The sequence below is a fragment of the Pristis pectinata genome, chromosome 20 (genome assembly GCF_009764475.1).
Source record: "Pristis pectinata isolate sPriPec2 chromosome 20, sPriPec2.1.pri, whole genome shotgun sequence".
Lineage (NCBI taxonomy): Eukaryota > Metazoa > Chordata > Chondrichthyes > Rhinopristiformes > Pristidae > Pristis > Pristis pectinata.
The window spans coordinates 1,724,188-1,785,135 of NC_067424.1; the positions used below are offsets into that span (position 1 = coordinate 1,724,188).

The window sequence follows — 60,948 nt, forward strand, 5'->3', positions numbered from 1 at the left end:
TAAACTAAATTTGCAGGGGGAGGGGAACCAGAATGGTAGAGCAGATAGTGATGTGGAGGAGGAAAAAGGTCATGTGAGGACTGCAAGTATAAACAGAAATCAAAGGTTTGTACGTGATAGAAATGTTCTCAGGTGCATCTATTTCAATGCAAGGAGTATTGTAGGTAAGGCAGATGAGTTTAGGGCGTGGATTGACACGTGGGATTATGACATTGTTGCTATTAGTGAGACCTGGTTGCAGGAGGGGCAGGACTGGCAGCTTAATGTCCCGGGGTTCCGTTGTTTCAGACGTGATAGAGGGGGAGGGATGAAAGGGGGAGGAGTGGCATTACTAGTCGGGGAAAGTATCACAGCTGTGCGGAGACAGGACAGCCCGGAGGGCTCGTCTACAGAGGCCATAAGGGTGGAGCTGAGGAACAGGAAAGGTGTGGCCACACTAATAGGGTTGTATTATAGACCGCCCAATAGTCAGAGAGAATTGGAGGAACAAATCTGTAGTGAGATAGCAGACCGATGTAAGAAACAGAAAGTTGTGATAGTAAGGGATTTTAACTTTCCACATATTGAATGGGACTCCCACACTGTGAAAGGGCTGGATGGCTTGGAATTCGTCAAATGTGTTCAGGAAAGTTTTCTAAATCAATATATAGAGGTACCAACGAGAGAGAATGCAATACTTGATCTCCTATTAGGGAATCAGACAGGTCAGGTGACAGAAGTATGCGTAGGTGTGCATTTTGGGTCCAGTGACCATAATGTCATTAGTTTCAAGTTAATTATGGATAAGGACGGGTCTGGTCCTCGAGTTGAGGTTCTAAATTGGAGAAAGGCCAATTTTGTGGAAATGAGAAAGGATCTAGGAAGAGTGGATTGGGATGAGTTGTTTTCTGGCAAGGATGTGCTCAGTAAGTGGAAGGCATTCAAAGGCGAAATTTTGAGAGTACAGAGTTTGCATGTTCCTGCCAGGATTAAAGGCAAAGTTAAAAAGCATAGGGAACCTTGGTTTTCAAGGGATATTGGCAATCTGCTTAAGAAAAAGAAAGAGGTGTATAGCAGGTATAGGCAACTAGGAACAAATGAGGTACTTGAAGAGTATAGAAAAAGTAAGAAAATACTAAAAAAGGAAATCAGGAAGGCAAAAAGAAGACATGAGGTTGCTTTGGCAGATAATGTGAAGGTAAATCCGAAGGGTTTCTACAAGTATATGAAGAATAAAAGGATAGTAAGGGACAAAATTGGTCCCCTAGAAGATCAGAGTGGTCGTTTATGTGTGGAGCCTCAGGAGATGGGGGAGATCTTAAACAATTTTTTTGCATCAGTATTTACGCAGGAAAGAGGCATAGTGGATATGGAAGGAAGGGAAACAAGCAATAGAGTCATGGAACATATAGAGATTAAAGAGGAGGAGGTGCTTGCTGCCTTACAGCAAATAAAGGTAGATAAATCCCCTGGGCCAGATAAGATATTTCCTCGGACATTGAGGGAGACTAGTGTAGAAATTGCAGGGGCCCTGGAAGATATATTTAAAATGTCCTTAGCCACGGGTGTGGTGCCGGAGGACTGGAGGGTAGCTCGTGTTGTTCTGTTGTTTGAAAAAGGATCTAAAAGTAAGCCAGGTAATTACAGGCCGGTGAGCCTGACATCAGTAGTGGGTAAATTATTGGAAGATGTTCTGAGAGATCAGATATACAAGTATTTGGACAACCAAGGGCTGATTAAGAATAATCAGCATGGCTTTGTGTGTGGTAGATCGTGTTTAACGAATCTTGTAGATTTTTTCGAGGAGATTACCAAGAAAGTAGATAAAGGAAAGGCTGTGGATGTTGTCTACATGGACTTTAGTAAGGCCTTTGACAAGGTCCCACATGGGAGGTTAGTTCAGAAGGTTCAGACACTAGGTATCCATGGAGAGGTTGTAAACTGGATTCAAAATTGACTGTGTGGGAGAAGACAGAGAGTGGTAGTGGACGATTGTTTCTCAGACTGGAGGCCGTGACTGGTGGTGTGGCCTAGTGGCCAGGGATCTGTGCTGGGGCCATTGTGTTTGTTGTCTATATCAATGATCTAGATGATAATGTAGTAAATTGGATCAGCAAGTTTGCTGATGACACTAAGATTGGAGGCGTTGTGGACAGCGAGGAAGGCTTTCAAAGCTTGCAGAGGGATCTGAAACAAATGGAAGAACGGGCCAGAAAATGGCAGATGGAATTTAATGCAGACAAGTGTGAGGTGTTGCATTTTGGAAGGACAAATCAAGGTAGGACATACACAGTAAATGGTCGGGCATTGAGGAGTGCGGAGGAACAAAGGGATCTGGGAATTCAGATACATAATTCCCTGAAAGTAGCGTCGCATGTAGACAGGGTTGTAAAAAAGGCTTTTGGCATCCTGGCATTCATAAATCAAAGTACTGGGTACAGGAGTTGGGAATGTTATGGTGAGGTTGTATAAGACATTGGTGAGGCCAAATTTGGAGTACTGTGTGCAGTTTTGGTCACCTAACTATAGGAAGGATATCAGTAAGATTGAAAGAGTGCAGAGCAGATTTACTAGAATGTTGCCGGGTCTTCAGGAGTTGAGTTACAGGGAAAGATTGAACAGGTTAGGACTTTATTCTTTGGAGCGCAGAAGAATGAGGGGAGATTTGATAGGGGTTTACAAAATTATGAGGGATATAGACAGAGTTAGTGCAAATATGCTCTTTCCACCTAGATTAGGAGAGATAAGTACGAGAGGACATGGCTTTAGGGTGAAAGGAGAAAAGTTTAGAGGGAACATTAGGGGGAACTTCTTCATTCAAAGAGTGGTGGGAGTATTGGAACGGGCTGCCATCTGATGTAGTAAATGCAGGCTCACTCTTGAGTTTTAAGAATAAATTGGATAGATACGTGGACGGGAGAGGTCTGGAGGGTTATGGACTGGGTGCTGGTAAATGGGACTAGCAGAATAATGTTTCGGCAGAGACTAGAAGGGCCAAATAGCCTGTTTTTCTGTGCTGTAGTGTTCTATGGTTCTATGGCTGAGTAGTGATTAAGGAAGGAATTCTACGATTTTGAGAAAAGAAGAAACATACACATAAAAACCATGTTGTCCACTAAAAGTCACTTGCAATGGTTTCTCATGCAGTGAATCATTACCTCTGGCATCTCCCACAGTTGCATCATTCGTCCTCTCTCAGCAACATAAGCAATATCACCTGTCATTTCAAAGAGAGAGACCTTGACATTTGTGAGGATGGTGTATGACAGGCTGATACGCTGGGGCATGTCGATGTGAGGAAAGAGGATGTGCTGGAACTATTGAAAAGCATCAGGATAGGTAAGTCACTGGGGCCAGACGGGATATATCCAAGGTTATTATAGGAAGCGAGGGAAGAGATTGCTGCACCTTTGGCAATGATCTTTGCGTCCTCACTGGCCACAGGAGTAGTGCCAGATGATTGAAGGGTGGCAAATGTTGTTCCTTTGTTTAAGAAAGGGAGTAGGGATAACCCTGGGAATTACAGACCAGTGATCAGTGGTGGGCAAATTACTGGAGAAGATTCTTAGAGACAGGATTTATGGGCATTTGGAGAAGCATAGGCTGGTTAGGGACAGTCAGCATAGCTTTGTGAGGGGCAGGTCGTGCCTCACGAGCCTGATTGAATTCTTTGAGGATGTGACAAAGTACATTGATGAAGATAGAGCAGTGGATGTGGTGTACATGGATTTTAGTAAGGCGTTTGATAAGGTTCCTCATGGGAGACTTATTCAGAAAGTCAGGCAGCATGTGTTCCAGGAAACGGCTGTGTGGATTCAGAATTGGCTCACTCATAGAAGACAGAGGGTAGTGGTAGATGGAGTGTATTCTGCCTGGAGGTCGGTGACCAGTGGTGTTCCGCAGGGATCTGTTCTTGGACCCCTGCTCTTTGTGATTTTTATAAATGACTTGGATGAGGATGTGGAAGGGTTGGTTAATAAGTTTGCTGATGATACAAAGGTTGATGGTGTTCTGGATAGTGTAGAGGGTTGCTGTAGACTACAACAGGATATTGATAGAATGCAGAGCTGGGCTGAGAAGTGACAGATGGAGTTTAACCTGGATAAGTGTGAAGTGATACACTTCGGGAGATCGAATCTGAAGGCAAAATACAAGGTTAATGGCAGGACTCTTAGTAGTGTGGAGGAACAGAGGGTTCTTGGGGTCCACGTCCATAGATCCCTCAAGGTTGCTGCGCTGGTCGATAGCGTTGTTACGAAGGCGTATGGTGTGTTGGCCTTCATTAGTCGGGGTATTGAGTTCAAGAGCCGCAAGGTGATGTTGCAGCCCTACAGAACTCTGGTCAGACCACACTTGGAGTATTGTGTTCAGTTCTGGTCGCCTCATTATAGGAAGGATGTGGAAGCTTTAGAGAGGGTGCAGAGGAGACTTGCCAGGATGTTGCCTGCATTGGAGAGCATGTCTTATGAGGATAGGTTGAGTGAGCTAGGGCTTTTCTCTTTGGAGAGGAGGATGAGAGGTGACGATAGAGGTGTGTAAGATGATAAGAGGCATAGATCGAGTGGACAGTCAGAGACTTTTTCCCAGAGCAACAATGGTTGACATGAGGGGACATAATTTTAAGGTGATTGGAGGAAGATATAAGGGGGATGTCAAGGGTAAGTTCTTTACACAGAGAGTGATGGGTGTGTGGGAACGCACTGCCAGCAAAGATTGTGGGGACAGATACATTAGGGACATTTAAGAGACTCTTAAATAGACATATGAATGACAGAGAAATGGAGGGCTATGTGGGAGGGAAGGGTTAGATAGATCTTAGAGCAGGATAAAATGTCGGCACAACATTGTGGGCCGAATGGCCTGTACTGTGCTATAATGTTCTATGTTCTTAAACCACATCATCATCTCTCTTGACTCCATTATCTCTAAGTTCTGATTGCTTGTCCAATATCTACTACCAGATGAGCAGAGCTTTCCACCAACTAAACATCTGGAAGACCATAGCTAGTGTCTTTTGTTCCTGTTTCAAATTCTGTCCCATAGTTACCAACACCATCCATCTCGCTTTGATCTATATGAAACTGAACAAGACTGTTCACAACACTGAGATAAAGTTTCGATGACATCTCTGCATCATCACGAATATTGTTCATTTGGACTCCACAATTCCGTCCTTGCCTCATTTCATCTGCTGCTGAAACTTTCAGCTATGCTATTCTAATCTTCTCAATTCTGATACCTTCTTGTACAGCTTCTCTCATTCTACACTTCATGCCCTTTCAAACAAAACTCTGCTCCCCATGTTCTGAACTGGACCGTTCCTTTCACCTAACACCACTGTGTTTGCTGGCCTACAATGAATCCCTGCTAACAACATAATTTTAAAATTCACACTGTTATTTTCCAATGGCAGCCTTATCCCTAACCAACTGAATAGTCTTCTCTAAGTCCATATCACTGATGTTTTTGTGTTCCATCAGTGCCCTGAATTTAATCACTCCACTATTTCTGGCTATCACCATACCAGTTCCAGGCTCTGGGATACCTTTTCCCAGCCTCTGTCCTTCAAGGTGCTTCTAACAACCTACCTTATTTTTAACCAAACTTTTAGTCATTTGCCCTAGTTTTACGTAAATAGGTGTCAAATTTTATTTGATTCCTGAAAAATGTCTTACAATACATTGCTTCATTAAAGGTACTGTCTGAATACCATCCGTTTTTGTCTCTACACTTTAGGAAGGATATGAATGCCATAGAGAGACTGCAGAACAGATTTAATAGAATGGTTCCAGGATAGAGAGATTTCAGCTTCAAAATTACACTGGAGAAATTGGGATTGTTCTCTTTGTCGCAAAAAAGGAAGATTTGATAGAGGAGTACAAGATCATGATTAGTTTAGTTAGGGTAAATTGAGAAAAGCTCTTTCCCACTATCAAATGGGTTGAGGATCAGGGATACAGATTGTAAGTGATGGGCAAAAGATACAGGAATGATATATGAGGAAAATAAAGCACTGATTATGATCTGGAATTCACTGCCCTGTGTGAGTGGTGGGAACACATGGATTAGGACTTAAGAGAAAGGAAATAGATAGGCACTTGAGCAAAATAATTTGCAGGGCTACAGACAAAGAGTTGGGAACCAGATTGAATAGAGCACTGACATGTACTCAATATCCCCCAACTGTGCCGTATGATGTGCGATACCACTGACAATCCAGTAGCATACAACTAAAGTACAATCTTTGCATCAGCCAAGTCAATCATTTGGCACAAAATATTCAGCCCTCTAATTAAAAGGGAACGAGAACTTACTTTCACAGGTTGGGACCTGGCCATCCCAACCATCAGCTATGCACAACCGGTATGGCCTACCAACTATCCTATACCTATATAAAGAAAATAATCTGGTTTAAAAATAAAATAATCTCAGAAAAGAATCTGGTTAAATTTAGTCAGCACCTGTAATAACTGTAGCTGACTTTGTACAATTTCTATACTGACTTGTAGATTTAAGATTTGGTTTAATTTCATGCTTAAAAATGTTGGCTTCTCTTTAACTAATGAAAGGGTTAACATTTGTTCATTCCCAGGATTCTTTAAGGTTTTTGCCCCAGCTTCCAGCTTCTGCAGTACCTTGTGTCTCCACTCTTTTGTGATTTGACTGGTCACTATTTAGTTGATCATGTGATTTAGGTGTTTGATAACATGATGCAGAACGCACTAAATATATCTCCCTGACTTGTTTCCATGATTGCATTAAGAAACAGTTAAACAATGAACAATGCCTAGATCATGTGCTCAAGTCCCATAGCTACAGGATAAACATATGAGCAAGAGATAGACTGAACATTTTCATGCTAAGGCATTTTACAACTTCAATAAAATGCAGAAAGAGAAAAATCTGGTGATTAACCAACAACAATTTTTAAATGCGGCAAGACAAAATTTACAATTAATAAAATATTAGGTCTTTGGCTCTAATATATGGGTACAGAGAGTTCAAAAACAAGGGGCTTGTATTAAATCATGCTATGATTTCTTAGGCTGGTGCTTCAGGGCATGAAAATGTTGTTTGTGCATCTTAACAATTAACATTTAAAGGAATTAATCCCCCAAATCATTATTTTAACCATTGATACAATAATTACTCACCCTTCATCGCAATAAAATGTAACCTTATTTCCAAAAGTAACACCATCGGTCTTATAATAGCCATTTAAAAGGTCCCCAGGATTACCACAGCTCTTTGCTGGATAGAGAGCAAAAAAATAGGTAATGGTAAAGGTGATAAATAATACCCAGATCATCAACCGTCTTATTCTATTTAATTTGGCAAATGTTTTGAAAATTATGGTGGGTCTCTGCTGCACCCTCTTCAGGGCCTCCGTTTCTTCCTGTGGTGTGCTGTGGTGACTAGAGCTGCACACAGTGCTCTTAATGTGGTCTGAACAAACCTTTACATGCTGTAGCATGACTGCTCAACTTTTGTACTCAATGCTTCAATCGATAAGGGCAGGCGTGCTATGCACCTTCTTTACCACCCTGTCCACTTGTGTTGACACTTTTGGGGAGCTATGGACTTGCATCCCAAGATCCCTCTGCACATCAGTGCTCCTAAGGATTCTGCCATTTACTGCATACTTACCTCCCAAATTGATCTATATCCTGCTGTATCCTTTGACAACCTTCCCCACTGTTCACCAATTTTCGTGTCATCTGCAAACTTACTAAAAAAAAGGCATAATGTCAGCTGTATACGCAGCTGGGATCGATCAAGTTCCTTGAGGAGTGCAAGGGATGTAGGAGTACAATGAAGAAAGAAATTAGGAAAGCTAAAAAGGAACAATTCATCCAAATCATTTATATATATTACAAACAACAATCAAAGAGGAGACAGGGCTTAAGTTCAGTGCACCAAAGGGATTCACTTCAATGCGGAGTCTCTGACCATCAGAGGAAGCGAGGGTTCAAAAGGCAGTCTAATATCTAAATGGAGACAGTTTGCAAGTGAATAGAATACAGAGGAATCAAGGCATTCTTACGCATGAAACACTAAAAAAAGGTAGCATGAAGGTGTAGTTAGAAGGGCAAAAGGCACTTTGGCATATATTATGAGGAGGTGGAGTTTAGGAACAGGGAAGGATTGTCACAACTATACTGGGCATTAGTGAGGCCACACTGTGTACAGTTTTGGTCTCCTTATGAATGAACATACTAACATCGAAAGAAAACAAATAAAATTGCAGATGTTAGAATCTGAACCAAAAACAGAAATGCTGGAAGAACTCAGCCAGTCAAGCAGCAAAGAGAAAACGGTTACCAATTTGGGTCAATGACCCTTCCTTAGAACTGGGGACAGGAGGGAAGTGTAAGACGTGACTATATGGAGAGAGGGCGATAAGGAACTTGAGTACAGACTGTCAGTGAGGCATTTTATAGAAACAGGGTGAGAAAGGGACATTAGCGTGATAATGAGAAACAATGAGAGCAGTTTACCTGACGTTGGAAAATTCAGTGTTCCTTCCAGAAAAGTGCCCAGATGGAAGATGAGATATTGTTCTTCTAGTTTACACTGGGCCTCACTATAGCAGTGGATGAGGCCACAAAGCCAGGTGAGAATGGGTGTAGGATTGAGAATTAAAGTGGCAGGCGACGGGAAGTTCAGGATCGCCCCTGCAGACTGAAAGCATTCACTCAATCTGCATTTGGCTTCTCCTGTGTAGAGGAGACCACATTATGAACACTGGATTGAGCAAAAGTGGAATAAGTGCAAGTGAATTGTTTCTTCACCTGGAATGAATGTTTGGGCTCCTGCATAGTGAGAAGGGAAGAGGTGTTAGGACAAATATTGCATCTCCTCCTGATGAATGAGAAGTTGCCACGGAACGGGAGTAGTGAATGTCAGAGTGAAGAGCAAGGCTGGCAGGGTTAGGGAACCCTGCTGACACGGGATATTGAGGCACTGGTGAGGAAAAAGATACCCCTGGGATATCAGCAACTGGGATCAAGCAAATCCCTTGAAAAGTACAAAGCATGCAGTTCATTTAAAGAAGGAAATTACCAAGGCAAAGAGGGGATATGAGCTATCCCTGGCAGATAAGATAAAGGAGAATCCTAAAAGATTCTATAAGTATCTTAAGAGCACGGGAGATGGGTGAAGTCTTAAATTAATACTTCCTGTCTGTATTTACTGTGGAATGTTAGCTAGTATATACTGTGACATGGAAGCTAGTGAATTCAGTGATATCCTGAAGCATACTGACATTACTAAAGAGGAGACGTTGGCAGTCTTGAAGCTATTAAATGTGGATAAATCCCTGGGGCCTGACCAGGTGTATTCTAGGACACTGTGGGAAGCAAAGCAGGAGATTGCTAGGCAGAGATTTTTGTACCTTCATTAACCACGGGTGAGGTAATGGAAGACTGGAGGATGGCTATTGTTGTGCATTCATTTAAGAAGGGCTGGAAGAGCAAGCCAGAAAACTACAGATCAGTGAGCCTTATACCTGTGGTGGAAAAGTTACTGGAAGGGATTCTGAGGGACGGGATTTATTTGCATTTGGGAAGGCAAGGACTGACTAGGGATAGTCAGCGTGGCTTTGCATGTGGGAAATAGTGTCTCACAAATTTGATTGAGCTTTTTGAGCAGGTGACCAAGTGCATTGACTGGGGCAGGGCAGAGGATGTTGTCTACTTGAATTTTAGCAAGGCCTTTGACAAGGTCCCACATGGTAGTCTAGTCCAGAACATTAGAATAGATAGGATCCAGGGTGAGATAGCAAATTAGATACAAAATTGACTTGGTGATAGGAGGCAGAGGGTGGTAGTGAAGGGTTATTTTGCAGACTGGAGACCTGTGACCAGTGGTGTGCCGCAGGGATCGGTGCTGGGTCCTTTATTATTTGTCATGTATATAATGATTTGCAAAAGAATGTAGGTGGCATGGTTAGTAATTTTGCAGATGACACCAAAATTGGTGGTGTGGTGGACAGTGAAGTAGGTTGTCTATGGTCACAACAGGATCTAGGTCAACTGGAAAGAGGGTAAGGAAATGGATGATGGCATTTAACTCTAACAAGTGTGAAGCGATGCTTTTTGGGAAGTTAAACCAGGCCAGGACATACAAAGTGAATTTAGGGCCATGGGGAGTGTTACTGAACAGCAAGACCTTGGGGTACAAGTACATAGTTCCCTGAAAATGGCAGCACAGGTAGACAGAATGGTGAAGAAGGCATATGGTATGCTTGCCTTCATTGGCTAAGGCATTGAGTATAGGAGTCAGGACGTCATGTTACAGTTGTACAAATGGTTGGTAAGGCTGCAATTGGAGTATTGTGTGCAGTTCTGGTCGCCACCCTATAAGAACAATGTGATCAATTGGTATTGGTATTGGTTTATTATTAGACAGGGTAGAATTTTTAAAGTGAATCCAGGAGAGTTTTCTGTGCCAGTACATAGAGAGTCCTACTAGGTAGTGGCAGTGCCAGACTTAACCCTAGAGAATGAAGCCAGGCAAGTGGATGGAGTGTCAGTGGGTGAGCACTTTATCATTGGGTGAGTGATCATAACTCACTAAGATTCAAAGTAGTTCGAGTCATAGAGTTATACAACACAGAAACAGGCCCTTCGGCCCAACTGGTCCATGCCGACCTAGATGACCCATCCAAGCTGGTCCCATTTGCCCGCATTTGGCTCATAATCTTTCAGTCCATGTACCTGTCCAACCGTCTTTTAAATGTTGTTATTATACCTGCCTCAGCCACTTCTTCTGGCAGCTTATTCCACATGGATACCACCCTTTGTGTAAAAATGTTGCCCCTCATGTTCCTCTTAAACCTTTCCCCTCTCATCTTAAGCCTATGCCCTCTGGTTCTTGATACCCCAAATCTGGGAAAAAGACGAGTGCATTCACCAACTCAGTCCCTCAAGTCCTGGCAGCATCCTTGTAAATCTTTTCTGCACTCTTTCCAGTTTAATAACATCTTTCCTATAGCAGGGCGACCAAAACTGAACACAATATTCCGAGTTCGGCCTCACCAGCATCCTGTACAATCACACCATGACCTCCCAACTTTTATACTCAATGCCCTGACTTATGGTCAGTGTGCCAAAAGCTTTCTTCATCACCCTGTCTACCTGTGACTCTACTTTCAGTGAACCATGTACTTGTATTCCAAGGTCCCTCTGTTCTACAACACTTTCCAGGGCCCTGCCATTCACTGTGAAAGTCCAACCTGGATTTGAGTTTCCAAAATGCAATACCTCACATTTATCCAAATTAAATTCCATTTGCCATTCCTTGGCCCACTTATTCAGCTGATCAAGATCCCCTTGTAAATTTTGATAACCTTTGTCCACTATATCTGCAAACTTATTAACCATGCCTTGTACATTCTTTTGCAAATCGTTGCATAGATGACAAACAACAATGGGCCCAGCACCGACCCCTGAGGCACACCACTAGTCACAGGCCTCCAGACTGAGAAACAACCTTCTACTCCAACCTTCTTCTACATGGTGTCATGACAACAATCTTTCCCCCTGTGTCAGCAAAATGAAAGAGCTGGTTATTGACTTCAGGAAGGGGGTGGTGCACATGCACCTGTCTACATCAACAGTGCTGGGGTCGAGAGGGTTGAGAGTTTCAAGTTCCTAGGAGTCAACATCACCAGTAGCCTGTCCTGTCCAATCATGTAGACACTACGGCCAAGAAAGCTCACCAGCACATCTACTTCCTCAGGACGCTAAAGAAATTTGGCATGTCCTCTTTGACACTTTTACCGATGCGCTACAGAAAGCATCCTATCCAGATGCATCACAGCTTGGTACGGCAACTGCTCTGCCCGTGACCTCAAGAAACTGCAGAGAGTTGTGGACACAGCTCAGCACATCACGGATACCAGCCTCCCCTCCATGGACTCTGTCTATACTTCTCGCTGCCTCTGTAAAGCAGCCAACATAATCAAAGACCCCACCCACCCCGGACATTATCTCTTCTCCCCTCTCCCATCAGGCAGAAGATACAAAAACTAAGACTATTGAATGGTTCCCTAGTAGGATAAGATGACCTCAAAATCTACCTCGTTGTGACCTTGCACCTTACTGTCTGCCTGAACTGCACTTTCTCTGAAGCTGTGACACTTTACTCTGTATTCTCTATTGTTTTACCTTGTACTACCTCAATGCACTGTGTAATGAATTGATCTGTATGAACAGTATGCAAGACAGGTTTTTCACTGTACCTCGGTACAAGTGACAATAATAAACCAATTCCAACACCATCACCCTCTGCATTCTAGCATCAAGCCAATTGTGTATCCAGTATAGCCAGCTATATCCCTTTCTAGTTAAAGAAAGTTATATAGAATAATCCATTCATAGGTGCGGTTCAAAATCCTTGATTGACTACGGACTCTCTGGCAGGAACTAGGATGGTCATACAAATGGAATCTGTTGAAACACATGCATTGTAAACGATTGACTAACACAAGCTACAACTCTTACATTTGATTTAATATTCACAATATTCTTAACTGGAATATCAGTCAAATCCTAAATTAAATATAAACCTTACAAGTGGTCCCCATTCCTGATTATATTCCATTGATCATGCTGGAAATGCTCTGTAAACTGAGCAAGAAAACAATAGTGGCTCAGCTCTGATGAAAATTGCTGCTGAATAATTTTCAAAATGGTATGCAAGAGCAAACACATAGTGACTACTAAACATTGACCCAAACAACCAGATTGTAGCTAAGTTACATAGCTTGGGACAGAATAGAAGATAATAAGATTAGTCTGAGAACTTACGTACACAAGTTGCCCGCAGAGGTGACCAAGTTGAATCAGCCCTGCAGAGAACAGATCTTGAACTTCCTTGCTCGAACTGGTAACCTGGATAACATAAATAACTAACTCTTGTACTCGGAAGAAATACGGTCTCAGAAATGTATTCATCCGTTAGCAAACCATTTTCCAAAGTTGGAGGGGGTCCACAGTTACCTTTTAGAAAAAAAAACATAGCTTAAGTATGCAATTACCGTCTCCCTTCAAGCTTCATTTAGAGATTAATAGCTACATGCCCACATACCTCTCTTAATCTGCAAAGGTTTACATTTTTGTTTACACTATTTATTCAATAGCATTTATATTTTTTATATCACATGATATTATAGGATCCTTTGTCTTAATTCATTTGATTTAAAATTAAATTGTATGATTAGGAAACAGTGAGAGGTGACTACTGACAAGCAATATTAGTTGGCAATATAATGTCAAAGAACATTCATTTGTCCATTACTATAAGTTTATGTCTAATAAGACAGCACAATTGGAGACATTATATTAAAAGGATGTTCTAACTTCTGGTGATAATATTGCATAAACGAATGTTACCTCCAGGTAAATATGTCAGCTCTAAACTCTGTGCAATAGTTTTTTCTGCCTAATTATATACAATCATTGACTTCAAATGAACAGTATAGCCATGGTGTGATGATGGTACAGAAAATAATCATTTGGGGTGGTGGATGAAGTTCCAATCAAGCAAATTGTTTTGTTCTAGATGGTGAAATAAAAACGAAATGCTGGAAAAACTTAGCATGTCAGGCAGCATCCATTTCAGATTGATGAGCTCTTGTCAGTAACTTATCAGTTCCTGATTTAAGATGCAAGATATTGGCATTTTGTTCATTGGAAATATAATTTGTGGCCCTTATCAATCCTTGAGACATAATGGCAGTCTGGTCTTTGATCTAATCAGAATCTCAATCATTCACCAGCTTACAAGTTTTAATTAAGACAATACAAATTTGTATTTGTATTTTGAAAATACAAATTACAGAAGAGCAATGCAACTAGAGTTGCTGGGTTGATTTTCCTGAACTCTGTAATTCTTGGAGATTACTGGCAGTGTGATTTTTCTTTCCACAAAAGCAATATTTTTTGGAGATCTTAAAAAGTAGCCCCACACTATCTAATTTCCAGGCATGTGCAAACTGACATGTGATAGCTTAAGAATTTAAATTCTGTAAATTTAGAAAAAAGCTGGGAGAAAATTAATGAGGACAGAGCAGTAAAGGTGGTTTGCACTGTCTTTAGTAAGACTTTTGACAAGGTTCTACATAGTATGCTGTTGCAGAAGGTTAAGGCACAAGAGATATGAGACATGTTGGCAAACTGGATCCAAAATCGGGTGATAGGAGGCAGATAGTGGTAGTGAATGGGTGTTTTCTGATTGAAAGTAGTATAACAAGGGATCGGTGTTGGGACTTTGTGGTTTGCCCTAAATATAAACAACTTGGACGACAATGTGGGGGGTATGATTAGTAAGTTTGCAGGCAACACAAAAATTGGTGGAGTTGTAGTTAGTTAAAAAAAAGTAGCCTAAGGACACAGCAGAACATAGATCAGCTGGAAAGTTGGGTGGAGCAGTGGCAAATGGAACTTAATCCAGACAAGTGGGAGGTAATGAACTTTAGGAGGTCAAATCCTGTTAGGACATGTATATGGTAAATGGCAGGGACCTTCGGAATGTTGATGTACAGAGACACACTGGGCTGCAAGTCCATAGCTCTCTGGAAGTGGCGACGTAGGTGGATAGGGTAACTTCAAAGGCATTTGGTATGCATGCCTTCATAGGCTGAGGTATTGAGTACAAGAGTTGGGATGTCATGTTGCAGCTGTGCAAAACATTGGTTAGACCGCACTTAAGAGTATTGTGTATAGCCCTAGTCACCACAGGAAGGACATAGAAGCAACAGAGAGAGTGCAGAAGAGATTCACCGGAATACTGCCTGGAATGGAGGGCTGTAGTTGCAAGGAGAGATTGGATAGGATGGAACATAGGAGACTGAAGGGTGACCTTATAATTGTCTATAAAATTGTGAGGCGGTAGACAGGCAGAATCTTTTTCTCAGGGCAGGCGAGTCCTGAACTAGAAGGCATAGGTTTAATGTAGGGAAGAAATGTAAAGGAGATAAGTTTTTCATATGGAGGATAGTGAATATCTGCAATGAGCTGCCAGAGGAGACACAAAGAGGCAGATACAATTATAACATTTGAAAGTTATTTGGACAGGTACATGGATAGGAAAGGCATAGAAGGATACAAGCCTAATGTAGGCAAATGGAATTAATGTAGACAGGCATCACCATCAGCTTGAGGTGGACTGAAGGGGCCAACTTCTATATTGTACAACTCTATGAATCTATGATGATAAATCTGTCAGATTGTAATATAAGTAATTCACCAATGTCCTGATGATTTGCTGTGTGCTACATTATCATGCATTAGGACTGAGATTTGATCAGCAGTTCATTCATGTCCAACACTTCTCAAGGCAAATGGGGAAGGACATTGGAACCTAATGAAAATGTTGCAACATACCAAATTTTGATGGACTTTGACAGGGTATATGCAAGAATAAGGTTTTCCCTAGTTGGGGCATCTAGAACCAAGGATCAGAATCTCAAAATAAGGGGTCAGTCATTCTTCATTCAGAGGGTAGTGATCCTCTGAAATTCTGTACAAAGAGAAAAACAGTTAACAGTACAAGTTTATTACTGTACAAGTTTATCAGTACTGACCAGTTCTGGTCCAGACTGGGATTTTTTTTTTAATTTCTAAAATGGACTTTATTCATAGTAAAAGATATAGACAAAGGAAGAAACAGTCTCAAACAAAACTTTTACATTCATGGCTGTTACATTCAGAGGTGCAAACTTTCAGAGAGGAAAAAACACAAACATAGCACCATTGCCAATCACGTGGCTCCATGAGGTGATAACCCTTTCACTGTTCGAGGGGCTTCTCCACCCAACTCTATCCCTCCATGCATGGTAGCAGAAGGAGCCTATACTGTGGTCCTTTCTCACATAGCCTTAGCATTGGCTGCACCGAGCTTCAGTGTATCCCAGCATGTAACGCTTTACAGCGCCAGTGACCCGGGTTCAATTCCAGCCACTGTCTGTAAGGAGTTTGTACATTCTCCCTGTGTCTGCGTGGGTTTCCTCCAGGTGTTCCGGTTTCCTCCCACATTCCAAAGACGTACGGGTTAGGAAGTTGTGGGCATGCTATGTTGACGCCGGAAGCGTGGCGACACTTGCGGGCTGCCCCCAGAACACTCTGCGTAGAGACACATTTCACTGTGTGTTTCGATGTACATGTGACTAATAAAGAGATCTATCTATCATCTACTTCGGCAGCCTGGACTATGCCAGTCTGCAGCATTTTTATCTATTTTTTCAATAGGGTTTTAATTATAAGAGTTAGTTTTTAATAGGGTTGTGATTATTAGGGTTAGATTTTTATAAGGTTCTTTTTTAAGTGTTTTATAAGTTTTAGTCACGAAGAGTGGGGGCTGGACCGCACAGGCGCGGCATGAGCAGTTTAAAAAGCAAACCGCCATATCCAGCGGGCAGCATCGGAGCGGGCAGCAGTGTGAGAGGGAGCAGAGTGGTCGGGCTTTGGCTTAAGGGGCTTCGGCGTAAAGGGGCAAGGCAGGTGAGTAGCTGGTAGGTAGGTAAAGGTAAAGTTTACCTGTTGTCTGTGATAAATATTTAAGTAGGAAAAACTAGGGGAAAAAAGGGAATTAGTTCAGATGGAGGACATGGTGATATGCTGCAGCTGCTTGATGTGGGAACTCATGGACCTTACTGCGGTCCACGATGGCCACATCTACAGTAAGTGCTTGAGGCTGGAGGAACTTCGGCTCAAAATCGATGAGCTGGAGTTACAGCTTCAAACACTGCGCAACATCAGGGAGGGGGAGAGTTTTGTAGATACTGTACATCAGGAGACAGTCACCCCCCTTAGAGCAGGTAATTCTGGAGTCCAGGAAGTAGCTGGAATGGTAACTGTCAGAGGAGGGAAAAGGAGAAAGAAAACAAACAGGCAGACAGAGCAGAGGACCCCAGAGGCTGTTCCCCTCAGTAACAGGTTTTCCACTTTGGAGGCTGTTGAGGGAGATGACCTGCCGGGGCCTAGCAGCAGTAGCCAGGTCTGTGGCACTGGGACCGGTCCTGCTGCTCAGAAGGGAAGGGAGGAGAGGAGGAAGGCAGTAGTGATAGGGGACTTGATAGTCAGGGAAACAGATAGGAGGTTCTGCGGCAGTGAGCATGAATCCCGGATGGTTTGTTGCCTCCCAGGTGCCAGGGTCCGGGATGTCACTGATCGGGTCCACAGGATTCTAGAGCGGGAGGGAGAACAGCCAGAAGTCATGGTTCATGTTGGTACCAATGACATAGGTGGGAAAAGGGATGAGGTCCTGAAAAGTGAGTTTAGCGAGCTAGGCAGAAGGCTGAAGGACAGGACCTCAAGGGTAGCGATCTCGGGATTGCTGCCAGTGCCACATGATAGTGAAGGTAGGAATAGGAGGAGATGGCAGATAAATGGCTGAGAAGTTGGTGCAAGAGGGAGGGTTTTAGATTTTTGGATCATTGGGATCTCTTCTGGGGAAGGTGGGACCTGTACAGAAAGGATGGGTTACACTCGAACCTGAGGGGGGCCAATATCCTTGCGGCCAGGTTTGCTAGGGTGGTTCAGGAGGGTTTAAACTAGATTGCAAGGGGGAAGGGAACCGGAGTAGGTCAGAGGAAGAAGGGGATGGGGAAAAGTCAGATCTGACAGGTAGAGAGGCTTTGAGGAAGGAGAAGCATAGTACAGGCTACAAAAGTAGTAAGGTGGATGGGCTAAAGTGCATTTATTTGAATGCGAGAAGCATCAGGAATAAGGGAGATGAACGAGAGCTTGGATAAGTACATGGGACTATAATATTGTGGCTATTACAGGGACATGGCTGACATCGGGGCAGGAATGGATATTGAATATTCCTTGCTTTCAGTGTTTTAAAAGGGATAGGGAGAGGGGGAGAAGAGGAGGAGGGGTGGCGATACTGGTCAGGGACACTGTTACAGCTGCAGAAAGGGTGGATAATGTAGAAGGATCCTCTCTAGAGTCAATATGGGTGGAAGTTAGGAATAAGAAAGGGGCAGTTACCCTCCTGGGAGTATTCTATAGGCCCCCTGGTAGCAGTAGGGATACTGAGGCGCAGATTGGGAGGCAGTTTTTGGAGAGATGCGAAAATAACAGGGTTATTATAATGGGAGACTTCAACTGTCCAAATATTGATTGGCACCTACTTAGTGCCAAAGGTTTAGAGAAGGCGCAGTTTGTTAAGTGTATCCAGGACGGATTCCTGATGCAGTATGTTGACAGGCTGACTAGAGGGAATGCCATATTAGATCTAGTTTTAGGTAATGAACCGGGACAGGTGACAGATCTACCAGTGGGTGAGCATTTGGGGGACAGTGACCATTGCTCCATAACCTTCAGAATTGTCATGGACAGGGATAGGAGCAAAGAGGAGGGGAAGATATTTAATTGGGGAAAGGCGAATTATGAGGCTATAAGGCAAGAACTTGGGAGTGTAAATTAAGGTGACATTTTTGAAGGGAAATGTACTATGGAGATGTGGTCGATGTTCAGGGATCTTTTGCAGGATGTTAGGGATAAATTTGTCCCGGTGAGGCAGAGAAGGAATGGTAGGGTGAAGGAACCGTGGGTGACGAGAGAGGTGGAATGACTAGTTAGGAAGAAGAGGGCAGCATACATAAGGTGTAAGCAGCAAGGATCAGACAGGGCTCGTGAGGAATATTGAGTAGCAAGGAAGGAGCTTAAGAAAGGGCTGAGGAGAACGAGAAGGGGACATGAAAAGGCTTTGGCGAGTAGGGTTAAGGAGAATCCCAAGGCTTTTTTCTCATACGTAAAGAGCAAAAGGATGGCCAGGGTAAAGGTAGGTCTGATTAAAGACAAAGGTGGGAGGATGTGCCTGGAAGCTGTGGAAGTGGGTGAGGTTCTCAATGAATACTTCTCTTCAGTATTCACCAAGGAGAGGGGTCTTGACGATGTTGAGAACAGTGTAGGTGAGGGTAATGTTCTAGAGTATGTAGATATTAAGAGAGAGGATGTGTTGGAGTTGTTAGAAAATATTAGGACAGATAAGTCCCCGGGGCCTGACAGAATATTCCCCAAGCTGCTTCGTGAGGTGAGGGAGGAGACTGCTGAACCGTTGGTTAGGATCTTTGAGTCCTCGTTGTCAACGGGGATGGTACCGGAGGATTGGAGGGTGGCGAATGTTGTCCCCTTATTCAAAAAAGGTAGTAGGGATAGTCCAGGGAATTACAGACCGGTGAGCCTTACGTCCGTGGTGGGTAAGCTGTTGGAAAGGATTCTAAGAGATAGGATCTTGGCTTTGTGAAGGGAAGATCTTGCCTCACAAGCCTGATAGGGTTCTTTGAGGAGGTGACCAGGAAGATTGATGAAGGTAGTGCAGTGGATGTGGTCTACATGGATTTTAGTAAGGCCTTTGACAAGGTTCCGCATGGTCAGCTTCTTCAGAAGGTCAGAAGCCAAGGGATCCGGGGAAGCTTGGCTGTGTGGATTCAAAATTGGCTTGCCTGTAGAAAGCAGAGGGTTGTGGTGGAGAGAGTGCATTCGGATTGGAGGGCTGTGACTAGTGGTGTCCCACAGGGATCGGTTCTGGGACCTCTACTTTTTGTGATATTTATTAATGACTTAGATGAGGGGGTGGAAGGGTGGGTTAGCAAGTTTGCAGATGACACTAAGATCGGCGGTGCTGTGGATAGTGTGGAGGGATATTGATAGGATGCAGGGCTGGGCTGACAGGTGGCAGATGGAGTTCAATCCAGAGAAGTGTGAGGTGGTACACTTTGGAAAGACAAACTCCAAGGCGGAGTACAAGGTAAATGGCAGGATTCTGGGTAGAGGAGCAGAGGGATCTGGGGGTTCATATCCACAGATCACTGAAAGTTGCCTTGCAGGTGGATAGGGTAGTTAATAAAGCTTATGGGATGTTAGCTTTCATAAATCAGGGGATTGAGTTTAAGAGCCGCGAAGTGATGATGCAGCTTTACAAAACTCTGGTTAGGTCACACTTAGAGTACTGTGTCCAGTTCTGGTCACCTCATTATAGGAAGGATGTGGAGGCGTTGGAAAGGGTGCAGAGGAGATTTACCAGGATGCTGCCTGGATTAGAGAGTATGGATTATGAGGAGAGACTAAAGGAGCTGGGCCTGTTCTCACTGGAGAGGAGGAGGATGAGGGGAGACATGATAGAGGTATACAAGATATTGAGAGGAATAGATAGAGTGGACAGCCAGCGCCTCTTTCCCAGGGCACCAATACTCAAAACAAGAGGACATGGCTTTAAGGTATTGGGTGGGAAGTTCAAGGGTGATGTCAGAGGGAGGTTTTTCACCCAGAGAGTGGTTGGTGCATGGAATGTGCTGCCTGGGGTGGTGGTGGAGGCTGATATATTGGACAAGTTCAAGGGATTGTTAGATAAGCATATGGAGGAATTTATGTTAGAGGGATATGTGGGAGGAAGGGGTTAGATAGTCTTAGGTGTAGTTTGAAGGGCGGCACAACATGGTGGGCCGAAGGGCCTGTATTGTGCCGTATTGTTCTATATTCCCTTCCAGACATCTCGTTGTGCTGGGAGACCAACAAGTTTCAGGCAGACCAAAGGGCATCCTTCACCGAGTTGATAACCTTCCAGCAGAACTTGATGTCTGTCTCGCTGTGTGTTCCAGAGAACAGACTATAGATCAGAGAGTCCTCTATCACGCAGCTGCTGGGGATGAACTGGGACATGGACCCTTGCATCCATCTCCACACCCTCTTAGCAAATCTACAGTCTACAAAGAGATAGATGACCATTTCTTCCCCACTGCAGCCGTCCCGAGGGCAGCGTACATTAGGGGTGATATGTCATCTGTAGAGGAAAGCTCTGGCTGGGAGGTCATCTCCAAACCTGACCAACAAGCACCAAGACCTCTCACTGCCAGCCAAATGAGGTCTTGGTGCTTGTTGGTCTGATCTGGAGATGAGGCATTCTGTAGGTGGTTTGGACCATTTGCTCAGGGAATAAACCCACAAAATCCAGTGTCCCTGTCCTACATCGTCTGGAGTTCAGCACTGAGTCGCACGGGCTGTGATGTACCTAGTTGGAAGATAAAATGCTATTCCTCAAACCCATGGTGACCTTTCTTGGTAAAGTATAAGATGTCAAAGACTGAAGGCCATAGTAGAAGTGGGATAGAGAATTAAAGTGGCAGGCTACTGGAGGCGCAGGTTCATCCTTGTGGACAAAACAATAGCATTATGCAAATTGGTCACTGAATCTACATTTGGCTTCTCCACATCTCGAACATAAGAATTTAACAAACAGTAGCAGTAGTTGGCCACTCAACCTCTCAAAATGATTGTGCCTGATCTGCTCCAGGCCTCATCTCCTCTGGCACCCTCAATGACCTTATGGAGGTTTATAAAATCATGAGGGGCATAGGTACGATGGATGATCACAGACTTTTTCTCAGGGTAGGGGTATCTAAAACTAGAGGGGACAGGGTTAAGGTGAGGGGGGAGAGATTTAAGAGGCAAGCTTTCCAAGGAGCAGGGTGGAAAAGTACCCGCCTCTTGGAAAAGAGGGGGGTACTTAGAACACATTAGAATACATGGATAGGAAAGGTTCAGAGGGATGTGGGTCAAACACAGGCAAATGGGACTAGCTTGGAACAACCTGCACCAACATGGACGAGTTGGGCTGAAGGGCCTGTTTCTGTGCTGCAGGTGCACGTGGAGAAAAGTGGGGCAGCTGTTACCGAAGCCTACGCCTGGTGGGGCTGGGGGTGGACCTGGTGGGGGCAGGGGGTCTGATGGGGCAGAGGGGGGGACTGGTGGAGGCAGGGGGGCTAATGGGGCAGAGGGGGGGCCTGGTGGGGGCAGGGGGACTGGTGGGGCAGAGGGGGGGATTGATGGGGGCGGATGGGGGCTGATGGGGCAGGGGGGACTGGTGGGGGCAGAGGGGGGACTGGTGGGGGCAGGGGGGCTGATGGGGCAGAGGGGGAGACGTGGGGACGGAATGGGGGCTGATGGGGGGGCTGATGGGGCAGAGGGGGGACTGGTGGGGGCAGGGGGGCTAATGGGGCAGAGGGGGGGCCTGGTGGGGGCAGGGGGACTGGTGGGGCAGAGGGGGGGATTGATGGGGGCGGATGGGGGCTGATGGGGCAGGGGGGGACTGGTGGGGGCAGAGGGGGGACTGGTGGGGGCAGGGGGGCTGATGGGGCAGAGGGGGAGACGTGGGGACGGAATGGGGGCTGATGGGGGGGCTGATGGGGCAGAGGGGGGACTGGTGGGGGCAGGGGCGCTGATGGGGCAGAAGGGGAGACGTGGGGGCAGAGGGAGGACGTGGGGGCAGGGAGGGTGGACGGGTGGGGGCAGAGGGGGAGGGGGGGTGGAGGGGTGGGGGCTGGGGGAGGGTCACCCTCAGGGGCCTGGCAGGAGGTGGTCACCCCGGGATCACCCGGACGGGGAGGCTCCCCCCCCCGGGGGGCAGTGACCCCGTTGCCCGCCGGGGAGGCGGGTGTCGGACCGGCCGTGAGTTCCCGGGCCGACGGAGAGGCGACCCGGGCCGACGGAGAGGCGACCCGGGCCGACGGAGAGGCGACCCGGGCCTCGCCCCACCCCGCCCGGGCTTACCCGCCACCCGGGCCGCCGCCAGCAGGAGGGCGAGGAGCAGCCCGCCCGCCATCGCCCGTCCGCCTCCAGCCCGGCCGGTCGGCCGCCGGTCCGCGCCCATTTCCCGCCAAAACATGCGTGCGCACTCCCGCGGCGGAGCCGGCGGCAATTGGGTGCGCGCTCCCGCGGCGGAGCCGGCGGCAATTGGGTGCGCGCTCCCGCGGCGGAGCCGGTGGCAATTGGGTGCGCGCTCCCGCGGCGGAGCCGGCGGCAATTGGGTGCGCGCTCCCGCGGCGGAGCCGGCACCGGCGGGAAGCCGCTGTGGTGATCTCAAGGCGCGCACCCACCTACCGCGGGACGCGCCCTGTCACGGGTGCGCGCCCTCCCTGCCGCGGGACGCGCCCTGTCACGGGTGCGCGCCCTCCCTGCCGCGGGACGCGCCCTGTCACGGGTGCGCGCCCACCCGCCGCGGGACGCGCCCTGTGTTATACAGCACGGAAACAGGCCCTTCGGCCCAACTGGTCCGTGCCGCCCAAGATGCCCCATCCAAACACTTACCAGCGTTTGGCCCATAACCTTCCAAACCTTTCCTATCCATGTACCTGTCCAAATGTCTTTTAAGGGTTATTGTACCTGCCTTAACCACTTTCTCTGTCAGCCTTTATACAAAAATGTTGCCCCTCAGGTTCCTATTAATCTTTCCCCTCACACCTTAAACCTGTGCCCTCTAGTTCTTGATTCCCCAACCCTGGGAAAAAGACTGAGCGCATTCACCCCCATCTACGCCCCTCATAATTTTATACACCTCTATAAGGTCACCCCTCAGAGCTTCAAGGAATAGTCCCAGCCTGTCCAGCCTCTCCCTATAACTCAGTGCCTCAAGTCCTGGCAACATCCTTGTAAATCTTTTCTGCACTCTTTCCAGTCTAATAGTATCTTTCCTATAGCAGGGCAACCAAAACTGAACACAAATTGAACACAATATTCCAGGTGCGGCTTCACTAGCATCCTGTACAATTGCACCACGACCTCCCAACTTTTATATTCAGTGCCCTGACTTATGAAGACCAGTGTGCCAAAAGCCTTCTTTACCATCTGTGACTCCAATTCCAGTGAACCATGTACTTGTACTACAAGGTCCCTGTGTTCTACAACACTTCCCAGGACCCTGTGAAAGTCCTACCTGGATTTGACTTTCCAAAATGCAACACCTTGTACTTATCTGAATTAAACTCCATTTGCCATTCCTCAGCTGATCAAGATCTCCCTCTAATTTTTGATAACCTTCATTGTCCACTATACCACTTACTTTAGTGTCATCTGCAAACTTACTAACCATACCTTGTACATTCTTACCAAATCATTGCTATAGGTGACAAACAACAATGGGCCCAGCACTGACCCTTGAGGCACACCACTAATCAAATGCCTCTAGTCCAAGAAACAACCTTCCACCGTCACCCTCTGCTTTCTACCATCAAGCCAATTGTGTATCCAATTAGCCAGCTCTCGCTGGATTCCATGCGATCTAACCTTCCAGAGCAGCCTACCATGTGGAACCTTATCAAAGCCCTTACTGAAGTCCATATAATCCAAATCTACCACCCTGCCCTCATCAACCCTCTTGGTCACATCAAAAAACTCAGTCAAGTTTGTAAGACATGATCTCCCAAGCACAAAGCCATGCTGACTACCCCTGATCTACCCCTGTCTTTCCAGATGTATGTACATCTTATCCTCAGAACCCTCTCCAGTAACTTACCTACCACAGGTGTTCCCATGTTTTTCTTTGCCGCCCTTCTTAAATAAAGGCACAACATTTGCTACCCTCCAGTCTACCGGCACCTCACCTTTGGCGAATATGATGTAAATATCTCAGTCAGGGCTCCTGCAATTTCTTCTCTAGCCTCCCACTGTGGTCTTGGACATACAGTACCTGGTCAGGCCCTGGAAATTTGTCCACCTTCATATCTTTTAAGACATCCAGCACCTCCTCTCCAGTAATGTGGACTATCCCCAAAACCTCCCCATTTATTTTTTCTAGTTCCAAACTTTTCACGTCTTTATCCACAGTAAAAATAGAGAGGAAATATTCATTAAGGACCTTGCCCATCTCCTACGGCAACACACAAAGGTATCCTCTTTGGTCTTTGAGGGACAGTATTCTCTCTCTAGTTACACTTTTCTCCTTAATATATTTATAACATCTCAGGATTTTCCTTAATCTTCTCTGCCAAAGCTGTCTCATGTCCCCTTTTTTGCCCTTCTTGAGTACACTTCTGCATCCCTTATATTCCAGGGATTGATTTGATCCCAGTGCCTGTACCTGACCCATGCCGCCTCCTTTTTTCTGGCCAGGACCTCAATATCCCTTGTCATCCAGGGTTCCCTACTCCTACCAGCCTTTCCCTTCACTCTAGCAGGACCATGCAGATCTTGAGCTCTCACTATCTCATCTTTAAAAGCATCCCGCTTGTCTATGGTCCCTTTGCCTGCAACTAACCTCCAATCACCCTTTACAAGCTCCTGTCTCATACTGTCAAAGTTCACCTTGCCCCAGTTTAGAACTTGAACCTGTGAACCAGTTCTGTCCCTTTCCATAACTAGTTTAAAACAAGTAGAACTATGATCACGGGTGTGAAAGTGCTCCCCCACTGTCACCTCAGTCACTTGCCCTGCCCTATTACCTAAGAGCAGTTTGAGCTTTGCCCTCTCCCTGGCAGGGGCCTCGATATATTGCTTAAAGAAACTTCCCTGAATGCACTTAATAAATTCAACTCCGTCTAAACCCTTAACAGTACGACAGTCCCAGTCTATGTTAGGAAAGTTAAAATCCCCGACTATGACAACCTTATTATTCCTATAACTCTCCATAATCTCCCTGCATATTTGTTTTAATTCCCATTGACAATTTGGGTAATCCCCTTCTTATTTCTCACCTCAACCCAGAAAGCCTCACTGGATTATAGTATGCGTACGTTATGAGCAGAGCTAAACTGCTGTGATCTCAGTGTCTTCGGTAGCTTACCGCGGAACCCCACCCTGGTGATCTCAGTGCACACTTCCTTACCACGGAACCCCACCGTGCCATTAAAGACTTTTCATACTCTGATGAGGGTCGCGTCACAGGCACTCTCTTACTGAGGAACCCAGTCATGCGATCTCAGGTGCTTTCTTGGCTATCAATTAATGGGTTACATGGTCGAAGGTGGCCATTGGGCCTGACTATTCTGTCCCAGCTCCTTGTAAGAACAGTGTAGCGCTCCCACTCCTCAGCTCTCTCTCCACAGCCCTATGAATCATTTCCCTTCAAATACTCCTCTGGTTCATTTTTTAGCATTACTTCTGAATCTGTGTTCACCATTACCAATGGTGATATTTTCCAGAACCTCGCCATTTCTCTTCATTGTTAGCGTTGGATCACATGCCACTTCATTCTGTGTCCCCTGGGTCTTGATGCCTCCCACAATTGGGTACATTTCACTGTACTCTGCACCCTTCATCACATCTCCTTGCAACTTTTCAAATGAGATTATCCTAGTTTCTCCATTCTCTCCATTTAACTGAAGTTCCTTATCAGTGAAATAAAACTCTTGTGGCCTATCTAAAGATCTTTCCTTAAATTTTCCACCCAGAACTGCCAAAAGCCAACAGTGTTTTAATAAGGAGGTTTATAAGGGGATCAGGGATATGGGGTTCGAGAAAGCATTGAGATTAAAGCTTGGCTGATCTTTTTGCATGTGGTGCAGACACAAGCTCCATATGTCATGTCTGTAGTTGCTCCTATTATCTCCTTGCATTGGAAATGGATGGTTTAATGTTCTTGTTACCTTGTCAGGATGTAGGCAGTACTGCTGGGACCACCATTCATTGCCCATCCTTCCTAAGAGCACAAGAAATAGCAGTAGCCCAGTTGGCTGCTCTGTCATGCTAACGTTTTGTGAATCATGTACTAGGGCCCTCTGATCTCCTCACAGTTCAATATTTCTCACTCCAATTATTAATTTGCTTTCTCGTTCTTTCTTTAATATAACTTCACATTTTCCTAATATTATCATCCACCCACCAATTCCTTGCCTGCTTATCTACCCTACATATTTGCTGATCCCCTTATTTGTGTATCATCGGCAAATCTGTTTCTGATAGACTTAAGTCCCTACATCCACTTCATCAATGTAGGTTATATTCACTCAGCACCAGGCTGCATTCCTGGGTGTGAGAGCGTTAAGTTAATCAGTTCTCTAATGGGACATTGTACCATTACATAAATGGTGATGCATTACTGCCAGTGTTATCTTCCTGCCTTTGAATGTTAAATGAGAGCTTCATTTGGATGAACATGGAGTGTTACAGAATTATTTTTAAACAGTGAACTTGTAATGACACTTCTTACGACATGCAGAGTAAGCTGGTATGAACATATCAGAAAAGCAGTAGGAGTCAGAAATGAAATGAAGAGAATGAGAATGCAGATGGGGGCGAACGAGCCACTGGCTCATCCCACTGAGAAGCTAAGCTAGGCTGTGATTTTCCTATCAATGAAGAGATCGAAGTCTTTCAGACTTGACTGCTTCCCCCTTTCTCAGAGCATTTCTCTGCAGCAGGAATACAGCCAAACACGATCTCTTCAGTGAGGAACTGGACTTGCAATCTGGCTCATTCCAACATAATAGCTCCTGGATCTTTGTGATGCCTCCATCAAAATCGCCATGCTCAGGAACCTCTGGAGTTTCCACTGTGTTGCTGCTGTCAGCCTCCATGTGAACAGTGATGTTATGTATGGTGTTCTGTGGTCTATGGTGTTTATCACCTGATTTCTCCAAATAATAATTTATGGGCCTGGAGTGTTGTATTATCTCAGGATGTTTTATGGGTCTGATTGTTCCATGAGACAAGTATGGGTTTCAGCCCAAGGTCTGCCAACTGCACCCCCGACAGGAACATCAGACCTTCTCTGGTGGCCTGAATTCCAGTTGCACACTTCCCTTCTTGGGAGAGGGTGCATGACAGCATCTTTTCCAAAAAACAGCCCGTCTCCTCTCCAGTCATAGAATTGTACAGCACAGAAACAGGCCCCCATCAGCCCACCACTGACTATTTACATTATCTAGACCTCTTATAATTTTATATGTTATATACCAATCTCTTCCCATAACTAAAGTCCTCCAATCCAGGCAACATCCAGTGAATCTCCTCTGCTCTCTCTCCAACTCAACCACATCCTATAGTGTGGCTCCAAGTGCGGCCTAATCAACAGTGTAACCCAACTGTTATATTCCATGCCCTGACCGAGGAAGGCATGCATGCCATATGCCTTCTTCACCACCCTACCGAGCTGTGTTGCCACTTTCAGGGAAGTAGGAATGGGGTGCGAAGGATAGTTGCCTGACACAATGATGGCATCGAGCATGTTGGAGGATTCCCGAGCTTCCTACTTGTCAGTGCTCACTGATACAAGTTATTGCAGAGTTTAAATCCGAAGAGCCACCAAGCTGTCTGTAAACATTACCATCATCAGTTCCTCACCCTCTTCTTCCTCCTGTGAGTAAAGATAGTTCTGGCTTTCCCCAGGATCTTGAGCTACCTTAAAGATCTTCCATGCGTGAATAACATCTTCTCCAACAAGCTGCTCCCTGAACAAGTTAACTTTGAAACACTAAATGAAGTGATGATCTTGCTAGAAGATTTCATCTGAGCTGCATTCCTCAAAATTGTTTAAATGGTTGACATTGTTAAACTGAAATCTGGCCCACTCTCCAGCTGATGCTCACCTGCCTCTAACCTTCTGAGTACTCGTATTTTCACACCCAAAGTGATGTTCTTTCTCAACACGTTACCCGCACTATCTCTTGCTGACCCTTTCCAGACATTATGAGTTGAAATAGGACGCGTTTAACATCACTGGAGGTGAACTACTTGTAAATCCTCCCACACTCCAAAAAAAAGACGTACGGGTTAGGAAGTTGTGGGCATGCTATATTGGCGCCAGAAGCGTGGCGACACTTGCGGGCTGCCCCCAGAACACTACGCAAAAGATGCATTTCACTGTGTGTTTCAATGTACATGTGACTAATAAAGATACCTTATCTTAAAACAAACTAGATTACTGCACTTCATTGGCTGAGTAACAAGAATGCACTGCACTGTCATTGGCCAAACATTGGTATTGGTTTATTATTGTCACTTGTACCATTCATACAGATCAATTCATTACACAGTGCATTGAGGTAGTACAAGGTAAAAATATTAATACAGAGTAAAGTGTCACAGCTACAGGGAAGTGCATTGCAGGTAGATGATAACAAGGTAGATTGTAAGGTCAAGAGTTGTTGCGGAAAAGTATCACACTGACTGGGCAGGCATCTGCTTTAGAGATCTTTATTGTAGCATGATATCATGGAGAGCTCAGACTCCTAAAAGCGGAGTTCTGCAGCTCTCCATGATATCATGCTACAACAAAGATTTCTTAAGCAGATGCCTGCCGAGTCCGTGTGATACTTTTCCACAACAATTGGCGACGAGGATGGGATCCTCTTGGTGTCCTAACACCTTCCAAGTTGGGGAGGAACTACTGGACGGGCACTGGCAGTATCCCCGAAAAAAGAACCTGAGTGGAAAAGGGTATTGGCGTCCTAGCTGAAAGGGGGACGGCCATTAGAGTAGACTAGCGCCCGGGCTGAAACGGCCAGAGACATCCTGGCTGGAAGGGGGATGGCCAGTTTTGCGCACAACGGGAGCCCTAGCTGAAAGGGGGGCGGCCCGAGAGAAGAAACAAAGTGCCCTAGCTGAAAGGGGGGCAGACCGGCGTCCTAACTGAAAGGGGGACGGCCGGAGGTATCTACCATTGGTTAAGGATTGGAGAGTCTGCTGAGGAAATCTGAAAAGCACCGGTGAGCGCTGTAAATAGGCTCTTGGGGAAAATAATTGAGTGCATTGATTTAATTGGGCAATTGAGTATTGCCCAATTAAATTGAGTAATTAAATCGAGCCCAATAATTGAGTAATTTAAACAATGGGAGCTGCCAGCAGTTGAGCGGCTTCAGCTGATCCTGCGGCCCTGCCCCGACGAGTCAGACCACAAGAGACCTTGAAAGAAAGTAAGAATACGGAGAAAAGAATGAAGACTGTGAAGAACGCTCGGCAGAAGGTAGGAGATCCTCTTGTGCCTCCGGGGTCACCAGCAGATACGGTAATTCGGGAAACAGATGACAGCTGGTATGCTGTAACTTTCAGCAGCGACCTGTATGGCTGGTCGTGGGGAGATTGGCCATATGGACGAAGTTTTAAGATTCCTCTTATACAGACCTGGTGGGATGAAATAGCAAACGGGCATGGCGGCCCTCATTGGGATTTTGAGTATATGATGGGGTACTTAGAAAAATGGACAAAGTGGCTAAAACACCAGCCACCCAAACAAAGGAAGAAGGGGAGTATTGGGGGATGAGGGCTACAAGAAGGGCCCGACAGGAGCCGGTTGTCTCTACCTCTACTGCAGTGCAAGTGGCCCCAAAGATTACGATAGGGGATGTTCCAATAAAGCCTTGGACCCCCTCAGATGCACGATCAATGGTGGCGGAAGCTCCCAACCCAATAAAAAGACCAGCCGCGTTTCTCAGTTGGCTGGAGCAAATGTGTGAAATCTATAAGCCCCTTCCGGGAGACCTGAGAACATTATTGAGATGTGCAGATGGGAGCTCTTGGGCCACCCTGAGGGACACCCTCCAAGTCCCGCCGGGGGAAAATGGTGATTGGCGAACAGACGATACTCTCGTCCATCGGGAAATGAATCTCTAGAGCATTGGCTAAAAACAGGGGTAAAGAAGCCATTATGAGAGCTGGCCAGAGGCATGGGGATTTGGGAGAGGTCACCAGATGCCTGCAAAAGAAGGACGAAAGAGCCCCTGATTTTATAGCCCGATTCCGGAACACCTGGGAGGAATATGCCGGGGTCCCCTTGGAAGACGGGCCACTGGCTGTTCAAACGTTGCTCAATTGCATGTTGCCCCAGCAGGCACGGGCCTTTAAAATGAGAAACCTAATTGGCAGGCTATGACATGGCCGCAAATTGTACCGGCAGGAGCATTGGAAGAGGAGCCAGACTCAAGGTCAGAGAAGGGATAGGTCTCAGGATATATGTAGGAAGTGTGGAAGGAAGGGGCATTGGGCCCGGGCGTGTCGAGCACCCCCTGTAGGGAACCCGCAGCACAGGCCGAGCAAACTAAGGGAGGAGTGATTTCCTTCTCTTATGGTAACCCTTTCCCACAAGAATGGGGGGCCCGGGGAAGGTGGTGGTACAGGGAGCAGTCATATCACTTTCCCACGACTCCGAAACGCAACCCACGGTAACCCTCAGGATAGGAGACACTCACCTGCGAGCCTTGGTTAATACCGGCGCTACCATGTCCTCTGCACCCCCCCCCCCCCCCCCCGGGATTACCCCTTAGTCAGCGAAAGGTAGTAACTATAGGAGTGGCCGGTATTCCCTTGACCAAGCCCTTATCGGAAGAAGTTACGGTGATAGTAGAATAGAAGAGGCCCTAATAGTTTCCGAGTCCACTCCCCTGCCTCTATTTGGACGCCAATATGGCATGTATATGGAAGTGCCCTCCCCCCCGGTGCACATCAGCTGACTTCCCTGCTCATTGAACCTGAAACCGTCCCGTGGCCTGTGTTATACTGCTGGCAGTTGAAGAGTGACCCCTTCCATGAAGTGCTGATTCAAATGAGGCAGGCCCTAAAGAAGAGGGCCTCTGTAAGATGCATTCTGAAGGGAGTGAAATATACCCGCAACCCTATCTTTATTTCAGAAAGGAAGGGCTGGATATTCCGGTAAACTTAACCGCAGAACAGAGGCCCCTATTTCGCCAGGGGACAGATTCCGTACTTCATTTAACCATCACCCACGCCCGCCTTATCATGCGAAGCAGATAGGTCCAATGATAAAACGATTGCGACCAGCAACAACTATAGATCGATTTAAAGACCAGAAGAAGGTTGAGTGTACCTGTCCGGAATTTCTTACTTGTCAGGAGATCCGTCCTCCTATCCGGCAAAGTTCCAAAGACAGCAGCCACCCGAGGTACCAGGTCTAGCAGACCCCTTGGCATTAGAGGGGGTAGACGCAAAATTATGGGCCTTGCACAAGACGCAAGTGGGCCGGGTACTCATTGCAAAGGACCATTGTGTTACACTAAAGAGAAATGCTGTCTTGCCATGTATTAGACAATACCGACTGGCCGCCGAAGCAGAAGAAGGCATAGCCCCGGTGATAGATTCATTGCTCCAGTAGCGTTTTGTGCAAGACCTGAGAGCCGTTAACGATATTATGATTCCAATAGGTCCAGTGGTGCCTGATGTCAACATGATTCTCTCGTCTTTTCCTGCCGATGCTGCAGTATATACCGTAGCTGACCTGTGTTCCGCCTGTTTCTCCACCCCCCTCCAATCGGAAAGCCAATATCTGTTCGCCTCTACGTACAGGAGACAGCAATACACTTGGACTCGATTGCCCCAGGGGTACACCAAAAGTCCTGCCGTGTACACAGCAGCAGTTAAGCACGACTTGGATGAATGCCAACTAGGAGAGAACTCCACTCTGCTAGAGTACGCTGATGACCTCCTAGTAGCGTCCTCTAGCCTATCAGAATGCGCGAAGGACTCAATACCTTTGCTCCGGTTTTTAGCTGGCCGCGGCCACACAGCGTCAAAGACTAAACTACAATTCTGCCAAAAGCAAGTACAATACCTTGGCTTTGCTCTAACAGCTGGCACTCGACAATTAGGCTCCGATCGCATCCAGGCCATCTTGCAGGTGCCGCAGCCCCGCACCAATAAAGAGGTCTTGTCCTTGCTAGGAATGGTGGGTTATTGTCGGCAGTGGATACATGATTACCGTCTGCACGATGCAGTCCTCCGCACTGCCACTGCAAAGGAAGCACCTGCACAGGTACAATGGACTCCAGAGCGAGAGAATGCATTCCAGGTTCTTAAGACAGCTGTAACGACAGCCTGAGCCCTGGGGCTTCCCAACTACAGACACCCTTTTCAGTTGCATGTTTGTGAAAAATGTCACGAACCAGCAACAAAAGAAACACACTGAGCATGATTTAGTGTTAAAAACTATTTTATTAATCACTACTTATGATAATACGTAAAATAAAAGTGAAAATGTTAGTATGTTAGAATTCAAAAATGTTAAACCTTGAACGTTAACCCCAAAACTAAACTCTTCGTGTGTGTGTGTGACAAAGTCCAAAACTCCCAGTTCCGGAATGGTTCTTAAAGTTCAGTTCCGCAAGCCATAAGGTGAAACATGAGCAAGGGCTTCTTCAACAACCACCATTGTCTGAAGATAAGATGTAGATGTAGAAAAACATAGAGAGAGTACATACGAAATCCAAATGTTCCACGATGGAACCCAAACGACACCTCAGCGTTTACTCGGTAGTGACTTCCTCACCCCGAAAAGCATCCGAACCGTGGTCGTCCACACACAAATACCTGTTTCCTTCTACAGGTCAGCAACAAAGTGAACTCCACCGGATTACTTCCAACTTCCATACATGGATTTCAGTGGCAAACACAGTTATTGTTTCTCATCCATCGATAGAGAAAACAAGCAGGCTGGTGTCTCTCTCCCTTCTCTCTCTCTTTCTTCTTCTTCTTCTTCAACAACGTCATTACGTCCTTTATCTTCTATTGACGTAAGCACGCCCCATACACACACACTCTCTATCTTAAAGGGACTTTCACTGAGTCTGTAACAAAAAGGAGGATTTGCCACCAGACCCCTCACTCAAAATCATGGGGGAAGAAAACGACCGGTCGCCTACTATTCTACCGCCCTCCCAGCAGTGGTATTGGGCATGCCTGCCTGTCTCTGTGCCGTGGCTGCAGCAGCGGTGATGGTCGAAAAGTCTTTGCAACTAGTTCTTGACCGTCCCTGTGAAGTGCGGGTGCCCCAGGCAGTTATGCTGCTCTTAAACTCCGCCGCGACTCAACATTTTACCGCCTCTCGACGCACAGGATATGAAGTGATTTTGCTATTACACCCCAATTATACATGTCGCCCGCAATCAGTCCCGCTACCCTTGTTCCTGAACCTTCCAAGGAAGATGAGCATGACTGTGATACTGTCGTCCAGTTTTCAACTTCTCCCAGAACTGATTTGGAAAGCAGACCCTTTACCGAACCCCGACTTGATCCTCTTCACCGATGGATCTGCACATAAGCCAAGAGATGACCTACTCCTTGCTGGCTATACTGTGGTGGATCCACACCAGACACTGGAGGCCTGTGCATTACTTCAAGGCACTTCAGCGCAAGCGGCAGAACTTTTTGCCCTAACCCGTGCTTGAAGCATCAGACAGCCAATATACATACAGACTCTCTCTACGCTTTCGGCGTCACTCATGATTTCGGCCAAATATGGAAAAACAGGGGCTTCCTTACATCAGCAGGGAAGTCTATTAAACATTCCCAACTTGTATTGAACTTGCTCAAAGCAATTCAGTTACCCAAGCAAGTAGCTATTATTAAGTGCGAAGCGCACACCAACGCAACAGATGAGATTTCCCAGGGGAATGCCCGCGCTGATCCGAAAGCCAAAAGGATGGCAGCCGCACAGAAAGCTTTCCGCGCCTCCAGTGACCCTCCTATCCCTGCTTTAGAACCCTCTGAATTACAGGCAGCACAACAAAACTCTAGCCCACAAGAAAAACGGACTTGGGAGAAAACACAATGCCATTAGAGGGATGGCTTTTGGTTTCACCCAGATGGGCGGGTGGTATGTCAAAGAAACCTGTTTTTGCCTGTGTCGCCTCGTGCCTGCACAGGCACACACGGGCAAAGGAGGAATGCAGCATGCGGTACGCACCCGGCATAACCCCAACCATACAGAAACTCACTCCATCCTGTCTGGTCTGTCAGCAAAATAACCAAGGACCAAGGGTGGTCAAGTATGATCACCTCCCGATGCCTAAAGTGCCCTTTGAAAACTTACAGATTGATTTTGTACATACGCCCCAGCCTCGGGATATAGATATATGTTGGTAATTGTGGACATGTTCACCCGTTGGGTAGAAGCCTATCCTACGTAAAAAGATGATGCTTGGACGGTGGTAAAAATATTGTGGAAGGAACTAATACCGAAATATGGAATACCCATGGGGATAAACAGTGACAGTGGTACTCATTTTACTGGCAGGATAGTGAAAGGTTTAGTGCGGGCCTTGGGATTTCGATGGCAATTGCTCATTCCTTACCAGCCTGTCATCAGGGATGGTAGGAAGGACCAATGGGGAATTTTAAAAAACCCTGTCCGAAGTATGCCAGGATAGTAACTTATCATGGCCTGAAGCCCTCCCTATAGTATTGTATGCCCTGCAAAATAGAAAAAATAGGGCTACTGGAGTAACGCCTCATGAAGCCCTTACGGGACACCCAATGACCACGGGCCAGACCTCCAGTATGCACCGAGAAATTGGCTCTAATATGGAATGATGAGCGAACTTTGGCCTATGCACAGGCCATATGTAAAACAGCGGCTGAGCTGCATGAGAGGATGAGGCAGGCACAGGCACCAGTAGGAGACACCCCCATGCACACTTTTCAACCTGGGGATCAGGTCTATGTAAAAAATATCAATAAAGATTCCCTTTCTCCTAGGTGGAAGGGACCCTACAAGGCACTGCTGGCCACTCGCACGGCCCTGAAAGTCAACGGAAAGGAGGATTGGGTCCATGCTACAAGGTACAAGCAGCACCACCAACTGAAAGAAGATGAAGGAGCTTCTGTTGGGACCATTGTTGGGGGGAGTGATGCTGAGGGAGGGTCAGACCTATAACACCTTCTTGTCCCTCTGCTACTCTTATGCTGAACAAAGTGGAGAAGGGCCCTGCTGGGTCTGTGGGGAGCTGCCCCCACACAGCCATGTGGCCCCTATGGTGGTGACTCCACTCACCATGGCTGAGGCCTCTGTGATGATACACTTTGACAGTACCACAAATTGCAGCATTACCGGTAGCAGTAACTGTGCCAAAACTAAGTATCAGTGGCCCTGTTTGTTTGAGAGATGGTACTATCGGCTCCCACCTAAAGATGAGACTCAACTGTTGCCTAAGAATACTATCACCCCTTTTCCAGGACTTGCAGATACTTTCTGCTATTGTCATTGGAACTTAAGCACTCCCTATCAACTAGGAAATTCCACCTGTGCAAAGAATCTCACTGCCTCCGAGGGGAACCTTCCGCAGCCCCTGAATGGTACATATTGGATTTGTGGAAACAGGCCATTTCCTTGGTTGCCGGGAGAGAGTTATAAAATCTGGCTGGCAGTAGTACGTATGACTGGCTCCCGCAAAGCTAAAGATAAAGGCTGGAGCAGGTGTTGTTACTTGGCCTATCTCACACCCCGATTAAGAATCTTTAGAAATGTAACAGCTCACCCCCATTGGGAAAGACAGAAGCAGGTACAACAGAATCTGAACGGTTTTGGATGATACTCTTTCCCTCGTACGGGACTGCCTGAGCAGCCAAGGAAATAAAAAGGATAGTAGCTGCCATGAAGCTAGCCAATAAACCAATGAGACAGCAGATGTATTAGAGGAGATACAAACAGAGGTGAAGGATTTAACCACTGAAGTGATTGCCCTTAGGATGGTAGCCCTACAAAATAGAATGGCCTTAGACTTATTATTAGCTGAAAAGGGAGGAACGTGTGCCCTAATAGGAAGGGAGTGTTGTACCTACATTCCTCACACCTCAGAAAATATAACTGATCTCAGCCGACACATTGAAGAAAAGATAGATGAGGTAAGGAAGACTGGGGAGCAATTTAAGACCTTTGATGAGGGAGAACACTGTGGAATGTAATAGAGGGATAGTTTTCTGGCTGCGGAAGCTGGGTCACCCATGGGATTATAATAGTGGCAATGGTATGTGTACTAGGGTGTTGTGTACGTGGAGCATTGAGGCTGTGCTAGATCAATTAGTCAAAAGGGTCTTGGGTGACAGAGGCAGTCCCAAGACGGTTCCTATGTTGCCCCGGGTGGTCCGAAAATGTAGTTGGGGCGAGGAAGCCTACCCTAGCCTCAAACGTCCCTTCCCAGAAGGGTACACTCCTCCGTAAAAAGAAGAGGACGAGGTGTGTTGATCTAAAAGATCAACAAGGAGGGAACTGTGGGAGAAATGTGAAAGACAATCGACAATGTTCTCGAATTTCCGCAGGAGGGGAGCTAGAGGGTTAACTTCTGTTCTGCTGATAACCAAAGATGTAGGTTATGAACTTTGCCTCAGGCTTCTGTGCCTTGTCTGTCACGTCCCATCCAGGATGTGGCAGCCTGCTTATACTTTGTTCTTCAAGAATGCTAGACTAAGGCTGAAACCATGGTTGCTCACTTCTGCCATTTATTTCTGTTGCTCAAAAAAAAACGCAATTTGTACTTGGATGCTTGTAGTCACGTACTCATGTAATATAAATAAAGGTTGTAATCTCTTGGTCGGGCAGAGCTGCAGAACTCCGCTTTTAGGAGTCTGAGCTCTCCATGATATCATGCTATAATAAAGATTTCTGAAGAAGATGCCTGCCGAGTCCGCGTGACACTTTTCCGCAACAAGAGTCCATCTCATTGTACAAGGAAACCATTCAATAGCCTTATCACAATGGGATAACCATTGGGATAGCAGGCAGGCATGGTAGTGTAGCGGTTAGTGTAACGCTTTACAGCGCCAGCGACCCGGGTTCAATTCTGGCCGCTGTCTGTAAGGAGTTTGTACGTTCTCCCCGTGTCTGCGTGGGTTTCCTCCAGGTGCTCCGGTTTCCTCCCACATTCCAAAGACGTACAGGTTAGGAAGTTGTGGGCATGCTATGTTGGTGCTGGAAGCGTGGTGACACTTGCAGGCTGCCTCCAGAACACTATGCAAAAGATGTAGTTCACTGTGTACATGTGACTAATAAAGATCTTATCTTAAATTGTCCTTGAGCCTGGTGGTATGTGCCCTCTGTATCTTCTGCCTGCTGGGAGAGGGGAGAAGAGAGAACGACCTGGGTGGGTGAGGTCTTTGATTATGCTGGCTGCTTCACCAAGGCAGGGAGAGGTATAGACAGAGTGGCGGGGAGGCTGGTTTCCGTGATGCACTGGGCTGTGTCCACAACTCTCTGCAGTTTCTTGTGGTCCCGGACAGAGCAGTTGCCGTACAAAGCTGTGATGCATCCAGATAGGATACTCTCTATGGTGCATCGATAAAAGTTGGTGAGTGTCAAAGAGGACATGCCAAATTTCTTTAGCCTCCTGAGAAAGTAGATGTGCTGGTGAGCTTTCTTGGCTGTGGCGTCTATGTGGTTGGACCAGGACAGGCTGTCGGTGATGTTCACTCCCAGGAACTTGAAGTTCTCAACCCTCTCAACCTCAGCACCATTGATGTAGGCAGGTACACGTACACCGCCCCCTTTCATTAAATTACATATTGCGATCTCAGTTGCTGATCATCAAATTACATATGCACCCTCAATGGCTGACCGGTCATGAACAAAATGTTCAACAAACTGGGAAATGATTGAGCTGCTAAGTTTTAACAGTTTTCTTTTTATTTATTTTCCTGCCAGGCAAAGAGTGCTGTAAGGAATCAGTGGTTTGAAGGACAATCCCTAGTGGGTCACTGTGTAGTTGACACAAAAAATTTTGCAGAGGCTGGACTCTGGAGCAATACACAAAATATGCTGGAGGAACTCAGCAGGTCAGACAGCATCCGTGGAGGGAAATACAGTCGACATTTCAGGCTGAGACCCTTCATCGGGACTGGAAAGGAAGAGGGCAGGCGCTAGAACAAGGTGGGGAGGGGGGAGGGACACACACAGGCAGGGGACAGGTGAGTCCAGGTGAGGGGGGGGGATGGTAGGTGGGTGGGGGAGGGGGAGAGGATATAATAAGCTGAGTGGTGACAGGTAGAAGAGGCAAAGTGTTGAGGAAGAAGGAATCTGATAGGGGAGGGCAGTGGACCATGGAATAAAGGATGGGATAAAGTTGAGGCCCCACAACTGATTTCTGCGACACCACGCTACTTACTGATGGCCAATCAGAAAATGGCTCATTAATTTTGACCCCCTGTTTTGTTAATTAACCACTTCCCTATCAATGCCAATATATCACCCTCAACCCCATGTACTTTTATGCAGTACTTCATTAAAAACTTTCTGGAAATCTAATTACAGTACATCTACCTGCTGCACTTCAGCCACCCTGTTTGTTATGTCCTCAGAGAACTTTAGCAGATTTATTAGATATAATTTTCTTTAACACCCTATTATCTCTTATTATTTTCTAAATGTCTGGCCTACATCAGTTTAGTAATTTCCCCCTTCTCTGGAGGAGTTCAGTTGATGAAGAGCCACCTTCTTCAATGATTGCAGTCCTTCTGTTGATTGTATTCCCACAGTACTGTTGGGGAATTCCCATTGCAATACATTTCCAAGTCAAAATAGTGTGCCGCTTGGAGGGGCGAGTGGGTGCGCTGTTGCTCCTGTCCATCTTGGTCATGGGTTTCGGAGATGTTGTTGCAGTAGTCTGCGTGAGCATCTTCAGTGCATTTGTAGATGTTGTACCCGACAGCCACAGTGAACCAGTGCAAGAGGAAATAAATAACGAGGTAGCAGATGAGATGCTAATGAAGTGATAGGTTTTGACCAGGATGGTGACAAGCTTGAGTTTTGTTAGAATTGAACCCCTCCAACAAAGCAGAGAGTATTCAGTCAGATTCCTACCTTGCATTCTGTAAGTGGTGAAACAGCAGGGACTCAGTCTGTTGGCTATTCTGTTAGACAGCCTCTGCCCTGTTCATTGAAGGCACAGTTTTTTAAGTGAGGTTAATGGGTGGATAGTTGGTCTCCCACTCCCTCCACCCCACCCCAAAGATGGGCACAGCTGTCACCTTGTTGCACAATTAGCCCATTCCTACATGTTGCCCAGAGCACACAAAATACAGGCACGAGCACTGTTTAAAATACCATTTCTTTCTTCATGTGCATTCATGGCTTGGTTACAGGCAACATAATTAATGGGTAGAACAAAATGCATTCTAGATCCTCCCCAGCTTACGAATGCCTGACTTGTACGAACAAGGATTGGGGAGACCGGCAGGATGGATTTGCCAGCTACCTACCGCAGGCATCTTCTGCCGGGTGGGAACCCAGTCTGTGGCCGCTCTTCTGACTGGTGAATGGTTTGGGTTACAAACAGTTCACCGGAATGGAACCCTGCCACAACCAGAGCATGACCTGTACTTGGCCTTGGGGGATTGAAAGATTTTTCCTTAAGTGTTGGAAAAAAATTAAAAATGAGGATAGCACCTAGACTGTAGTGGAGTAACTTGAACAGTATGTTGCAGAAAGGATCAGACATCGAATCCCCCCACACCACCCACCTCCCCAACCGTAAATGGAAAGTTCAGACACTCATATCCAGTAGTCTTACACTCATTCAGAATTTATTCCTTTAAAGTTTTTAAATCAGTTAAGGTATTATATCATGGCAGTATAAATAACAGTGAAGATGCATTTATCATTTTATGTTAATTATAATTTTAATAATATTCCTTTGGCAGCTGATAAGAGTTTAGCCTCAATTTAGTGATAACTTATAAATGCTTTCAGAGTGTTTAATACCAGAGCTCAACTTGATGGCAATTTTATATAGAAGAATAGAAAACATACAAGAATGTCTCTTCATCTCTCATACAAATATTATAAAATAGTAATCTGATATGATTAATACTTGAACAGATTTAAATAATTCAACCCAGTACATATTAACACAAAATCATTAACATTTATGTCACACACACACACTCAGAATCTGTTTCCTTGCAGTCCACTGAGTCCCTGCTGACCTATTTATTCCCCCCATCATCTCTCCCCAGGTTCTACCCCTCACCTACACACCAGGGGCAGATTTATCTACAACCAGCAATGGGAAAAAACAGAACACCCGGGGGAAATCCACGCGATCACAGGGAGATGGTACAAACTCCACACACACTGCGCCAGAGATTGACATTGAACCCAGTCCCTGGAGCTGAGAGATAGATTGCAGTTTTAAATAAAAATGATTTGAATTAAATTAAACATCTACTTTTGCTTCAACAATTTCCCAATAAATTATTGAACTTAACTTTATTACTGGCTCACATTGACATTTTCCCCATTTGGAAAAGATTAGCTCAGTGCTCAAATATAGACAACTCTATTATTCAGCAGGTCCTTAATTGGTGCCAGTTAATCTGATTTGCTGGTTAGCTCTCACAACTGCTCCTTCACCTTCTGAAGTGCCAATGACTACAACACATCAGACAATTAAGGCTTCAATATACTTTGTAAACAAAATCAAACCAAAAGAATTATTTTTAAAGTACTGAGAAAAACTGCCCAAAGCAATACTTTAACAAGATTTGTTATACACAGAGAATCAACACGTCTGCCTTCTGTTGCTCTTCAGGCACGATCAGTCATAACTGAACACAGGATATATTGTCGCAGTTAGGATGAAGAACAGAATATATTGATGTCCTGTAAGAAAATGAGAGAACGAGAGAGAAATCAAATCAAACAAATGGAATGATAACGGTGGGAACACTAACATTGGAAGTGCAAAGCCAAGTATTAGTTCGAGTGATTGAGACTTAGTTAACTGTTTGTTAATAGAACAAATCCAACAGTGACCACTTTTCACATTAATACACAATTAAATGTTGCCAGTGAGGACTAACCCATCAGGCAAAATGGAAAGCGTCACAAGCAGTCGTAGACTGGTGTTAGATGGACAATATTCATACAGCCCGAGCAACTCCAAACAGATCAGGAGCTTAAAGGATCACTAAATACTGGACGTGGATTGATAAATTTGAGCGAGGAACATTGATCCCAGTGGGTTTTGTGTTAAAGATGTTAATAGTGAAAATCCGAGGAATAAAAAAAGTCAAAGTCAAGTTTGTTGTCTTATGTGATGTTTCCCTTTTTGCCAAAATAGTTAGCTACCACTGCAACAATTTCATGGTGAATTTAATCAAGATAACAATGAAACTAAACTACCCATGGTCACTAGTGTGTCTGTTGTGGTCAACTCTTACAGTTTGTTTGTTAGTAAGTCTCAATCACTCAACAACAAAAATTGCTTTTATTAAAATGAAGATTTGAGGAAGTGGAATAAAAATTTGCTGTGTGTAAAACATAAACATTATGATGAACAATTTCACCATGGATAAGAGTTCTGCAATATGCTGAGAAACAGGGTTACAAAAACAGAAACTTCTGCATTGACTGATGTGTGGGACAAAGGGAAGGCCAACAAACTGTGGCAGGGCCGGCGCAGAACAGAAGGGCTCGTATTCTTGCAGCACAGAAAGTCCTGGGACCAGGGACAGGGAACCAACTGGATAGTTTAACAACTACAGCAAGGATCTAAAGCAACAGTGGAATTGGGAAAATTAAGACAGAGCAGAAATAAAGCTGCTGGAATCCAAAGTAGCCAACACTTTCCAATTCTTTTTGAATAATATTGATTCACAGCTACAAGTGCAAAATACTGAAGCTGAAAATTAAAAACAAACAGAAAATGCATGATTGCATGCACAGGTCTGTTTCAGTCACACTTAGGATGAACAGAACAAAGATCCATGCTGCTCAATGCAGTAAACATCAGCATATGAGCAATTAGGATTCTTTAATGGCAGTAGTAAAACAGGTCTACAGCAGACATTGTCTCCCTGGCCCTACACTCAGCTCTGGAGCATCTGGACAGTAAGGACACTTACGTTAGACTATTGTTTATTGACTACAGCTCTGCCTTCAATACAATAATCCCAAGGAAGCTTGTCACCAAACTCCGAGACCTAGGTCTCAACACCTGCCTCTGTAACTGGATCCTTGACTTTCTAACAAACAGACCGCAATCAGTGAGGATAGGCAGCAATACCTCCGGCACGATTATTCTCAACACTGGTGCCCCACAAGGTTGCATCCTCAGCCCTCTATTCCACTCCCTATACACTCATGACTGTGGCCAGATTCTGCTCTAACTCCATCTACAAGTTTGCAGATGATACCACCGTTGTAGGCCGTATCTCAAACAGTGATGAGTCGGAGTACAGGAAGGAGATAGAGAGCTTAGTGGAATGGTGTCATGACAACAACCTTTCCCTCAATGTCAACAAAACTAAAGAGCTGGTCATTGACTTCAGGAAAGGGGGCGGTGTACATGTATCTGTACCTGTCTACATCAATGGTGCTGAGGTCGAGAGGGTTGACAGCTTCAAGTTCCTGGGAGTGAACATCACCAACAACCTGTGCTGGACAAATCACGTAGATGCCATGGCCAAGAAAGCTCACCAGCACCTCTACTTCCTCAGGAGGCTAAAGAAATTTGGTTTGTCCCCTTTGACTCTCACCAACTTTTACTGACGCACCATAGAAAGCATCCTGTCTGGATATATCACTGCTTGGTACAGCAACTGCCCTGCCCAAGATCGCAAGAAGCTGCAGAGAGTTGTGGACACAGCCCAGTGCATTACGGACACCAGTCTCCCCTTTACCTCTCGTTGTCTTAGTGTAGCAGCCAGCATAATCAAAGACCCCACCCACCCAGGACATTCTCTCCTCTTCCATCGGGAGAAGATACAGGAGCCTGAGGGCACGTACCACCAGGCTCAAGGATAGCTTCTACCCCACTGTGATAAGACTATTGAACAGTTCCCTTATACAATGAGATGGACTATGACCTATGACCTCACGATCTACCTTGTTGTGACCTTGCACCTTATTGCACTGCACTTTCTCTGTGATGTGACACTTTACTCTGTACTGTTACTGTTTTTACCTGTACTACATCAATGCATTCTGTACTGACTCAATGTAACTGCACTCGGTAATGAATTGACCTGTAAGATCGGTCTGCAAGACAAGTTTTTCACGGTACCTCAGTACGTGACAATAATAAACCAATAAAACAAGAATAAGGATCAAACTACACATGAAATTGCCAATGCTCAATTTGTAGCATCAAAGTGGAAACTTAAAATTTATCATCTTGCATTTAATATTTTATTCCACATTTCCATACAACACAGGAAATGGCCATTTGGACCATTGAGTCAGGCACAGTAGTGTAGCGGTTAGCGAACGCTATTACAGCGCCAGCGACCCGGGTTCAATTCCGGCCGCTGTCTGTAAGGAGCTTGTACGTTCTCCCCGTGTCTACGTGGGTTTCCTCTGGGTGCTCCGGTTTCCTCCCACGTTCCAAAATGTACGGGTTAGGAAGTTGTGGGCATGCTATGTTGGCGCCAGAAGCATGGTGACATTTGTGGGCTGCCCCAGAACATTCTATGCAAAAGATGCATTTCACTGTGTTTCGATGTACTTGTGACTAATAAAAAGATATCTTATAGATAGGCACGATGGTCAGCAGAGATGCAATGGGCAGAAGGGCCTGTTTCTATGTAGCATGCTATGGCTATTCTGTCCACATTCCCATCAGCTCCCTAGATCCAGCCACTCACCGATATTTTAAATTTAAATTTTTAAATTTTATTTACAGCGTAGTAACAGGCCCTTCCGGCCCAACAAGTCCACGTCGCCCATTTTAAACCCAAATTAACCTACCCGTACGTCTTTGCAATGTGGGAGGAAACCGGAGCACCCGGAGGAAACCCACGCAGACACAGGAGAACGTACAAACTCCTTACAGACAGCGATGGGAATCGAACCCCAATGCTACCGTGCTGCCCCAATTTACAGCTGCCAATTAACTTACCATCCTATGTGCATTTGGGATTTGGAAGGAAGTGGAGTAGTTGGGGGAGACCCATGTGGTTACAGGGAGAATGTGCAAACTCCATACAGACAGTAGCGGAGGTCAGGATTGAACCTGGATCACTGGGGCTGTGAGGCAGCAGCTCTACCAGTTGTGCTACTGAGCTGCTTGCTGGACCACTCATGCTGCAGTTCTGGATAGGAGCTCACCACCACCTTCTCTGGGACACCTCCCACCGTGGACATTCTCTATTCTTCCCCCCCCCCCCTCACATTGGGCAAAAGATACAAGAGCCTGAAAGCACGTACCACCAGGCTCAAGGACAGCTTCCATCCCGCTGTTATAAGACTATTGAGCGGTCCCCTAGTACAATAAGATGGACAATTGACCTCACAATCTACCTCATTATGGCCTTGCACCTTATTGTTTGCCTGCACTGCACTTTCTCTGTAACTGTAACACTTTATTCTGCATTCTGTTATTGTTTTCCCTTGTACTACCTCGATGCACTGTGTAATGAACTGATCTGTATGGATGGCATGCAAAATAAGTTTTTCACTGTACCTCGGTACATGTGACAATAATAAACCAATTTACACTTCCAGGTACACAATAAAATGTTAGTCCTGACAGTGATGCCAGATAGCATAAAATCTCAAATGATGGATATCATTGCGAATTCAGAATCGTTTCACATTTCTTTCTCTTTTAAACAAATTCAGATAATAGTTTTGGTAAATATTATAGTTCAGTCAATTTAGTCTCAGAAAGTTGTACAACCAAGTTCTTCATACTGACCAACATTTGTTCCGACAGATCCACCTGTTGAAGGGTTAAATAAATAAAGGTTGATTATTTGCACTAGAAACTCAATGTTCAACATTGTGTAGATAAATCATTATTGTTACTGAACAACAGCAGCATGATATGGACAATTTTAATCACTAGTTTGTACATTAAGGGTGACCATACTGTGAACAAAAATAAAATCATTTTGGAAATGAATTTTGCTGGAAATCTTGAATGAATTCTAATGAGGTTTGGGTTCCTATGTAAAGCTAAAGTCTTTGACCAGTGCAAGGTATTGCACTGCAATTTACAAGTTAACAAGGACTGCTTGCTGGTATAACATCCATGATACAAGGAGAGTTTGAGTAGGCTAGGTCTGTATTTAGGTTAGAAGAATGAGAAGATATCTGAATGAAACAATATCAACAGGATGGGATGGGAGCAGGTTTCCCTTGGCTGAGGTACTTAGAACTAAAGGTCACAATCTCAAAATAAGGGCCATTTAGGACTGAGATGAGAAACAATAACTGAATGAACTCAGTTAGATATATTAATATTTGAGAAATTAAGGAATATGGGCATAGGTAGATCAGCCGTGGTCTTATTGAATGGGCAGGGTGGGGGGGGGGGGGGGTGAAGCCAGCTCAAGGGCCCAACGACCCACACCTGTGAGAGCTTACACATTGCATATGGAGACTGGAAGCATCGTATCACCAATTAGTGATCTCTGCAGAGAGCAGCCCTGTTACACGCACAAGTAAAGCAACTAACTTGCACAAGAGGCACATCTCAAACATTATCAGCTTTCTCTGCTTGGTTGGTATTGACATCTGACAAGTCCTGTGCTAAAAAAAAGCTTAGAGCCTTTATTGTTCAGTGGAACATTTATCCTGCTTTTCAAAATGGAAGGCTGTTTGTAATTCATTGCTGGTACCAAAACCAGAAAGGAGATGGGAAGCAGATAACTTATAGAAGGCAATTAATGGTTAGTGTCTCCACAGATGCTACTTGACCTGACTACTGAACACAGTAAATAGGAGGAGTTCACTCAGCAACCACCCCCCCCCCACCCCCGAGCTTGCCCCCACCATTCAGTACGATCATGGCTCTTCTGCCACACATTTTTCCTCTCTCATTCCCCAATCATAAAATCAACGTCTTCTACTTCTCAATGCATCTACGAAGGAGAACTGCCTCTCTCCAACCCTCACACCCGACCCAAGCAGGTCAAGATGTTGCACACCCTTCTGATTCTCCTTCTCTGCTCCACAGAAAACAGGAGCAGGTTCTCAGTCCGTTCCCATAACCAAAGCCCCTCAGCTTGTAACTGAGGTAGTGAATGTTCTCTCTGGCTTCTGTAGGGCCTTCACCTCCTTCTCAACACATGGTGACCATAATACTCTGTTTTAAAGGTTCCTTGTTTTTGTCACTTCCAAGTGACATGAAGGAAAGGGTTAGATAGGAGTAATTGTTTCTCCTTGCTGGTCTGCCAAGATGGATCATTTCACGTGTTGACATTAACTTTCAGATTCCATGGCTGCCTGTTCTACTAGCTTGTGGTCTCCCCATTACTTATCACATCTCCACATTGTACCATTCAATATTTCTACCCATGCCTCATGTCTCCATGGCACATCAAACCCCAGAGGCCCCAGCGACAACACCGACCACTTCCATCCACCTGCAACTAACAGTTTAACCACCATTTTCTGCCTTCTATCCCTGTGGCGATTTTTGTATCCTGGCTGCCATTGACCACTTAATTCCACAGACTTCAATTTTGCTAATCAGCCTTGTAAAATATTCCAGAAGTCCATGTACATGATATTCACTACGTTGCCATCAACCCTTCAACATTTCCCCCACAATGAGGTGTCAATCAGTTTGGCCAAATTCTGTGAGAAGTGGAGTTGTTGATCCCTCTTCACGTTACCACCATTGGGGAGGAGGTACAGGAGCTTGAAGACCCACTCAACGACTCAGGAACAGTTTCTTCCCCTCCGCCATCAGATTTCTGAATGGTCCATGAACACCTCCTCGTTATTCCTTTTTTATTGCACTATTTAGTTTTATAATTTATAGTAATTTTGTGTCTTTGCACTGCACTGCTGCTGCAAAACTACACATTTCACGACATACAAGTCAGTGCTAATAAACTGGATTCTGTCAAAGGGATCAATCCCTTTCCAGATTTTGTCCATTCTGTCCCCACCAACCACTTCCCGTTTTGCAACACTTGTCCCTTCACCTCTTCCTTCCCACCCTGCAGAGACCCAGTCCTTCCAGTGAACTGTATTCAGTGCTCACAATGTGGTCTCCCCTACACTGGGTGAAGGCCGTGCAGAGCACCCGTGTTCATTCCGCAGAAGTGGCAGGCACGGTAGCAAAGTGGTTAGCATAACGCTTTACAGCGCCAACCACATGGGTTCAAATCCGACCGCTGTCTGTAAGGAATTTGTACGTTCTCCCCACGTCTGCGTGGGTTTCCTCCGGGTGCTCCGGTTTCTGACAACATTCCAAAGACGTACAGGTTAGGAAGTTGTGGGCGTGCTACATTGGCGCCGGAAGCGTGGCGACACTTGCGGGCTGCCCCCCCAAAATCACTATGCAAAAAGGTGTATTTCACTGTGTGTTTTGATGTACATGTGACTAATAAAGATCCTACATTAGTGACCCTGAATTTTCTGTTGCCTGCCACTTCTGTTCATTATCCTCACTCCGTTTCCTCTTGCACTGTTACAAGACACAACGCAAGCTTCAGACACATTGCAGCCTTTTGAACTCAAGTGAATTTCCCAATTTTCTCAGCATGTTCCAGAACCTGCCACTTATGCTGCAACTCACCCATCTGTGATCGTAACTTAGACTTCTCTCTCTTAGTCCTGCCTGACCTGCTGGCTATGTTCCACAGCACTGCTGCCAGAAGCACATGACACTTAAGTGTAATCACCCTATAACTGCCCCATAAACCCATTTAACTGGGCTTCATACTATCACAGATATTCCCTTTGTCCTAAGCACCTTTCCATGCATCTCTGCTATTTAAAACCACTTTTTATTAATCTCTCGCACCCAGTTCTGACAAAGGGTCCCTGACCTGAAAGTGTTCCTATCACCTCATCTGCTGAGACTTCCCAGCATTTTCTGTTTTTAGTCAATTTCCATTTGCCTTCAGTCAGTTGAAGCTGATTCTCCTTCTTTACCCATTCAGATCAAGTGACAATTTTATCCCCAAATGCCATTTCCAGAAGTGTCTGACTAACCCTTATAATGTCATCAATAGGCATGAACGAATGTTTCAGAGCACAGCCCTGACCTCAAAGAACTTACCTGCAGTAGAAGTGGTGTTGGTGGTTAATGCTAAAAAAAGAAGAAATTACATTTAGTTATTCAGCTAACTCAGAAGGTGACAGCTAGTGAGAGCCCCTGACAAGCAGCGGCAGATAACTACTTACTGGTAGAAGTGACATTGCGATCCACAACCCCTAAAGGGGAATGAAGTACAATATTTGATTAACTCAGAAAACAAAAGCTTTACAAGAATGTTCCTTGAACCATGACTAATGATAAATACTTACTGGTAGTAGGTGTAGAAGTGGTGTTTCTTCTCACAGCTAATAAAAGGGGAAAGAATTATTCAAAATCAGAAGGCAACAGCTTGACGAGAATATTCCTTAAACCATGACTAATGATAAATACACAAAACAGAACATTACAGCACAGTACAGGCCCTTCAGCCCACGATGTTGTGCCAACATTTTATCCTGCTCTAAGATCTATCTAACCCTTCCCTCCCACATAGCCCCCCATCTCTCTATCATTCATGTGCCTATCTAAGAGTCTCTTAAATGTCCCTAATGTATCTTCCCCCACAACCTCTGACGGCAGTGCGTTCCACACACCCACCACTCTCTGTAAAGAACTTTATAGATCCTAGAACATAACAGCACATTACTTACTAGTATTCAGTGTAGAAGTGGTGTTACTTCTCACAGCTAGTAAAGGATAAAGAAATAGAATTATTTAACTCAGAGAACAACAGCTTGACAAGAATGTTCCTTGAACCATGACTAATGATAAATACTTACTAGTAGCAGGTGTAGAAGTGGTGTTTCTTCTCACAGCTAATAAAGGATAAAGAAGTAGAATTATTCAAAGTCAGAAGGCAACAACTGACAAGAATGTTCCTTGAACTGTGACTAAGGATAAATACTTACTTGTATTCAGTGTAGAAATGGTGTTTCTTCTCACGGCTAGTAAAGGATAAAGAAATAGAATTATTTAACTCAGAACAACAGCTTGACAAGAATGTTCCTTGAACCATGACTAATGATAAATACTTACTAGTAATAGGTGTAGAAGTGGTGTTTCTTCTCACAGCTAGTAAAGGATAAAGAAATAGAATTATTTAACTCAGAACAACAGCTTGACAAGAATGTTCCTTGAACCATGACTAATGATAAATACTTACTAGTAATAGGTGTAGAAGTGGTGTTTCTTCTCACAACTAGTAAAGGATAAAGAAATAGAATTATTCAACAAAGTCAGAACACAGTTTTACAGGAAAATTTCTTCAACCTGAGGTAAATACTCACGAGCAGGTGTAGATACAGTGTTGATACTTGGATCTAATAAAGGAAAAAGAAATAGAATTATTCAACCAACTCAAAGCAACAGCTTTTCAACAATATTCCTTTAAGCAGTGAAATAAAAACAAATTGCTGGAAAAACTCAGCAGGCCAAGCAGCCTCTGCGGAGAAGGAAAGTTAATATTTCAGCTCAATGACCTTTCATCAGAACTCAGTAAGTACACTGCTGCAAGTTACCAACATTGTGTACAGAATCAGTTTACATGCAACAATCCTGCACTCAGTGTACCTCTTCTGAAAAAGAAGTTGCCTTGTGTTCAGAGGGAGAGGTTGCCACAGTTTGCTGGGAAAAGTTGCCACTGTTCGTTTTCTCAGCTGTGCAGACTCTTTTCTAAGTCATGGGCTCAGTTCTGTCTGCAGCAAGTCATTTGTGCTGCCTCACCCAAACCCACTGGCTGACAGTATTATCAATAATACCATTGTAGCACATTTACTGCTCAGTGATACAACAGGAATCCAAGTGTGACATGATCCAAAAGTTTGAGGACATCTGCTATAAAATGCAAATTAAACAATAACCAAACACTCCAAGGCCACTGAGCAGAATCCCACTTTTATTTCTCTCTACACTGCTGCTGCCTAATCTACTGGGGAATTATTTCAAGTACTCACATTTTTCCTGAGGAAGGGTCCCAACCCAAAACATTAATGGGTTTCTCTTTCCACAGATGCTGCTTGACTGGCTGAGATCTTTCAGCATTTCTGTTCTTGGTTTCGATTTCTGCATTTGCAGATTGTTTTCCTATTCAACATTTTTTGGTTGATTACTGCAAAAGTGCAGCCAAGGTCCTGACCACAGGCTCCCAAACACGTGTTTGTAATGGGACGATTATAGACGGGTCTTTGATGGTCGGCATGGACACAGTGGGCTGAAGGGCCTGTTTCTGTGCTGTACTATTACAACTCTTTACACCCAAGGAGGCACCTACACCACCATGATTTACCTTGGAGAACAGTGTACAGGTGAATTGGGGGGATATGGGCCAAATGCAGGCAAATGGGACTGGCTGAGAAGGGAATCTTGGACAGGTTGGGCTTAAGGGCCTGTTTTGTTGCTGTGTAACTTTATGACTAACATTTGGTGTCCTTGAAGGAGAATTTCAGTTTCATATTCTGGACTTTGCTATGCATGATATGCTAATTGAATGCAAACTGAAGAGTGTTTGGCATTAAACAACACTGCCAGTCAGCTGTACCCACAAATTAAAAAGGTTATTTTTCTGAAATTATTTTTAAAGATGCTAATTAACTCTATAGGCAACCCTCTATATTGACAATTCAAACATGTCAAGTTAATGTGGGCTCTTCTAAAAAGAACAATACGGCACAATACAGGCCCTTCGGCCCACCTATAAAATAAAAAGATTTTTATTTTATCCAGCTTCAACAATGCACTGTTTTGAAATGAATTAATGCCTGTACAGGTTGGGCCAACGACTGGTGGGATGTGCTTTGGATGGAAGGAACAGTTCTACCTTATTGACTCTGGGTTTTGCGTTATGTAAGTCACCTGTTATTTGTGTTTTTGTGTATTCAGCTTGTACTCCATGTACCATTAACCCTGCCACTGCCTCAATGCTCGATCTATTCAACCTCCAGGTAGCCAAGAACTTCAGCTTGAAACGTTTCTCAACACCCCAAGGAACACTTCCACTCCAAGCACGGAGCAACTCCCCGCCCTCTTCAAGTGCAACACATTTCTCTAACTTGTGATGAGTCTGTCTGCAAAACAAATGCTTTGATGAATTTGCAGAGGACCAGAAGTGATGCTTCCACACCCTTCAGCAAGGTCTTTTTAATTGAGTCGCTCTCTGAACATTTCCTGAATTGTTTCGAACTCATTCCTTGTGCATTGTTCATTTTGTTGGAGGAAGATGTTGGGGAATGCAGGGCAGACGAACATAAATGGCCTTGTAACCATCACGGTTTAAAACCTGGTGATGAACCTTGCAGATGATAACTAGACATGCAGACAGAGGCCAGGAAAAGGGGTTTCTTGAAAGCAAAAATAAAATTGCAGATGCTGGAAACCCAAAAACCACAAAATTCTGGAAGCACTCAGATCAAACAATAAGTGTGCAAGGGGAAACAGGGTTAATGTTTCAGGTCATAGAACCTGCACATGAACACACTTTATCTGACAAAGGATCTTCCACCCAAAGTCTTAACTGTTACCCTTTGCATACACATTGTCTGACTAGCTGTTTTTTGTTTAGCTTGGAGACACTGGGTGAATAGCTCCCCTCAGAGCCATAACGTTTCATCAGGTTTCTGATTACAAGTTCAGCATCCGTCTATAGAACTGAAACTAATTGGAGTCGCTCAGCATGGTAACAGTAACCAGCCCTTAGTCCCACCAAGTCCATGCTGACCATTTTCATGAACCTTACACAATGTTGGGATAGGAGGCTCATTGATATCTCTGATGTGGCTCTTCATCAGAACCGATCAGTGACTCAAGTGTCCCAGGACGTCTATTCCTTGCACTTTTGGAATGTGGCCGTGACAGGGTTCAGGAGGGTTGTGACAACCAGTGAGAACATAAAAGTTGCACCACCTCTGATGTCCCATCGTAGTCGATGATCTTGGCAGATGAGGACTGTTTACCAGGGGAACTTCTCTGGTCTTTGACCAGTGCTGAGGGTTTATTTTCTGCAAGGAGAGGGGTAACTGAAATCAAAAGTGACCCAGCAAGTTTGGTACCTCTGCACGTTGGTGGATCTGCGCTCCAGTGTCCAGTTGCACCACAAGTAATCTTCTCTGCACCAATCAGCAGCAGGTTATGTTGACAAGAATATGTTGCTATCATTCCGTATTCCCAAAATTCTTCGTTACCGAGACCTGAAATTGTCCCATTAGCGATAGGTGGAAGATCCGGACATTTGACAACTGGGGAAAGTTAAATACAGTCAGTGTTGTGAATGTGTTGTCGTGTTAACCTCAGAGCTAAGCTGCAGAGAGAGCTAATGGGAGGTACACAGCAGTGAGCAAAATCAACAGACATGACCCTCCTCCGTAAGATGCTGAGAGTCGTTGAATCTGAGATGATCAACTCACTGACCCAAATTTCTTTCACATACAAATTAGTCTACGAGCTGCAACAGGATCTTTGGCAACACGGAGATCTTTAGCAGCTCCAGTGCAAAATGTAATTAATGATGCTCAGTTGGTTGGTAAGCCTGACTAACAATCATCTTCCAGCCAGTAACTGTAGAATTCCAGGGCAGAGGTGGCATCAGGGGTTTAACAAAGCCATCCACACAGCAGGAGCTCAAAGCTGCTCCAGTCACACTCAAGGATCTCATTCTCACATCCACAAATACCAGATCCACACTGCATTAGTCAACAGTGCTTCAAAGAGGCCGAGGGACTAAATAGTTCTTGGAAATAATACATTGATTCATTGAACGGATATTTTCCAGTTCAGGTTCCAAATTCCATGTCGTAGAAAATCAAATCAAAATTCCCCTCCTTTGGCCTCTTCAAAACTTCTGCAATCCAGGATATTACCTTACCTGTTGGAGAGCTAACAGCCAGCTATCACGCCACGTTTTGATCCAATGACTGCACAGACAACTATTCTGCCCGGTGTGGAACTCCCACCTTACCTTCACACGTGGGCACCTGTCCGCTCCACCCATTACTTTCACACAACCGATAGTTCCGACCCACCAACCGGTATCTGCAGAAGGAGAATGGAACAGGCTGTAGGGAAGGCAAGTGAAAAATTCCCACTAGCAAATTCAGTGGAACAATTCATGACTCAGAAACAGGACCTAAAGGATAAACTGACTCAAATCATTTGAACAATGCTTTTGTTAAAAAAAAATGAATTGTATACATTGTGTACTGCATTTCATTTACACAAGGTCAGAGCATGGTAGCATAGGGGGTGGCACGGTAGTGTAGCGGTTAGTGTAACGCTATTACAGCGCCAGCGGCCTGGGTTCAATTCCGGCCGCTGTCTTTAATGAGTTTTTACATTCTCCCCGTGTCTGCGTGGGTCTCCTCCGGGTGCTCTGGTTTCCTCCCACATTCCAAAGACGTACAGGTTGGGAGCTGTGGGCATGCTATGTTGGTGCCGGAAGCGTGGCGACACTTGCGGGCTGCCCCCCCCACATTCTTAGTAATGCAAAAAGACGCATTTCACTGTGTGTTTCGATGTCCATGTGACTAATAAAGAAATATCTTATTTCTTGTTTATTGCTCTACACGCTCTTGGCAGCTTTGCCTAAAACTGTTGAGGGCCCAAGGTCTTAAATTCACTCCAGCTCTCTTTCCTATTTCAAGATAAATCTGACCAAACCTTCTCTCCCAATAATATATTACAGGAACATACCAACAAGGAGCAAGAGAGGGTCACATCATTCAGTAAGACCACAGCTGATCCAATTGTAACTTCAACACATTCCCATCTGCCCTCAGTAACTTTTCATTTCCTTGCTAATCAAGATTCTGTCTCTCTCAAAGGGCAGGGAGGCAGAGAGTTCCAAGAACTCAACCCGAAAAAAATTTCACCTTATCATAGAAACATAGAAAACCTACAGCAGAATTCAGGCCCTTCGGCCCACAAAGCTGTGCCGAACATGTCCCTACCCTAGAAATTACTAGGCTTACCCATAGCCCTCTATTTTACTCAGCTCCATGTACCTATCTAAGTCTTTTGAAAGACCCTATTGCATCCACCTCCACCACCATTTCCAGCAGCACATTCCACGCACTCACCACTCTCTGAGTAAAAAACTTAACCCTGACCTCTCCTCTATATCTACTCCCCAGCACCTTAAACTTATGTCCTCTTGTGGCCACCAATACAGCCCTGGGGAAAAGCCTCTGACTATCTACCTGATCAATACCTCTCATCATCTTATACACCTCTGTCAGGTCCCCCCTCATCCTCTGTCGCTCCAAGGAGAAAAGGCTGAGTTCCCTCAACCTACTTTCATAAGGCATGCTCCTCAATCCAGGCAGCATCCTTGTAAATCTCCTCTGCACCCTTTCTATGGCTTCCACATCCTTCCTGTAGTGAGGTGACCAGAGCTGAGCACAGTACTCCAAGTGGGGTCTGACCAGGGACCTATATAGCTGCAACAATACCTCTCGACTCCTAAATTCAATTCCCCGATCGATCAGGGCAACCCCAGGTCTGAATTCCCACAAGATAGAATACGCTTCCCGTGTTCACGCTGTCGGGACCCATCAGGTCCCTTCTCACTCTCTGAATTCCAATGGACACAGTTCCAGTTTGCCCAACCTTTACTCAGAAGACAACCCATCCATTCGAGGTGTTACCCTAATAAACCTTCTCTGAACTGCTTCCAATATATTTACATTCCTCCTTAATTAAGGAGACCAGTACTGTACACTGTATTCCAGATGGGATTTCACCAATCCTCCATATCATTGTGTGTAATACCTTTGTATTCAATTCACTGTAAACAATACGGTTACCTTTCCTAATCACCTGCTGGCCCTGAACACTAACTTTTTGCCTGGACATCCTGATCCCTTGGCACCTCAGAGCTCTGCAATCTTCTCACCATTTACACAAAATGCTTCTTTTCCGTGTGGAATCGATTTTCCCATTACACTCACTTTGCCGAACCTTGCCCACTCACTTATCCCTCCCCACCTTCTCTCTGTAGCCTCCTGACGTCACAACTTGCCTTCCCACCAGTCTTTGTGCCACCAGCAAAATTAGCAACTACACCTTTGGTGTCCCCTTCCGAATCATTGGATCATTGGCTCCAGCCCAGATTTCTGTGGCGGTGTTGGGGGGTGTGTGTGTGCGTGTGTGCGTGTGTGCGTGTGTGCGTGTGTGTGTGTGTGTGGAGTTTGAGTGATCTCCCCGTGACTGTGTGGGTTTCCCCTGGGTGTTCTGTGGTTTCCTCCTACACCCCAAAGGCACAGGGGCTGGAGGTTAATTGGCCCCTGTAAATTGTCCCCGGTGTGTCAGTGAGTGGGTGTGAGTGAGTGGCAGAGTGGAGAATAAAAATGGGTGGTGGATGGTCAGCATAGACTTGTGGGCCAAAGGGCCTGTTTCCATGCTGTATCTCTCTGCCACTCCACGAAAATGGTCAAACACCATTTCCTTTCCCTTTAATAATAGCTTCCCAATGGGACATTTTAAACTAATAAATAGAAATAGTGAATGGATTGTGGTCAGCTTATCACTGAGTATTGGGACATTGCCACTTGTTGAAACGGTGAGAGGAATCAGCTCACACCACTGTCTAATTGTGGACCCAGATCACAGATATGAAACCATCTCCTCCCTCATTTCAAAAATAATTGTCAGAAGATCCAGGTGAAAACTAAAGGTAGCAGCAGACTGTGGCAATTACAGTACAGACACCAGCCACAGACCTGACCAGTTACCAAGCACTCACCCTTCGTTACAATAAAAGGTAACTTTACTTCCAAATGTGTTACTTGTTGCGTTGTAATATCCATTCAGAATGTCACCAGGATGACCACAGGATTTTGCTAAATAGAAAAAAAGTGGAGAATTCCATGTGTTACAACATGCCGCACTCCCTCTTTGCATTTAGATTTCAATTCAAATTTGAAAACTTACAATAACTATTTTTCAGAGCATAGTTGTCACAATTTTAGGACTCAAATTCAAAACTTTAATGAATGGAAATAAAAGGTTCACTCCAGCCTTATAGCGATTGATCAAAAGTTTGTCTTGAACCTACACTAAAATGGTAACACAATAGATATGGTGGTGAAGGTGGTGTTTGGCACACTTGCCTTCATCGGTCAGGGCACTGAGTACAAGAGTTGGGACGTTATGTTACAAACTGTACACGTTGTTGGCGAGACCACACTTGTGTGTAGTTCTAGTTGCCCAGCTACAGGAAGGTTGTGGAAAGGGGGCAGGAAAGATTCACGAGGATGTAACTGGGACTGGAGGGCTTGAGTTACAGTGTAAGGTGAGACTGGACAAGCTGGGACTGTTTTCCTGAGGGGTGACCATATAGATGTTCATAAAATCATGAGGCCCATAGACAAGGTGAATGGCCACAATCTTTTCCCCAGGGTAGGGGAGTCCAAAATGAGGGGGCATAGATTTATGATTTACTTGTGTGACTGGTTCTTCCCTGTCAGCCGGCTGTGCTGGAACTAGGAGCATCATCCACTGACGGAATAGATGGTTGAATAAACAAAACAGTTACTCCAAGGCCACACCCAGATAGAGAGATGGAGTTATTCTAGAATGGAGTTATTCTAGAATAGAGAAATGGAGTTATTCTAGAATGAAGTGTTCAACAAATTCATACCGAACACACAATGAAGAAATGAAGGTCAATCTTTTGTGATCCACGATAGGGTAATGAACAAAAGAAAAGATGGACACATCCACAATGTCAACATTAGCTGCCATTGATAATCTGAGTAGGAAGCTTCACTTGACTGGAATGTTTTTAAAGCCCATCTCCTGTTCAGCATTGATGAACGTGTGTATTTTCCAATATTATCACTCTGCCAACTTCTTCATTCCAGAAAGCAAAGCACACCCAGGCTGCACTTCCGTCTTCCACTTCATCAGCAAGAATCCGTCAAGCACCACACTCTGACCCAACTTCTTCATTCTCATTAACATAGAACCCAATCAAAAGCTTTCTGAAATCCAAATATAATTTCAGCTGATCTCCCAAATCTACTATTCATGTTCTTTGGAAACAACTTCATTTAATTAAGTGGGACCTCACTGTGCAAAGATTATTGGAACATCTTACGGGGGTCCTACATTTATGGAGGCTGTACAGGAAATATTTTTTTTCTGTGACTTTAGGTCCTCAAATATTTCTGAGGGCAAGAATTAATTTCATCGGTCAATCAATCAGAGCCGAAAGGTTGTGTTATTTTTCCTCACCATCTCCCTTCCCTCTTTGATAGGGGGAAGGCAGCACAGTGGAGATGCGATTGATTCTGCTATAAATGCAGGGAACACTCAGTAGCTCAGAGAACCTGACGTGGAGAGAGAAACATTTCAGGACAAAGACCGTTCATCAGAACTGGGAGAGAGAGCAAGTCACAGAGAGGGCGGGAGAAGGATGAATAGAACATAGAACAGCACAGGAACAGGCCCCTCAGCCCACTATGTCTGTGCCCAACACTGTACCAAACTAAACTAGATCTCTTCTACCATTCTCTGCATATGCATGTTTCTATCTAAAAGCCTCTTAAACCCCTCTATCGTATCTGCTTCCAGCACCACCCCTGGCAGCCTGTTCCAGGCACCCACCGCTCTCTGCGTAAACTTGCCCCACACATCTCCTTCAAATGTTCCCTCACACCTTAAATGCAAGTCGTCTAATCTTAGAGATTTCTACCCTGGGGAAAAGGCTTTGACTGTCTACCCTATGTCGCTTATAATGTTATAAACTTCTATCAGGTCTCCCCTCACCCTCTGAGATTCCAGAGAAAACAACTCAAGTTTGTCCAACCTCTCTTTATAGCTCACGCCCTCTAATCCAGGCAGCATCCTGGTGAACCTCTTCTGCACCCTCTCCAAAGCTTCCACATCCTTCCTGAAATAGGGTGACCAGAACTGCACACAATATAGAATAAAGAGGTGAGGCCAGGGATGGCATGGGGGGCAAGCTGTCAGTCAGGTCACCCATTGTCTGTCATTACGTGGGAAAACACTGCACAGGGAGTGGTTGGTGGAGATGGAGGAGCAGAGTCGCAAAGAGAATGGTCCGTTCAAAATGCTGAATGTACCGAGGGCTGGAATCTCGTTGAATGTAGCATAACTTATGAAGGATAATCAGTTGAATGAAATGACCAGTGGGATGGAAGGGGAGGACCAGGAGAGGGGCTAGGAAAAGAGATGCAGAAATAGATGAGACACGGTCAAGGGCTCCATCGACTATGGCAAAGGGGAAGTCGTGGTTCAGGAAGGGGCGCGCGTGCAACATCTCACCATTGGAACAGATATAAAGAAGGCTGCAATAATCAAGGTGGCTGTGGAAGTCTGTGGGCTTGCAGTAGATGTCTGCGGCTCCTCCATCTCCAGAGATGGAGACAGAAGCCCAGAAAGGGAATGGGGTAGTCAGGGGTGGCTACATGAAGGATGGTAACTGGCGGCAAAGGTGATGGGATTTGAATTCTGCCTGAGAGATGGAAGCCCATCGGTGGACTGCAGGAAGGGTTGAGGGAAAGGCCGGAGAGGTTCTGAAACAAAGCATTCCATGGATCCCATTAAAACTTAAGTGCAACTTGGGCCCATGTGAGGGACTGTAGGTACACATCTGATCTGAAGAAAGTGATTGGAGTTGGTTCAATGTGAGAACAAGGTCAGCCAGAGTGAAGGTGGAGGGGAATTGGCTGGGTCTCTGCGGAGAAGTGAAGGGCCCTTAGATCATCCTGGCCTGAGATGGAGGTGTAGTGTCCATGGAGTTGACTGGGACCAGGGAAATGGAACCTGCCAACGTGGCAGAAGGCATCAGAGCCGTCGGTCACGGCGTTGAATAAAATGGAACTGAGCATCAAGACAGCTTTGGGATAGAGAGTCAGTGTTGTTACAGAGCATCCATCATGGCATCAGGCATGAATCTCAGGATGTAATGAGGACGGTGCCAAGAGAATTCACATCATTAATATCACTATGACTAAAGTTGGAAATGTCAGCCAGCACCACCCAGACACTAATGAGGGAATTAAAATCACATGCAGCTTTGTTTTAAATCAACCCTTGGACTGTGGCGGTGGAAAGCAGAAAGCAGGTGGGTGGCGATTCTCAGCTGGGCAGCAGAGATGGAGGGGATCCCACTGGTTTGGTGAGTACAGGGCACTCAGCAAATTAGCAGCAGCCAGAGTGACCCCCGTCCACAGCACCACAGGTCTCATCCCCATGGTCACACCCTCAGTGTCAGTCACGGGCATCCAAGGAGAAACTCTTGGCACAGGGAGGAAGAAGTGACTCATACTTACGTTCACATGTCGCACGCAGTGCGGTCCATGTCGAATTCTCCTGACAGGTAACCCGGGGAAAACTAAATTCCGAAAACCTGAAACCACTGTGACACACGTAAGTGACGGTCGCACCCACAGCAAAGGTGTTCTGAGTAAGAAACTCATCTCTCGGTGCGCCGTCTTCCAAAACTGGAGGTTTGCCACAGTCACCTGGTGAGGAGGAGATCGAGTTTAGTTTTCAGTGTCCCGCTCCGTGTCGAGTCCGCCCAGGGCAACGTCCACACAGACACACAACACACGCTCCCTTCAAGAGACACCGGGTTTATTTGGCGGCTTCACAACTCGCAGAGCCGCGTTTTATCCGCAGATCTTTGACTCTCAGACGGAACTTTGTTCATCAGTTCGATTCCACGGAAAGGAGCAGAGTTCGCACCTGAAGCCACTCAGAGAAATAACCCATCAAACTGGTAGGTCTGGGGGTGAGGGGGGGGGGGGGATGTGGAGGGAGGGGGGATGGAAGAAGGGGGGTAGAGGAAGAGGGGTGCTGGAGGGAGGGAGGGCTTGAGGGAGGGGAAGAGACCAAAACCTCCCCAGAGACGGGGGGAGGGTGATTATCCCAGCGGCGCCCTCGGGATACCGGCGGCGAACAATCTGTCCCGTTACTGTGGGATCTTCCTCTGCCTCGGACAGACTGCACCGATCGCAAAACGCAGCCGGTGTCCCAAAGGCGCTACAGAAATGCAGGTGTCCCTACCTGCCACCTGGGCCGCCGCCAGGAGGACGAGCACCAGCCGCCCCGCCGCCATCGCCCGCCCGAGGATCCGCTCCCAGCGCTGCCGGGACAAGTGAGGCTCCGCTCGCCGCGCCCCGGCTCTTATCTCAGCCCCGCCCCCCCACCTGCAGCCCCGCCCCTCACCTGCAGCCCCGCCCCTCACCTGCAGCCCCGCCTCCACCCCATCCATCCCCATCCCTCCCTCCCCATCCACCCCTCCCCATCCCTCCCTCCCCAGTTCCCACCCACCCCTCCCCATCCATCCCTCCCCACCTCCCATCCCTGCCCCATCCCTTTCCCCAGGCACTTTTTCCTGCAATAAAAGGTTTAACACCAGTCCCCACACCTCCTCCCTCAGCACCATCCAGGGACATAAACAGCCCTTCCAGGTGAGGCAGAGATTCACCTGCACCTCCTCCAACCTGCTGTCCTGCTCCTGATGTGGCCTCTTCAACATCGTGAGACCGTGTAGGCTGGGAGACCAATTAGCAGAG

General features: G+C 45.6%; 1 protein-coding gene and 1 long non-coding RNA gene across 6 annotated transcripts in view; both read right to left on the minus strand.

The window, feature by feature from the left end:
• The window catches only part of LOC127580703 (uncharacterized), a 14,466-nt gene extending 1,496 nt beyond the window's left edge, over positions 1-12,970 (minus strand). The window contains exons 1-2 of the long non-coding RNA XR_007957867.1: positions 12,792-12,970; positions 7,134-7,230 (exon numbers count right to left, since the gene is read on the minus strand). This is a non-coding gene — a long non-coding RNA (uncharacterized LOC127580703). The remainder of the gene's footprint in view (positions 1-7,133; positions 7,231-12,791) is intronic.
• Positions 12,971-39,995: 27,025 nt separating this feature from the next.
• On the minus strand, positions 39,996-60,512 carry LOC127580700 (complement decay-accelerating factor-like). Of its 5 annotated transcripts, XM_052034460.1 has the most exons (16): positions 60,437-60,512; positions 59,701-59,892; positions 56,145-56,241; positions 53,364-53,437; positions 52,459-52,644; positions 49,702-49,734; positions 49,578-49,613; positions 49,451-49,486; positions 49,324-49,359; positions 49,195-49,230; positions 49,066-49,101; positions 48,685-48,720; positions 48,562-48,591; positions 48,437-48,466; positions 45,116-45,139; positions 39,996-41,079 (listed from the first exon to the last, which is right to left on the minus strand). In XM_052034460.1, the coding sequence occupies exons 1-16, from the start codon at positions 60,486-60,488 to the stop codon at positions 41,015-41,017; spliced, it is 999 nt and encodes a 332-aa protein (XP_051890420.1). In that variant the 5' UTR covers positions 60,489-60,512; the 3' UTR covers positions 39,996-41,014. The 5 variants fall into 5 exon arrangements, with proteins under 5 accessions (XP_051890420.1, XP_051890423.1, XP_051890422.1 ...); XM_052034463.1 differs by lacking the exon at positions 49,451-49,486; XM_052034462.1 differs by lacking the exon at positions 48,562-48,591.
• Between the last annotated feature and the right edge of the window lie 436 nt (positions 60,513-60,948).

What these genes read in the sequence shown, in the direction of transcription:
- LOC127580700 (XM_052034460.1), bottom strand. Translation starts at nt 60,488, where the DNA reads ATGGCGGCGGGGCGGCTGGTGCTCGTCCTCCTGGCGGCGGCCCAGGTG. An exon ending in CACTTCTACACCTATTACTA is followed by an intron (nt 49,360 to 49,450) that starts GTAAGTATTTAT and finishes ATCCTTTACTAG; the next exon opens with CCGTGAGAAGAAACACCATT. An exon ending in CATTTCTACACTGAATACAA is followed by an intron (nt 49,231 to 49,323) that starts GTAAGTATTTAT and finishes ATCCTTTATTAG; the next exon opens with CTGTGAGAAGAAACACCACT.